General features: G+C 39.6%; 2 protein-coding genes across 5 annotated transcripts; one reads left to right on the top strand and one right to left on the bottom strand.

Moving 5' to 3' along the window:
• Positions 1-19,111: 19,111 nt before the first annotated feature.
• pcdh10a (protocadherin 10a) lies at positions 19,112-37,647 on the top strand. 4 transcript variants are annotated; one of them, XM_026169922.1, is made up of 5 exons: positions 19,112-22,250; positions 23,498-23,556; positions 24,087-24,193; positions 33,603-33,763; positions 35,198-35,929. In XM_026169922.1, the coding sequence occupies exons 1-5, from the start codon at positions 19,704-19,706 to the stop codon at positions 35,234-35,236; spliced, it is 2,913 nt and encodes a 970-aa protein (XP_026025707.1). In that variant the 5' UTR covers positions 19,112-19,703; the 3' UTR covers positions 35,237-35,929. The 4 variants fall into 4 exon arrangements, with proteins under 4 accessions (XP_026025707.1, XP_026025706.1, XP_026025704.1 ...); XM_026169921.1 differs by lacking the exon at positions 35,198-35,929 and adding an exon at positions 35,936-37,647 and having other exon boundaries at positions 19,114-22,250; XM_026169920.1 differs by lacking the exon at positions 35,198-35,929 and adding an exon at positions 35,936-37,647 and having other exon boundaries at positions 19,117-22,250; positions 33,603-33,986.
• Positions 37,648-46,314: 8,667 nt separating this feature from the next.
• LOC113023394 (zinc finger BED domain-containing protein 1-like) lies at positions 46,315-48,221 on the bottom strand. Its single transcript, XM_026169397.1, has 2 exons — positions 47,155-48,221; positions 46,315-46,990 (listed from the first exon to the last, which is right to left on the bottom strand). The coding sequence occupies exons 1-2, from the start codon at positions 48,219-48,221 to the stop codon at positions 46,315-46,317; spliced, it is 1,743 nt and encodes a 580-aa protein (XP_026025182.1).
• Between the last annotated feature and the right edge of the window lie 23,868 nt (positions 48,222-72,089).

Raw genomic sequence — 72,089 nt, 5'->3', positions numbered from 1 at the left:
GCAGTATTTAAATAAGTAGCTTGTCTTGAGGTTTCAAAGTCTAGCTGTAATTCAAGCTGTGTCTGAACTTCAATGATGCTTTGCACTCATAAAATCTGAACTCTCCGTCTATTTAATTCAGCTTTGCTCACAGTTTGATTTTCAGCTCCAACTGTTCAAAGGACAAATCATCTTGTAGCTCCTGTGTCTCCAAATCTAACCATGAAGTTGATATAGCATGAGCCTATCATTTATTCCCCAACTGTAATTTATTCTCTACCTTCACCTTTTCACCACTTTCAGAAGTCATCACCACCCAGAGAATTACACCTAGGGACGGCATACAAAAAAAAAAAAAAAAAAAATCAAAAGAAGCCCCTTGTGTTTTCATCATATGCTCTGGGGTATGTTGAGTAACCACAGGAAAAAGTAATATGTGTTTCTCTGTGAAAGGGTTAAGCCCTGTCTCCTAAAAACCTGGGGGCTATTTTAAATGAAGAGGAGAAAGACTGAGGTGTTCTTCCCCTGCAGGGCTGAAGAGGTTAAACATTTCACTGAGGTTGGGATGCCTGTTTGATTCGCCTCGATGAGCTGGTGTGAGTCTATGGCTGATGATGAGTGTGTATGCTCACTTTATGTGTGTTTTGTATGAAAGAACTTAAGTCTATCTGGTGTTGCGTCTGAATGTATGTGTGTTTCTGTTTGCAATAAATACACAGACACTTGAGCATCGCCCCCTGGCTCTTCTCGCTTTAGTGCTTCTCAGACTAGCTAAGACCCCTGGAGCCAAACGTCTTACTGGATCTGTCAATATTGACACAGACGGAACACAATTTCTCCATATTTTCCGTTAAAGAATATAATCCTTCATGTTCAAAACTTTATGTTGGAATAAACTGCTTAAACTGCCACGCATTTTTATTCCCCAAAACAGATAAATCCTTAACCTTGTCAAATATATTCTCTTATACACTGCCAATTAAGAAATACAATACTCACCTTTGCCATGCTGTGATGTCTAGGCTTTATGTGTATGTATGTAACAAAACAAAAAAAAAAAAAAACAATAAAAAAAGAGGCATTGTGAAAGTCTAATCTGTGCTTGCATATTTCCCAATGAAAGTTGGATAAGTTATTTATCTGCTGACAAGACAGAGTTGAGATAATATTAATTAAATTGAATGAAAACTTTATTATATGGAATAAAAGTAAGTATGATTTATTTAAAAAGTGTTTTTGCAGACATATAGTCAACAAGCACAGTGCACAATCAATAAGATTATGAAACTTGCAAAAAGAGTTTGTTCAAATCAAAATATATATATAAAAAACGCTTGAAGCAGATAAAATAAACCAGCTACAAATGTCTGTCTATTTCTCTCTTTTCAGAGCTGTTATTTCAGTAAAAAAAAAAAAAAATCCGTAAAAAAAATCTAGACAAACAAAAAAGTGGTAATGGTTTTTAACGATGCAACATGTTGTCTCATCTACCTCTTGGTGAAAACCATTCTGGTTCCAGTTCAACAAAGAATTTGAAAATGCAAGTGCAATTTAGAAAAGCCAGGGACTTCAGAAGTCTTTTACTTGGATGACATGACATGTTCAGTATTCTGAAATATCTATCAACACTTCTATTTGACATGTAAGTTAAAAACCAAAACAAACCAAAACAAAAAAAAAATGAAATGAGGAAAATGACCAGTATCCAGAAACAACAAGCTTGCTATTACACAACAGCACAACGGATAACAACAAACAAAACATTCGGGTGGATTCATTGTTGATGATGTTCTTGAATCCTTGTTGACTGTTACAACAACAATAAAAGCTTTCCAAGTATCTCATCTGCATTACTGACTGTGTCTGTTTCACCACTACGCAGACGCACAAAGAAATGTGGGTTCCCATTAGTCACACTGCTGACTTGGCTTCTGAGGACAACGAATAATTTTTGTTTATTGTTTTTTTTTAAAACACAAAGTTGTATTTGTGTATTTAAGTATTTTACTTTAAATATACTAATAAAAAATTTAATAATTTTCAGATAATAGCTAATTTGTTTCAAGATTGCATTTTCTCAAAAGGTAATCCCTTTTTTTGCTTTCCACACAGACAACAAGTGACAAGAGTCCTGCTCAAACACGATTCAACAGACTCTGGACAACAAATACTTTCGGTACCAGAAATCTTGTCCCATCCACATAGATTATGTATATTTGAATGCAGATATCTGTTTATAGTGATGAATAGTAAAAAAAAAACAAAGAAAATAACAAAGAAAAAAAGAGGCCTTCAATTCAAAATTACTGAATTTTTTAAAAATAAAGATATAGATATAGCATCTCACAAAGGGACTTTGTGACACCAGTGTCTCTGTTCCAACTCTCAATTTGGATTAGCCGTCTGCCCAATCTCTTGCTATACAAAGGCCTCATTTCTCCTTTAATCTCTGATACCTCCTTGCACATTTTTATTCTCTGTAAATAAACTCTTCAAATGCATTTCCTGTGCTGTGTGCTGTGTACTGCATTAGTCGTCTGGTCCTGGTAGCATTTAACAGGAATAAAATGGAAATTAGTAGTCTGTGTGAACTATAGCATTGACTGATTGGTATGTCCCACTAACATTCCTGAGAAGAACACTTTAAAATGTTGGTATCCCCTCACATGCAAAGATCTGTATTCACAGCAATAATATTTACCGCCTCTTGCTGTCAGTATTATCCAATCAGACAGTGACATATGGTGTGAAATAAGGCCTTTGTCTTGTGAGATCTAAAGATAAGAATCGTATTTCCATTAAATCAATGAGCTGTGCTTTACTGCAATGAATAATGCATCACCTCTTCAAACCTGCTTCTCTCACTCCTATACTTTCTCATTCACCCTTCTTGCTCAATGTTTGCAATGCTTGCCATCGTACAGTGTCTCAAGTGTTTTTGTACCTTTGCACTTCATAATAAAGTGAAGGTCCCGATCCCTCTGCTCAAGTGCTACTCCATTTTCTCTTAATGATCCTCCCAGGTTGACTGATGAAGACAGCACAGTTGTGAACCAGAGATGTCAATGATATGGCCTTTGAAATAATGCACCATATAAAAACTGCTAAGTAACTATTTATGCTTTACACTCTCAAAAATGTCTCTTGGATATTGAGAGAAAAAGAGACTCGAGTGGATGCAAAACTGCCTGAACACATACTGTGTACTGCCACTGAAGTGGAATCCTTGCAACACTCCACATTAAACCAACTACTAGCAACCAACTACAGCTTTCATTCTCTTGTCTGTCTCATCTTCAACACTCCCACCTTACCAGATCCATTAGCCCCATTAAGCCCCATTCACTGTCTCCCCTACTGTGAACTTAAACCAAGCCGACATCCTTTACGCCCGTTCCCCCTGACAAGGCTGCTGCAGACACAATGGGCCTCGTCCCACTTCCTTAATAACTGTGTATAGAAGTCTACAGGCGCGTGTAAAGCCCTATTGATCCCCTGTAGAGAGGCGAGACTAGCAGTCCACTGTGGTGTGCAGCGTTGACCTTGTCTCCCTCCATGTAATTAATTAAAACTTCACAGCAGGACTGACGGCTGATGGATCACCCTCTTGTTGATTGTTACTGTTGTGTTAATCACACACAGATAGACACACTCATACACAGCCACACTCAGGGAACTGAGGTGTGTCCATTCGCACCATGTTGACAAGTAGTGGGGAACACTGACGTATAAATGCTAATGTTGTTGTTTGTTAATGGCGATGCCAGCAGTGCAGAAAGGTGTTTGTGACATGCGAGTGTGTGTGCGGAGTGATAATTGCATGTTCAATTAGAAAAAAGAAATAAAGAAAAAAAGAAAAACAACATTTGCTCCCCTATTACCATCTTCACACTCACTAAATGTGTATTTGTGTTTTGGTGTTCAATTCCTTATCCTTCCCACACATAACAGCCCTCTGTCTACCTGTGTCTTTGTACTCTATCCCTTACCCTCCCTTCATCCCACGCAGCCAACCAAAACTACAGTGTGTCAGCCCCGTTTCATCATTTTCTGTTCACTTTTTCAAAGCACGATCCCTTTTTTCTCCTCTTCTTGCTCCCCTCTCCAAGCCACACTGAAGCCATTTGCACAGGCACTGATCTGATCTAGGCCCACAGAAAAATCGAGCTTTTGGATTAATATTGCAGATGATACATTTAACATCAGTCTTCAGCAATCCAGTGTGATTGTAGCTACTTGTAAGAAAATATGTTACTTTCAATATCAACTCATGAATCCTTCTGTATTTTTTTTTCGTTTACTCTATTTCTCACTTTATCAGATGTACTGAGAGAGAAAACTGGAGCTTCCTTCAATCATACTTTCTCATGCAGTGTCGCTTTGATAAGGCGAGAGGATATCAAGATCCGAAAGAAAAGTGTCTGGCAGTAAACAGAATGACTCTGGCTCTAACAGCCGTTTCTTAGCTTCATTCTTAATCAAAGTTTATTCGGTGCCTGCAATCTATACTAATCGACTGTCCTCTACATAGGTATGAACAGAGAGATCATGAGGAAGTGTGTTGAGAGTTTTTACAAATATGACTAAAGCTTATACATGAACTGAAGCTGTGATAAAGAAAAAAAGTGGATCACTTTGTCATTGTCTTGCAGCAAGAATATATAATTTGACAAGATATACAGACTTAATCAGACTATCTATAACTGACTGAAACTTTAGTCTTTTGCCAAGGGGTGTTACACCGATGAAGTGTCAGAAATACAAATACAGTAATACAATAAAAAGGCCTCGTGAAGACAATGGCAGAAAAAAAAGGAAAGAAAAAAACCTAAAACATAATAAAAAGCTTGCTTACAGTGCAGAGTAACGAAATGTAGCAAAATGCAATAACTATGTTGTTAATTTACTGTTTGGTACATGCAGCCAAAGAGCAACAGGACACAAATGAACAAAAACTGTGATATAGTTATATAATCAAATTTTTCAAACATTGTCAATGTCAAGCAATAAAATAGTGGTATGTTATGTGTTCATTGTGAACATCTTAGCTTTTAGCTGAAAGTCGCAATAACCCTACAAAAAGCCTCACAGACCTACTACCACAAAAATGGACTGTAATTTTGTTGAAGATCATTTCATATTGTTTATTCCTTCAGCGTTGTTGGTTACAGTATCATTTCAGTAATTTATTTAACCAACTAAAATTCCTCGGTGAAGATTACAGGAAGATAGTGCCATTACTACAATCACACAAAACTATCCATCCATTTTCATCCGCTTATCCAATTCAGGGTCATTGGGGGGCTGGATCCTATCCCGGCTGGCATAGGACGAGATACACCCTGGAGAGGGTATCAGTATGTCACAGGGCGAACACAAAGAGGCAGACAACTGTTCACACTCACACCAATGGGGGTATTTGGAATCATTAATTAACTGAAACCCACTAACCGCACATCCTTGGACTCTGGGAAGAAGCCAAGTACCTGTAGAGAATCCATGGAGCATGGGAAGAACGTGCAAATGTCACAAAGTAGAAATTTGCATTTGTCTTTATAATTGGTTTTATTCTGATTTCAGTGTTTATTTTTGTGTGTAGTTTTTATGTGCATGATTTTATTCAGATACTTGTATTGCATGCGTTTAGTGTTTTATATGACAGTGTTGTAATCCACTGTGGACTGGCTGGGCTAATTGGCTACCAGGCACTTGTTAAGGCCCTGATAGGCGCTGAGGTGGCCTATCAGCTAGTGAAAGGACCTGTTTAATGAAAGCTGGTTGAGCACAGCTGCATTGAGCTGCGGTGCTGCATTGAGCTGCAGCCGCAAGGTGGTTGGTGCCTGTCGTGCTGGTAATTCCCGAACCAAATGGTGGACACCAGAGGTGAAGGGAGCCACCAGGCTGAAGAAGGAGTCCTATCGGGCTTGGTTAGCCTGTGGGACTTCGGAGGCAGCTGACAGGTACCGACAGGCCAAGCGGAATGCGGCTCGGGCAGTGGCTGAAGCAAAAACTTGGGTGTGGGAGGAGTTCGGAGAGGCCATGGAAAAAGACTTTCGGACTACCTTGAAGAGATTCTGGCAAACCGTCAGGCGTCTCAGGAGGGGAAAGCGGTGCTCTAGCTGCACTGTGTATAGTGCTGGCGGAGCGCTGAAAATTGTAGGGCGGTGGAAGGAATACTTCAAGGACCTCCTTAATCCCACTGACATGTCTTCCGAGGAGGAAGCAGAGTCTGGGGATGAGGGGAATGACCCGCCAATTTTCGGGGGGCGAGGTCACTGAGGCAGCTAAACAACTCCTTGGTGGCAGAGCCCCTGGTGTTGATGAGGTCCACCCCGAGTTCCTGAAGGCTCTGTACATTGTAGGGCTATCCTGGTTGACACGCCTCTACAATGTTGCGTGGAGATCAGGGGCAGTACCCCTGGACTGGCAGACCAGGGTAGTGGTCCCCATCTTTAAGAAGGGAGACCGGAGGGTGTGTTCCAACTGGGAAAGTCTATGCCAGGTTCCTGGAAAGGAGAGTTCGTCCGCTAGTCGAACCTCAGATACAGGAGGAATAATTGCGGTTTTCGTCCTGGTCGCGGAACACCGGACCAGCTCTTTATCCTCTCAAGGATACTTGAGGGTGCATGGGAGTTTGCCCAACCAGTCTACATGTGTTTTGTGGACTTGGAGAAGTCATTCGACTGTGTCCCTCGGGGTGTCCTGTGGGAGGTGCTACGGAAGTATGGGATGTCTGGCCCATTGCTACGGGCCATTCAATCCCTATACAACCGTTGCAAGAGCTTGGGTTGCAGTCGGACTCGTTCCCGGTGGGTGATGGGCTCCGCCAGGGCTGCACTTTGTCACTGATTCTGTTCATAATTTTCATGGACAGGATTTTTAGGTGCAGCCAAGTGGTGGAGGGCTTACACTTCGGTGGCCTCAGAATCTCATCTCTGCTTTTCGTGGATGCTGTGGTTCTGTTGGCTTCATTGGGTGATGGTCTCCAGCTCGCACTGGAATAGTTCGCAGCCAAGTGTGAAGCAGTGGGAATGAGGATCAGCACCTCCAAATCTGAGGCCATGGTTCTCAGCCGGAAAAGGGTGGAGTGCCCACTCCGGGTCGGGGATGAGTTCTTGCCCCAAGTGGAGGAGTTCAAGTATCTCGGGGTCTTGTTCGTGAGTGATGGGAGCCGGAGATCGACAGACGGATTGGTGATGCGGACGCTGCACCGGTCCGTCGTGGTGAAGAGAGAGCTGAGTGTAAAAGCAAAGCTCTCAATTCACCGGTCGATCTACGTCCCCACCCTCACCTATGGCCACGAGCTGTTGGTAGTGACCGAAAGAACGAGATCAAGGATACAAGCGGCGGAGATGAGCTTCCTCCGAAGGGTGGCTGGCCTCTCCCTTAGAGATAGGGTGAGAAGTTCAGCCATCTGGGAGGGGCTCAGAGTAGAGCCGCTGCTCCTCCACATCGAAAGAAGCCTGCTGAGGTGGTTCGGGCATCTGACAAGGATGCCTCCTGGGTGAGGTGTTCTGGGAATGTAAAGTAAAGTAAAATTTTTATTTGTATAGCACCTTTCAAGACAAAAATCACAAAGTGCTTCACAGAAAAACTAAAACATAAAAATAGAAATCAACCAAAAGCAAGTTTAAAAAGATAGGTTTTTTAAACCACTGAGTCCACAGATCTCAGGCTTAAAGGAAGGGAGTTCCAGAGTCTGGGGGCCACAGTTAAAAACGCTCTATCGCCTTGTGTTTTCAGCCTTGTATGTTGGACGACCAGCAAGCCCTGATCACATGACCTCAGGGACCTGCTGGGGATGTACTGATGTAAAAGATCTCTGATATAGGTTGGTGCTTGTCCATGCAGAGCCCTGAATGTCAAAGTCAAAATCTTGAATTGGATTCTGAATTTTATGGGGAGCCAGTGCAACTGGATCAGCAGGGTTGTAATGTGGGAGTATTTAGAAGATTTGGTCAGGAGCTTTGCAGCAGCATTCTGAACAACTTGCAAATGATCCACAGAGGCTTTACTTAAACAAGTGAACAAAGAATTGCAATAATCCAAAAAAAATCAATAATCCAAACGAGATGAGCACAAACAAGGACTTCAGTTTTCTCCTGATTTAGCTGAAGAAAGTTATGAGCCATCCATCCATCCCCAAGTGGAATCTAAGCACCTATGCAAAATCAGTAGTTTGGAAACATCTTGGGGCTTAAAGGAGATATACAACTGAATATCATCTGCATAGCAGTAATAAGAAATATCTTTAAAAGTGCTCAATAAGTGCTGAAGAGGGAGTATATACAGCAAAAACAATAAAGGCCCCAAAACAGAGCCCTGTGGCACACCATTTTCAAGAGAAGTAGAAGAGGCCCTGTATTTAGAATTAGTGATGGAAAAAGATCGTTCACACAGATAAGATGCCAACCAGTCCAAAGCAGACCCTGATATACCCACCCAATGTCTCAGCCTATCTAGTAAAATGTGATGGTCAACAGTATCAAAGGCAGAGGTCAGGTCCAACATCAGCAGGACAGAGCATTGTCCTGCACCATAATTCATCAGGATGTCACTGGAGACTCTAATAAGTGCAGTTTCAGTAGAGTGTGCTCTACGAAAACCAGACTGGAATATATCCAGAATGCTGTATTTATCTAGAACAGCTATAAGCTGCTTAGCAACAACCTTTTCTAAAATCTTAGCAATGAATGGTAATTTTGAAATTGGTCTGTAGCTGCTAAGAAGAGAAGCGTCAAGCTTAGGTTTTTTAACAGAGGGTGAATGACAATAAACAGGGACCTGACCAGAAACCAGTGAAGTATTGTTAATTGTAAGCACACTGGGACCGATAGACTGAAAGACATTTTTAAACAAAGATCCAGGTAAAATATCAAGAGAGCAGGAGGACGCTTTCATCGAATTAACTAATTTGACCAGCTCAGGTAAGGACACAGGTAAAAATCTTTCTAAAATAACAGGCCTAGGATGGGTTGGAGCAGACAAGAAAGACACAAAAGGAGAGATATTGTTCCTGATATTACTAACTTTTTCAACAAAGAAAGAAAGAAAATTTTCACAATCTTCATTCGAGGTAATTGAAACAGCAGGTGGAGCAGGAACAACAATATCACTAATGGTGTCAAAAAGTACCTTGGGGTTACCTCTGCTCTTTGATACAAGGTCTGAGAAATAGGCAGCTAATCTGGTTTTTACAGGACAAATATTGTCTAAAATAGAGAGACAAGAGTTATTAAAAAGATTTGTTAGTAAATCAACATCATTATAAGGAGGTAAAACAGACACATGCTGTGTAAAATGGAAAGAGTCCATGAGGCTAAGAAAACCTCTAGCAAAGGGGTCAGAGTCATCATCAATGTGTATATTAAAATTCCCGACTATAGCCAGTCTGGACAGCTTCAAAGTGGAGGATAAGAAGTTACTAAAATCCTTTAAAAACAGGCTATTAATGCCAGGTAGGTGATATACTACATCACAATGAAGCGAATCTTTATTTCCAACTCTAACCAGCTGTAGTTCAAACAATGAAAAGTGTCCGACCATTACTGAATGACAGTGAAACTGGTTTCCAAACACTGCAGCGAGACATCCTCCACGACTGGACGTCCGAAGCTGGCCGACGAAGGAATACCCACTCGGGCAAAGTTCGAAACTGAGGGTTTGATCTGCGACGTCTGTAAATTCCACTCACCGTGGGGATGAAGCACCAAACACCCGGAGAGTCTGGATGAACACTCCTTAGGTAGCACCACCTCGTAGATCAAGGTACAGCTAATCCCCGCTTCCAGAGCAGTCTGAGTCTCACCTGGACACCTGCTCTTTTGCCTCTCTTCCTACGTGAATTGCGTGGACTCAGAAGGGCACCATAGATGACGCCTGACGAAGATCCACGCACCGGTGTCGGCAGCAGAGGATGGAAAACACCGTCACAGGAGAATGAGGTATCTTGACCCAACATAGAAGATTGGATGGACAACAGCGCCAGGCGATCATAGACTGAAGCAGCCAACACATCAGTGACAAGAAGCGATAACAAAAGGGCAGAGAAAAACAGCACAGAAAAATTACGACCAGCAGCGGCAAAGCCAGACACAGGCGCCATCGTACCGGAAGCATGTCCCACCGGGAGGAGGCCCCGGGGCAGACCCAGAACACGCTGGAGAGATTATATCTCTCAGCTTGCCTGGGAACGCCTTGGTGTTCCCCCGGATAAGCTAGAGGAAGTGGCTGGGGAGAGGGAGGTCTGGGCTTCTCTGCCTAGGCTGCTGCCCCCGCGACCTGGCCCCGGATAAAGCGGAAGAGGATGGATGGATGGATGGATGGATGGATGGATGGATGGATGGATGGTTGAGCACAGAGACAGAGGAGGCCCAGACATGAAGAGGAGGAACACGTAGAAGCCAGGCGTTGGAAAGATTGTGCTGCCCGATTGTCAGGAAAGGACCGAGCAGCGTAACGTGGCAACTCAGTTCGGAACAGTGGGAAATAATGCATTTGACTGTGGGGGATTTTACTGCACAAAGAGCACATTGTATTTTACCAGCTTTAGAATGATGTTTATTGCACAAATTTCCCCGCCGTGGGATCAATAAAGTCTTATCTAGTCTTGGTGGGAATCTTGGCATACTGAGAACATTTTATTGTATACGTTTTGTTTTTAAGAAGTTTGTTTTTATTCCTGCTGTCCGCCTTGGGGAATAAACTTTTTCTGATTGGCCCTGTAGCATCTCTGGGCCCTGGGTTTCTGATTCACTTGCTCCCCCCTTTTATTTGAAGAACCCCCTATTATGACATTCTGGCGCACCAGCTTTAGTGTCTACACAAACTCCACACATAAAGGCTTCAATGTGGTCGATTTTCTTGCTGTGAGACAACAGTGCTAAGCACCATGCTATTGTCCACCACACAAAACCACAGTCTTTAAACACTTTCTTGGTGAATTAAAGGACTTATTTGCTTATTTTTGGTCACATCGAATCAAAGTCTACATTAAACATCTTGGTTATACTATATTTCAAAGTACAGGATTAAATCATGAAATGTTGTGATTACAACATTGAAAATAAATATGTCAAGGCCCATCCCAAAAAAGTCCAAGTGACTTATTCAGTCCCAAGACTCAACTTACGTGCGTGAGTGACGAAACCTTTGTCCCAATGAAAATGCAACACTTAGATGAACAGAATCAACTTTTTAGGATTTCCTTATCTGGATGATTGAGCATGCATCAGGACACTTATTTCATGGTTTTAAATCAAGCTTTCAGAAACTAGGGGGAGATGGCTACATTCATCTTCTATACTGTCTATGCATAAAACATTAATATTGAATGTTTTTCATGATCCTGTAGCCCCCAGTTTGCTCACATGTGCTGTGTTATCATATCACATACATCCACCCACCCCCCACACACCCTTCTGACTTTTTAAATATATACATTAGAAATTTAGTCAAACTAAGTTCTTCTAAAATAAGAAACGCATTTAATGATATATGAAACTACAGCACTTCTTTGTGAAAGCATTTTGGCTGACAGTGCAGGGATAACATGTTCTGTCATGAGAGACCACAGATTCCTCAGTGTTACATCTAACCTACTGCTCAGCTGGGAAACATAAACAACTTTAGATATAAATTTAGTTTTAGCTGACACAATATCCTTGTGCGTGAGGAAGAGCTACTGTTATAACCAAAGTTCTATATTTTAATGCCACTGCACCGCTCTAACAATAATACTTCTATGCCCTAAGTGAACACTTTCATATATTTTAAATAAATCAATAGAAACGCCACCAAGCTATGACATGAAATCATTTTTCGACAGTTATCTAACTGCTTCTTTTAATAAATCAAAGGGTTTTCCTTGAGCATTCATTTAATATTCTGGTTTCCTGTACACATGAGGCAGTCATCACGCTTAAATCCACTGGCTGGGCATATGAAGTAGGCTTTGCAACTGACAGAATCCTCAGTAAACTAATGACAGCTACAGGAAAGTCAATGCTAAATTCTGGTCTTCTTCTGTATCTACTGCTTCTTATAAATCCTGGAAGATATAAAGTATGCAGCAAAACTATTGAATTCCTATCATCTGAGCTTGCCTCTGTCTCCAGAAGACATCCAAGCCTCAAATGTACAAATGATCTCCAGTTTTTCTGCTGAAGAAATGTTGAGGAGAGGATTATGCATTCAAGACTTAAGAGATTCTGCTTGGAACGTCAGTGAAACCACAACAATACCTCAGTGTCTCCCTCTCTGTCTTGGGGGAGCTGAGTCGAGCTAATTAGCCATAATATCAGCAAGCAAACTCGCCTCGCTTCGTTGACATACACAACGGCCCCTAATTGACTGCCAGGAGTTTTGAGGCTTTAATACAGCAAAGAAGCAAGCTGTACCTTGGTGATTATGAGGTTTGGGGATATATTGCATTACATACAGCAGATTCTTGCAGAACCAATCCAATGTCACGAAGTTCGAATGCAACACTGCTTGAATAAACAAAGATGTGTTCAAACATTCATAAAAGCCCAAAGGAAAGTGAAAACATTCTCTATAGCGGTTTAAAGCTAAAGACATTTGTATTTTGGCAGATGCTTTGAATCCCAACAACAGAAAACACACACATAAACCTTCAGCTAACTTGAACGCTCTATCGCGTCTGTAGTTTGCTCAGCCATTAGACCATGAATCCTTCAATTATCACAGCGGCAGAGTATCAGGTTATATTTATTGTTCTATCTCCTTGTCTTCCAGCTAAGATGGAGTGCTTAGATGATATTATATGGGCAGCCCCAAGACATAGCCCCCCATCAACAATGGTCTCTCTCTCTCTTTCGCGCTCTCTCTCCCTCAATAGAGATCGATCATAACTCATTATGCCAACCACATAACAAAACAATTTCAGAATTGAATGTGGCTGGGTTGCAGGATGAGTGGAGCTGGACTGGGGGGAGAAAAGCAAGCATATTGAACATAAACATCTATTTTCTAACTGGGGATTTCGGGTGGGGCAGGCAACCGCTTGAGTAATTTAGAGGATTCATCCATTTTTAAAGGCGATTTGATAGAAACCAATCCCCAATTGTGAATCTTTCAACCATTTCCCCCAGACTCTGGCTATAATGGGGACCTCCCTCACTGTCTCACTGTCAATCAATTTCCGCACACATGGGTCACTTTGAGCCTGCAGGTGCAGCACGCGCATGTACAGTATATCTGCATGAATATTGACTGTTGTATTTGTTAAAGTGCCTGTGCTGTCTTTAGTGGATTAAATCTTTCATTTTCTCAGAAAGCAAGACGGAGAGAGACAGCGAGAAAGAGAGTGGGAGGAATATGATGGGGGGCCTAACCTAACCTCCGGGGAAAGGCCAGTGCATTAAGACAGAGAACAGATCAGTTCCAGCTAAGATGAATATGAGCATATAGATTGGTCTACTGTCTGGGGAGACTCAGAAATGCAGTTTTGTGTATGCTGAAGTTCCGAGGTTTGGAGGCAGCCAGTAAGAAGGGCAGGAAAGAAGACAATCACTGCATAACCAAACAGACCCCGAGTGGAGCACATCAGCGCGAAGGGCCAAGCTGAGACAGATACAGATTGCTTATTGAGCTTTTTTAAGCATGATGGTATTACAGCATACAGAGGAAGAACGTTTCTTTTTTTCTCTCAGAATAGCTGAGGCAATGTGTTGTAGCTTTAATAATCTAACACAGGTGTGTGTGTGTGTGTGTGTGTGTGTGTGTGGGGGGGGGGGGATTGTATAGTAATTTTTCCACAGTTAATGGCAATGATAGTATCGCTGCATATTTATTGTTTATGGCATTGATGATCTTTTCCACTTCCCTCCTCCATCATCCCTGTCGTCATCATCATTAGTGTAAAGCAAGTATGACATGCGTAAGGTGTTCACTTATCAGTGCCATCAGTTACTTGTTAATTGTCATCATTATCATTTCTATTACACCAACTGCTTTTTTGTGAAAGATTAGGCTATTTAAAGCCACAAATGAGTAACAAAGAATGCTAAAAATGTGTTTTGGTTCATTTAAATCTTCTGCGTGATTTTGAAGCAGAGCCACTATCTGAATGACTATGTGAAAAGATTTTGCTCATACCAACAAACGTACAGATAATCATCATCAGACTTTTGTGATGCATTTCAAATCACATGCTTTCATACTTACATTTGTTATTTGTTTGTTTTTTGAGAGAATAACTGGATTCACACTATCAAGTAAGGCTACATAAAGCGTACAGCCTGTACTCATAATGATCAAAACGTAGTGTGCAACAAAGCATACTTATTCTTAACATTTTCTTTATTGTACAAAGACAAGTTATCATGGCAGGTAGTGATGGGGACACTAACAAGCTAGCTTACTGCAGCAGAGCTTTTGTTTTGCTTTTACACGTGTCGTGACATTCTTTGGTATTTGCCAGGTTAAAGTGTCCTCACTATAAGATAAATTTTAAAATAAGAATTAATAACACAACACCTGGTTTTGGACATTATGAAGCACTTAACAACTGAAAAGAAAAAATGCATTTGTGCTACATGCATTACTGCAATGTCCTGTGGTTGATGGTTGTTTACAGCTTGTTGTGTTGTGTAAAAATTGCCAAAATACAAACCAGTTATTGCTGCTTTAAGACCTTTCAACTTGTTGCACAGTACCATCTGGCATTGTAAAAGGACAAGAATGTAGTCAGTGAGACTGAATACCACATGTAAATGCAAACACTGCTTTTGAGTAGAGCCACTCTAATATTGCCTACAAAGTCCAAAGTGCCACTAGCAAAGTATGCTTTTCATGGTTTGCATCAAAGAGTGCTAGCTGGAGTGCTGTGCAATTGTTGATGTTTCTGTGTGAAGTTACTTGTGAAATGCAGAAAGAAAACCTGTTTGCCTACTCTTCTTTTTTAATTATGTAAATTTTTTCAAAAGATTTGGTAACTAATTTATTTTACTTTGAATGCTGCATTGTACACTTGCTATGTTTTATGTTTATGTAGTATACAGTTTGTGTTTTTAAACGCTAACAGATTTTTTTATGTTCTCTCTCTCGCTCTCTTTTAATTTTTACATCATGTTGAGAAGCAAGGACTGAAAATTATCACGGGCAGTTACTGATGTATTTACAGAAATGGTGATGGATTCTCCCCATGAAAATAAACCAATTACCTAAAGTAGCATCCTCTTCTGCCTCCTCTTCCATTTCTTATCAGCACTATTCACTGTTGTCATGCCCAGATCCCATATCACCATCTCTCCACTTCTTTTTTTCTTCCTTCACCTCCTCTCATCTCACTTTAACATTTCAACCTCTTGTGGCCTCTGTTCCTCGAACCATTCCTCTGTTCCCTCTCACTATCTTGTTCATTTTGCCCTAATGTGCTGTCCACTGCTTCCTTTGAGTCCTCCTACTTTCCTATTACCCCTCTCTTTTTCTCTCCACCACTTTTTACACCATCACTCCATCCATCAGACTGAGTAATGGCCATCAGGGCAGGGAGTCACCCTGCAGCTGTCTGGGACAGACACTGATCACACACACAGTCACTCTGGGCTGAGGGCACAGCCATCCATTTTGTACATGGTCTTATCCAGCTTACAACACACTGCAATTTCTAAGCTAAAGCAATTACAGGAGCCCAAATGGTACAAATGGTTTGCGTTGATCATACTCATCTAGGGTTAAAGGGTGGATGTAGTGTGGTTTTTAATATGCAACTGTTTGCGGATTTCACATGAAAGCCCTATGAGACAACTGAACAGAATTTCTTCAGTACGAGTGGGGTAGTTATTAACAGTAAATTGTATTTGCTACGTATTGATCAGTTTTCTTCTCAAGCTTGATTCTCGTGACACTAAGAAGTAACAGCTCTGTTCTACACATTTATTTTGTTTGTTTATTGACCTGTTTCCATTTGTATTACAGTTTCTTCAACGTTTATGACCCCAGAGCTTCAATAAGCCGATGAGATAAAACAGTCAGAAATTAACAAGTTTCTTTTTCCTCTATAAACTAACCATCAAGAGTTAGTTTAAACCAAGTCTGAACTAATTTTCTGGCCACGATTGTGCACTTAAATTCAAACACAGGCTTTTGTTGACATATTGAAAGAGACAATATCTCCCATTTAGCAGTTTGTCACTGGGCTACAACTCTTCTCTTTTAAGTCTCTGAAGTGCAGGCTGCAACAGCGGTTAGGTACAGGCCTATCAAAGGGCACTGTAATAAGCTTGAGGTATATCCTTTGGGTGCTAACCCCCTTAATGATATCTTAATTGCCTTTTTGTTCATATTATGAAATTTTAATGGCCTGCTGAGCTTTTACCTAAAGACCAGCCTTAGTCTGTTAGCCTTTCACATCATGGCTAGTTATGATATCATTTGTCAAAAATTATGTCCCATTTGTCATTTCGGCGCCACTAAATTATAAATGCACCGAGAGTGAAAGAGGAATTAATATGGCTGTTGTTCTTGCCCGGACACAAGGAGTCAAGTGAGGAATTAAATGGAGCTAAATGAAGTTAACCAAAGTCTTCAAATTGTGAATGCATATTTCTTACGCTAACATGCCTTTGTAGCATTGCAGTTATTCCTTTAAAAGAAAACTCTTTGAGAAGATCAATAGGAATATGAATAGTAAGCTATAGACAGCACATGATTAGTATGAAGACAGGAAGAAGTGTGACTTTCTCAAAGACTAAACAGTCCATAGATCAGTCCTTAACCTCTTCATCTTCTTCATCGCAGCTGGCTTCTCAAAATAGGGTAAAAGTGTAATTTAGAAAGATATATGTATAACAGCATAATATTTAGAGTGAGCAAGTTAGGGTCCCATATTTACACATGCTTATATACAGTCCAGGCTTATTTAAACTTGAATTTATTTATTTATTAGTTTGTTTGTGTGTGTGTTCAGTCATTTCTTAATTACTAAATGTTTGAAGTTTTCATGCTAGCTGTAAATATCTTTTAAAAAAATGTCTTTTTAAGGAAAAAACTAACCATCTAGGACTGCTTTCTCCTATTTTTTTTTTTCAGCTGGGCTAATCAGTTGCTTTCTAAGGATTAGTGTTTAACAGGCAAATATGAAGTAATATTGATTCCCCACTGTCATTCTTGGTAAGAAAATAAATGTTATTTCACCCATAATGTCATTCTACTGACACTGTTAAACACAAGAACTAGTAAAGGTCTTTACTCGTGGTGGCCCTATGATGCTTAGATGTTTTCCCATATTCTGGCTGAACACATGACTTCTTATATTAAGCCTGTGCACAATAAATTCAGTAACATTGAGTAATTTTCCATTTAAAATGACTTTTTACATGGAACACACTATGAATGCCACATTAGGAAAAAACAAAGGTGTAACGGTAGTGAAGGTAGTCGGGTGTAGTTGTGGTGGCTCACGTTGTTTAATGTGCAGGCTGAATGTGTCCTACAGTTCAACCTTTGTTAAAGAGTTACAAATAAATTTTGATTCAGGCTATATATATATATATATATATATATATATATATATATATATATATATATATATATATATATATATATATACTTCACCGCTGTATCAATAAAAGCCAGCAAGACTTATTAAACGGACAATAAGATATAATGTTGAAGTGGAATGAGCAACAAAAGAGAACATTTCAGTAGAGTTCAGCAATGTAATATGTTGCTTTCCTTCCACGGAACTGGGTGAATGTTCTGTTAATTAGAAAATAGCATTAACGGTTCTGTTGGCTCTTCTTTATCAACAGAATTTTTTAAAAGAAAGTGGGCTAACGCAAGGGGGCGACGTTGGTCTGTAACTCCCTGACAGGGACGGAGAGCGCGACTGAGAGAGAGAGCTGGAGAGAGAGGAGATGCAGAGCGCACCGCTCTGCGATTCGACTCCAGTGTCAGCTCGATTCAGTCACACAGCTCCAGCTCAGACATGGGTAGAAATTCATCTAACGTCTCCTCTTTGTTTCTCCTGACTTGTATGGCGAGATGCAGAATCGCGTATCACTCGCTGTTTAATCCACTGCACAATGGGCACGTCGTTTTGCATTACGGCCGATATTGTTTCGCTCCATCTATTACATTTGGAATTAGAGACTTATGCTAATTAGCCTCAATTACGCTCTTTTTCATCTTTTTGTCGTCATCCGCCAAATGGTGTGCAAGTAGTTAGACCCCCACTATTCGTATCTCTCTCAAAACTCCACCATTTGCATTTTTAATATGTGCTTTATGAATTAAATTAGCGCATGACGCAACGTTAACGTAAGGCCATCATGTGAGGAGGTTAATGATAAAAACGGGAAGATGGGAGAACTAATAGGCTTTAGGCTATTAGCAACACGGTAGGACTGAAGTACAACGCTTCATTTCTCTGAATTAAAGTAAGTCATGTGTGATCCTGCTCTGATGGAACCTTGTATCATACAGGAAATTGCATTGGATATATGTATACTTTGTTTAAAATGCTTTATTTTTTCCTCCAATATCCTGTTGAGATGTGTGCATTTCAGAGAGAGAGAGAGAGAGAGACGAGAGTGACCACGGCACTTTGGAGTATTGCGTCACTAGCTGTCTTTACTTGCGCAGGCATTTTACATGGTGGTCTTTGGCTGTGAGTATGCTTGGTACAGTCTGACTCATGCTTTGCTATCAGAGCAGCGCTTTAATAGCAAACTGTTGAAATAATTGCGTCAAGGACAGCCACACGAGGGTCATGGCTCTTCATCTAACAAGTTGTGAGATATTTGTTATATTGGAACAAAAAAGGAATCCTCATGATAGTAATACGAATAAGGTTAAAAAAACTTTTCAAAAAATCCACTATTTCGACGGAAGCTTCAGTTTTATCTACACAGCCCCGCCAACGCCAACTAGCACCCACTATTATTCAACTTTCTTAATTCACTGGATGTGTAAAACATTTAATTTCCCTGCTACAACTGAGGCTGGGCCTGGAGGAAAGAGGGGAGGAGAGGAGAGGAGCGCAGCGGCACTTAACTGGTTTTGTTATGAGGGTCCGATGTGTTCTCTGGCTGGCGTTGCGGAGCCCCAATCAGGTGCCATTACACCCGCTGTTTGAGAATATCATTGGCTGGTGGGGAAAGGAGCTGTGCGCAAAACCAACCTCGCTGCTCACACTTGCTTTACAGAAGCCGAGCTGTGAACATCATCCGCTTTGAGCGCTTAGGCGCAGTGATTACATCCTCATAGAGAAAGATAGGGAGAAAGTCGTGTTATTCGCCAGGCTTTCTTTAGAAGTTATATTTGTTGCTGATTTCGGTTGTGCATAAATAGGACTTTTTGCGTTCTTTCTCTGCTGGTGTGGAATTTCCTGTTTTGTTTTGTGACTTTTTTTCTGTGAAGAAGGGGCAGTCTGTTCTGTGCAGAGGCTATGAGTTGGCTATGCGTCCTGGCTCCAGCCTGCAATGTTTGCGCTGACGCCAAAACTCACAGACCGGTGCTGAATTGATTAAAACAGAGAAGCTCGGATCAAATGGCTGTGCTTCTCACAGCTGAAACGACACAATGTTCCACTGACCTGAGGCAGAGGAGAGGAATTTCAAAGTCGTGCAGCCTTGTTGCTGTTTATTTCACTGCCCTTTTACGGACAGAGAAAATGGGAAATGCTCATTTCTTGTGAGAAGAGGGAATAACATTTATTTTTTTCCGTTTTGAAGTGCACTTGGACAGAGGCAGAGGAGATGATTTGGTTAATATTCCTGCTCTCCACTCTGGATGGAGCTGCCTCTCAGCTACGCTACACGGTGCCAGAGGAGCAGGAACCGGGCTCTGTGGTTGGGAATATTGCAGAGGATTTGGGGCTGGACATTACCAAACTTTCCGCTCGCCACTTTCAGACTGTGCCTAGTTCACGGACACCTTATCTGGAGGTGAACTTAGAGAACGGTGCGCTCGTGGTGAAGGAAAAAATTGACCGGGAACAAATTTGTAAGCAGACCACCCAGTGCCTATTGCACCTGGAGGTGTTTCTGGAAAATCCATTGGAGCTCTTTCGCGTGGAGATTGAGGTGATGGATATCAACGACAATCCACCCAGATTTCCTGAAACAGACATTTCTGTGGAAATCTCGGAAAGCGCTATTCCCGGGACCCGTTTCCCGGTGGAGAACGCCTTCGACCCTGACGTTGGCACAAACGCGCTCAGTACATATGCCATAACGAATAACAACTATTTTTACCTTGACGTGCAAACACAGAGCGACGGGAACAAGTTTGCGGAGCTGGTATTGGAGAAACCGCTGGACAGAGAGCAGCAGGCAGTGCACCGCTATGTGCTGACGGCTGTGGATGGGGGCATCCCGCAGCGGACCGGGACAGCTCTCTTGGTCGTTAAAGTTCTGGACTCTAACGACAACGCGCCCACGTTTGACCAGTCCGTGTACACGGTTAATCTGCGGGAAAACTCACCCGTGGGCACTCTCGTGATTCAGCTCAATGCTACTGATGTTGATGAGGGACAAAACGGAGAGATCGTTTATTCTTTCAGCAATCATAACACACCGCGGATAAAGGAATTATTCAACATTGATGCCAGAACAGGTAGGATAGAGGTAGCGGGTGAGGTGGACTATGAAGAGAGTGTCACGCACCAGATCTATGTTCAGGCTAAAGATCTGGGAGCTAATGCGGTCCCCGCGCACTGCAAAGTGCTTGTCAAACTCGTGGACGTGAACGACAACACACCAGAGATCGGTTTCAGCACTGTGACTGAATCTGTGAGCGAGCAGGACGCCCCGGGCACCGTGATCGCACTTTTTAGCGTCTCGGACAGGGATTCTGATGAGAATGGACAAATGAGCTGTGAAATTTTAGGGGATGTTCCTTTTAAGCTGAAATCTTCCTTTAAAAACTATTACACCATTGTGACAGACGGACCGTTGGACAGGGAGAACACAGATTCATACACCATAACCGTGGTGGCTAAAGACAAAGGTCAGCCTTCCCTGGCTACCAGCAAGTCAATTAAAGTGCACGTCTCCGACGAGAATGACAACGCGCCCCGATTTACGCAGGCTGTTTATGATGTATATGTGACTGAGAATAACGTGCCCGGTGCTTTCATTCACGCCGTGAGCGCTTTGGACCCCGATGTAGGACAAAATGCTCTTATAACCTACTCCATATTGGAGTGTGACATACAGGGCATGTCCGTGGACACATATGTGTCAATAAATCAGGACACTGGCTACCTTTACGCACTACGCTCTTTTGATTACGAGCAGCTGAAGGAGTTCAGTTTCATGGTCCAGGCTAAGGACTCAGGTGCTCCCGAGCTCTTCTCTAACGCTACTGTAAATGTGATCATAGTTGACCAAAATGACAACGCTCCTACTGTGATAGCCCCTATCGGCAAAAACGGCACAGCCAAAGAGCACCTGCCACGCTCTGCGGAACCAGGCTATCTAGTGACGCGCATTGTGGCCATGGATGCAGATGATGGAGAGAACGCACGCCTGTCATATAGCATCCTACGGGGCAACGAGATGGGAATGTTCCGCATGGACTGGAGGACAGGGGAACTACGAACAGCCCGCAGGATATCTCCCAAACGGGATCCCCAGGGCTACTATGACCTGCTGATCGAAGTGAGGGACCACGGGCAGCCACCTCTGTCCTCCTCTGCCAGTGTGAGTGTAATTTTAGTGGACAGCGTGAATGAAGGCCGCGGTGTCGATCGCGGCTCAGCTTCCAAGACAAAAGAGACCTCCCTTGACCTCACCCTAATTCTCATCATTGCCCTGGGCTCTGTTTCTTTTATCTTCCTACTGGCCATGATCGTGCTGGCCGTGCGCTGCCAAAAGGACAAGAAGCTCAACATATACACGTGCCTGCTTGCTGGTGACTGCTGCCTGTGCTGTGGCTCGTGCTGCAGCAGGCAGGCTCGTGGCCGTAAACAGAAAAAACTAAGTAAATCCGACATCATGTTAGTTCAGAGCACCAATGTAACGTCAGGAGTCGGGCCCGTGGGGCAGGTGCCCGTGGAGGAGTCTGGTGTAGGCGGCGTAGGAGGGGGGTTCGGCTCCCACCATCACCAAAACCAGAATTCCTACTGCTACCAGGTGTGTCTGACACCGGAATCTGCCAAAACGGATCTGATGTTTCTGAAACCATGCAGCCCCTCTCGCAGCACTGACACAGATCACACCAACCCCTGCGGCGCCATAGTCACTGGTTACAGTGACCAACAGCCGGACATCATATCTAATGGCAGTATCCTGTCTAATGAGGTAAGAGAGGCCTGAATCAGCATTAGCAGTCTCTCTGGGCTACATTTTGAGCTGCATCAAAAGAGCACAAAACCCCAATTTCAACAGTTAACCCAGTTGTTAGGCATGGCAAGCTGTTCTAATGTCAAACTCTCTCAAAAGACTTATAAAGGAATGTGCCATTGGCTGTTGTGCTTAGTGGCCTTTAACCGCTGTCATGCTTAATGGTGATTGGACATGTCAGTTTTTAAATCTGGTAGTCCTTTTTTTTTTTTTTTTTTTTTTTTTTTTTTTTTTTGGTAACAGATTGCTGTTAGATCACCCTTTACGTCGTGCGAAGAAGTTGAGTGCGCCAGATATTTTTCTTTACTTGCCAATTTCTTTAGACCACCAAGTTGAAAAACGTGTTTTATTTAATGTTTATTCTTTATTCAGTAAAAACGATTTAATTTGACGCACATATTAACCAGTTCCCACTTAAGGGCCAACAGTGTAATTTGTGAATTTTACAAAAGTATTTTAATAATTAATGAATTTTAGGCTACACGTTGGAGAGTTGTGGAACTTATATTGGTCATTCAAACGAATGTATTTTTTTTAAATTACACAGAAGGGAGTATGTAATCAATAAAGCACTATAATGTGCAAAAAAAAATCGCCCGGAGAGCGTTTCGCTCTGCTGGTTTAGCAACGCCAGAATCTTTCCCTAACAGTGGATCTTTTAAAAAATAAATAAACAAAATACTGCACATGTCCCCAGGAGGTTATAAAGTTTGCGTGGCAAATATAAGAATCTATATACCAGCGGCTTCAATAGACTTGATGTGCTCAGTCTGTGCGTTCTGCCAGCGGAGCTGTGGAGTTGGGGCTTTTTGTTGATTGCGGTTTGGCTGGACTGGAGCCAGACAGCCAGTCACAGCCTTGCCTTTTCTGTGCGTTAAGTATTCCGTGCACAACCCAGCACGGCAGCACGGTGAACAAAGGTTGTTCAGTTTCAGCATCGCGCGGCTCAATCATTTACGCATTCAATCGCCTCCCTAACCTACTCTCCCCTACTCTCGTCTCCTCTCGCCCACTCACTCACCAAGTGGATGCGCGCACCGTCGGTACCCCGCCTCACATAGCCACAACTTATTCTACACAGTTACACGTTGACATCAAGTGTATCCATATATGTTTTTAAATGCTTCTCTTATTTTGAAACATATGTCTCTCTCCTCTGTTTATTCGGCATCACATGTGACCAATGTTGTCTGTGGGTTTTCTAGACAAAACACCAACGAGCAGAACTCAGCTATCTTGTGGACAGACCCAGACGTGTCAACAGGTAGTGAAAAGCACACATTTAGCGACACATGCACAGACACTGAAACATCTCCAAATCACAGAGCCTAAAGAGCCACACACAATCCACCATCAGAAGACCTGTAACATTCAATATGCCTCATGGAGCCACAACCTATTCATATGTCTATAAAAATGAATATTACAACCATCAGTGTGAATCCCATATATTCTGCATCCTTAATTGTGGCTTTGAGAGGCTACACTGTTCCCAGTGTATCCATAACACTCATCTTCAATTTGGCATCAGTCCCATAACTGACGGAGTAGCGTCTATTAAAGCTGTAATGCTGGATTTCATTACATGCCATGTGTAACATCCAATTTAGACTCTTGATGGCCACCGTGACTATATTAATGTGGTGTTGATTTCTGACTCTCCCATTCCTTCTCCTTTCCCTTTTAATCCTGGCTTCTCTCTTCGTCTCCTGCTTCCCTGTCTCAACCTCTCTCCTTCTGCCCTATTACTATTTTCATACCTCAACTCTCTGCCCTCCCCACTGCCTCTTTTAGTTCGGCATTTCAAGAAGCAGATATTGTTAGCTCCAAAGACAGTGGTCACGGTGACAGCGAACAGGGTGACAGTGACCACGATGCCACAAACCGGGGTCATTCAGCCGGTGAGTTACCCCACATAATTACACCAACATATTAGCCCTCACACACCCTACCCTGATCTGTTTCAATAGTGTGTGTTTGTTATTGTGAATGGGATAAAGCTGAATTGTTGGTGCGGACCGGTGACTTTTAATTTCCTTAATTTGAGAGAGTGCGAAGGCCTAGACTCTGAGGTTGCTTGCTGGCACGAACTGGGCCCCAGAGGTGTTGATTACATTTCACAGCCGGGTGAAAAGGAGGGAAATTTGGGGGGAAATCTCTTCTCTTTCTTCCTTCCTTGCATTCCGACTTCTCTCGTTTTAAGTCTGCTGCTGTTTCAGCATGAAGTGGTGCTGAAAGGACAGTAAATGGCACTAAGGCAGTGTGAGGCCTATAGTGCTTTGGTGGCACAAATCAATATCCTCACTGAAGTGAAATGAAAGGCATTAAAGCTAAATTGATATAATGAGAAGCATTTCAATCAGCATTACACTTGGGGTGTTGTAGTACCTTTGATGTATAGATTCTGCTTATCAAAAAATATTAGTACCTTTTGCATTTTTTTTTTTTGTAGCTTTTGCAGCTAAAATAAAGGTAAAATATCAGGATTAGGTAACATTTCCCCACCTACACTCATATTTCAGGTCTGTTTACTCACTCATTTCTCTTTTACACTTTAAAACAATGCAGATTTCTTTAGACATGTCTTTGGGTCTTATCATAAGGCTAGCCTTGTTCTATCTAAAATTCTATTAGGTTTTTACCTGTTTATTGATCAAAGTGGAGTCAGGCAAAAAGTGGAGCAATACAAAATCTCATTTCATATTGAACTGCCCTTTCCTTCTGAGGGATTGTTCCACACGACGCGTGTAAGACCCCTGTCTAGACGGGAGCCAGCCAAATATCATATCAATGCTGAGAATACAAATAGAAAAGATCAGATAGGTGTTGTAGGATAGTGAATGGTCCCTCATTAGGCTCTCCTGTGTTTGACATTGTTAATGAACGAAGCCAAAATAGAGAGCCAGTATGCAGCAGTGGTAGTGTCACTCTCTGCCCTCGCTCATGAAACAGGCTGGGAAGGTCAAACTGTGCGAGACTGAACTACAGAATTGGAAGAAATCCAAAACTCCCTTATTTTTTTATCAGAAAAAACCCTTGTGAAATGATTAATGGGTTTGCTTAAACATACACCTCTTGTTGGAATGCATGTAGCATTTCGCTGTTATTCAAGAATTTTGCCCAATGTTAACCAGCAGATCAGATTAAAAAAAAAAAAAAAGACAACAAGGAACATTGGATGTATAAGTATGTGATATATGTCTCAAGATATCAGAAAGGAATAAGTCCTAACATGATCCTGGACAAGTCTGAGACTGTACTTTATCACTTATTTTATGTGGAAAATTGTCTTGAATTCCTTTGTGACGATTTGCTAGTATAGTTACAGACCTACATTTTTGAATCGGTAACATGTTTCTTCAGCTTTATTTGGCTCCTAGAAACCTCATTTGGCACTGGTCTGGGAGTGTACACAGTTGGTGCTGTACTCTGTATTTCATACCAGGAAACCAACATTTGGTCCGCATGTTGGATTTAGAAGGGAACAGCTTAACACTCCATGGGAGGTAATATCACACGACTGGTATTTTGGAAAGAGGGACATTTGAGTTTCTCAGACTTCTGTAAACAAAACCAGATGGAGTGTGTGTCTGTGTAGGTGTAAAGGTATACCATTGTCTGATTTAATATGTAGGTGTATACATGATACCTGTATTGAATCTGCTTGTGTGTGTGCTGTGTAGAACACAAGGCTCAGTGATGATGTCTGTATTGAAACGGCTTTCTCCTTTGAGATGGTGCTGTGTGAAGCTTAAATGAGATTCAGTTTAAGAGGAAAGCAGTTGGCACTTTGCCATATATATATATATTTTCTCTATATAGGTGTACATACTGCTCATTTGTGTCTCTGTTTTTCTCTGTGTTACTTAATAATATACAGGGACAGGAATGCTGTTGGTTGTCTTATGTGGATTGCGAGCTTCTGTAAGTTTAGTTGTGTTATTATGTGCTGTTTCCTGTATGAGTTTTGTGTTTAGTGCGAGTAGAAAGCCAGACTGCCAAAGCCTGAGCCATGATGACTTTGTACTGACCTGATGTACTTTTATGTGTTTCTTGAGAACCTGTGTTCACAACCATATGTTTGGCTGTGAACACACACACACACACACACACACACACACACACACACACACACACACACACACACACACACACACACACACGCACACACACAAATATGCATATATATTTGTGTGTTTGACATGACTATGCCTAGATAACACTTCATATGCTTGTGTTCTGTGTGTGCATGCGTTTGCCTGACACACACATATTCTTTTCTTGGGTTTGTGGCAGGGTCTCATCCTTCATTCTGTCTCCCCCACACGTTGGCTCTCCGCAACACTCGGCTGATCAGTAATTCATTTCTAGATCCTTTGCATAGCAATTATCAAAGGAGGGTTAGAGGCAAGGTTTCCTCATGGGACCGCACAGCACACTCTCCTTTTTTGTGCACCTCAGAATATTTCAAATCAAGGGAAAACCATTTCCAGTTGGCATATCATCAACTACACCTGCCTTAGCTTTCCGCTCGGCCGCTCGGCTGACACTTTAGAAAATAAGTCTCCTGACGTGGTTTTAAATCAAAAGGACACTGCCTGTGAGCCACCAGATACCTTTAAAAAGTGGGCAAATGGCTTTTTCTCAAAGCAGCGTGTCTGCAGTGAGGCACTGGTTCATCAACAGCTGAAGCACTATTGACTGACTGCCACACCTTTTATAGCCCAAGACTTCTTTTTCCCAAATTATACACTGCTCTCCCATCATCTAAATTGGAGGTGACAACAGGAGTGAGTGAACGTAAGAAAAAAAGGTGACACTTAAGAGAGGATAAAATATTCATCAGGAAAAAAAAATTGGCTTCACAGAAACATTCGATCAGCTGTGGAAGACTGCGTGACGGGTGGGAGACTGGAAATGATCATTATCATGACGTTTGTTATGGTGAGAACAACAGCCGTGACAAATGAGACAATTAAATCACTGTGGCAACGGTGTATTAGATGGCTGATTATGAATTAGTGGCGGCCACAGTGTTGCAGTTTCCCATGTCAGTAAGCTGTCAGAGGAATTTAGCACACAGTGTTTTGATACCACCTTCTCTCATTGTCCCAGACACTAAAGGGCAAATGGTTTGCATAGAAATATAGATTTATGCCAAAAGAATGTCATAAACAAACAAATGCAATCTGTGAGATGATTAAGAGAACATCTCAAGTTTTCGTTTAAAAGCTTGCATAAAGGAAACTCGAACGAAAAGGAGTTGAGGGGAAGAAAATACACAAATGCATTCGGAAGACATTTCCTTTGCTTAGGTGAAAATGACAAACAAAAGGCAAACAGTCATAACCGAAAAGCTTTCACTCATGAAAACCTTTTCAAGTCCGTAGTTAAAATAGTAACACCAGACAAAGGCTGCAACTAACAATTATTGTGTCATCAGTTGGCCGTGCATCATGTTTTTCATCATTTATTTAGTTTAATTTCTGACTGAAATCATTTCAAAGCTCTAAATGGTTTAATGCCTAAAAATATTGTTACATAATTGCTTGTTTGTCTTGACCACCAGTCCAAAGGATATGTAGTTTACTATCGTATAAAACAAGCAACAACACTGGAATCAGCAAATGTTTAGCAATTTTTTGCTTAAAATCACTGCTCTTAAGGAACGGCTATTTTAACAAGAAACAATGACAGCAGAATACTTTCGTAAATGTGCAACCTCTGAACGAAGATGGCATGATGGAAGTTTGGTGAACTCATTGTGTAGATCCACACTTATTGCCTTTGAATTGGAAGAATTTGAAAAGAGCTCGCTGCAAAATCTTCTGCAGGAAACAGAATGAAAAAAATAAACATTTTCTCATTAAAAAATTACTTTGCATTCTACCTGAAATAGGCAGACATGGCATCTCTTCTACTAACACGACTCATTTGTTGAATTCAAAAATAGTCAATACAAATCAGAGCAGAGAAAGATAAAAGAGAATTCTGGCAATCAGTTTGATTAACTAATTGACGAGATTGCTCAGATTCCTGCAAGATGTCTTTCTTATCTCTGTGGAAGCACTTAAACAGTTTCCATTTTGAATGACCTCTTTGTAACATGGCTAAGGTAGATGGAAGAGGATTCTCTGTGTGAAAAAGAAACCACAATAGGAACATGTCCTGCAGTGATTACTAATACACTCAAACAACTTTAGCACCTTGATGAATACCCTCTTCAGTATAAATAGGGTATAGCTTTTGAATAAACTGAATGTGTTTTTAACCCTGAAGTGATTGAAAAAAGAGGACACAAGTATGGCTGTAGTGCCTGTACATGGACATACCTTGAATCTGTTAAAAACTCAAGATTAAAAGTGAAAGAGTATTGTATTCTTTTTTCCTCACATGAGGCCTTGAAAATTTCGAAGTAAAAGGTAAGGCCGTAAGACTATTTGCAAACTCTGGGGGAGTCATAAACATGCTTTGGCCATTTTCTCTCCAGAAAATGAATGTCACTGAACATCTGGTCTAGCTTGCCTGAATAAACCTATTAAAAAAAGAGTAGGACGTCACGATACATAGATTAGGTAAAATATTAGAAACAACAGTCTCTGAGTGCAATTTTATAATAACATCTGAAGGCCAGAAATAAGAAAAGAAAAGCTAAGTAGTAATAAATCAAAATTTTGTAGAACGATGCTGTCAGAAGTTCTTTTGTCAAAGAACTGTACACTGTAATTCTTGGCATTCAACAAAGGTCCAAATCATACAAACTGTCCCTTTGCACTTAATCAAGCAGTGACTGTTACAGGAGGGGCCATCTTGGCTCTCCATCCCAGCGTAGTTGCTGCCTAACAAACATTGAAAATGGTAGCTAGGAACATTCTTTTCTGTCTGTCATTACGTCTAGAATTGTGAGAGCCATCTTGTTCTGTTTTGGCCCTGGGAGGTCTCTGGTTTACTCATCACAGCCTCTCTGGCCAACTCATGTAAGGAAGCTCTGCTACTCCCCTGCCGTACGCTGCTGCTGTCCAAATATTGATGTTTTGTGTCTGTATTCTCTCTGGAGCAGTGGAGGACAAGATGAAAAACAGAGGTATGGATAGAAGACACCCTCCACCTGGGGGAACAGGAGTGCTCTTTTTTTAAGGGTGGAGAAAACAAAATAAGGAGAGAAAAAGCAACAGGCAAGGAGAGGAAAGAAGGAGAATTACATGTGACAGAAAATAATGAGAGACAGAGGACGAAAAGAAAGAAACTCATAGGGACTAATAGAGAATGAGAGACTGCAAATCTAAGTGTAAACCCACAAAATGAATTCAAACTAGAGGCTCGTGTTTTCCTGAGAAATTGTTTTCCTTCATTTCCCTGCTCGCTGTTGCTGGATGTATGTCAGACAGCGCAATTAGTCAAATCACACCAACAAGGGATTTCAGAAACATGCAGAGTTGTAATGGGGGGGAAAAGGAAAAGAAAAAAGAACAGAAGTGCTGATTGCTTATTAGCAAGTAGATCAGGTTTTTATTGTGTAGCATCGTTTACATTGTCTCCTGCATGTGCATGTGAGAGTGCGTATGTGTGTTCTTCCTGCCTGATGAGGTCACAATGAGAGATAGGGCTGCTGGCAGGGCCTGTCATTGCCAGTCACTGTTTTGGTTGTTGTTTTTCTTCTTGCCTGAGGAGGAAAAGGTGCTTCACGGGGATCAACAGCTACTTGGTGTCATGTATGCATGCCCTGTCTGTTTGCTCGTGTAAATTTACATATCTCTGTATTAATGGAGTATTTCAAGCATGTATGTGTGTTTGCAAACATATATGTTCACGTTGTCAGTTTTTCAAGAGTGAGTTGGCAGGCAAAAAATCACTGAGCATTTCGGAAGCTGTAACACGACTTTCAGCCTGATATATGGTAAACAGTGCAGAGCAGACTATATTTTTACATCCTCTCCAGAGTACAGTGCGAACTGAGAAATGAGAAATACGGAACAAACAAACCTTTTCTCTTATAATCCTTCAGTGTTAACTTTTTATTGGTATGCAGGTGTGGGTACCATGTGGTTTCTGCCAAATATATGTCTGGTTTATGCACCTGTGCTTCAGTCTTCCTGCTCGTTTGTTTATACATTTAAGAATGTATATATGTATGCATTATGACACCCAATTTCTTTATCCACACAATACCTCAGAAATGACAGGAAGTGGCCTGAGGTCAACGCCCTTCACGTGTGAGAAGAGACATTTCTGAATAGTCCACCAAAAGGTTAAAGGGCAAATATAAAAGTGGGAATTAACAGAAATACCATAATTTATATGCACCCAGCCTTTAAAGACACCATAAATATACATTAGTTCTTGGGGTGAATTGGAGGGTAAATTGAAGTAAACGCCACTCAAAAATGGAATCAGCATTACAAATATCTCCTGGAGCAGCTTTTCCTGGACTAGTCCTGATGGAATTGAGAGATTTTTCATTTTCTTCTCCATCGGATCGGTTTGTGCTGCCACTGAGCCACATCCCTTCTATGATAAAAAACAAATGCACCCTTTGGCAGCAAAAACCTGTGACTTGTGCTTACTCATGGGGCAATCAAACCAGACAGTGTATACAAACTAAAAACATATCTCATGACTTTAAATCTTTCGTAACCAAACAAAATATGTAAGGTAAAATACTAAACAAAGAACTTGTCAGCTCTAACACATATCTATTTTAAACTATTTAAACTCAGATAAGGCAGCTGCTCCACACAGCCTTGAATAATTAGAATTAGAAAAGTGGCATCTGAATGAATGTTTAAAAAATATTTGTGAAATAGGGTTGAAGCACATAAAAGCTAATGTTTAATTGGACATTTGTAATGCTGTTTCTGGTAAATCAAAGCCAGCCTCCAACTCAGCCCACCTCTCTCTAGCCCTTTTCCCATCTCCATCTGTAAGGTTTGGGTCTCCCTTGTCTTTTCTGGCCATTGCTCTTTCCATCTGTGATTGCCCAGGTTTCCCCTCTCGTTCCTTATGGTTCCTGCAGTCTTGCCGTTTCACCCGCCTGCTGTCTCTTTTTCTGAAATCTGTGAGTCCCCCCAGTCTGTTTGGCCCTTGTTGTCTCTAGCTCTCTGGTCACTGCACAGTCTTGTGCCTCTCTCGCTCCCCATGAGGCATGAATTAGCAAGATTAGATCCACACGACGCGCACAAATAGAAGGAAATGGGATCTGTTGTAGTGGTAGTTCTGACAATATAAAGACTGATATTGCTGTGTTATTTACATGTGCAGTGGTCAATATTTACTATTAAAATAACTGGCGATGTATAACACAACAGAGTCAAAACTACAATAATGTTTTTGTTGTATGTTTAATAATTTGCATCGAATTAGATTTAATTAATTTTAAGGTTATTTCGAAATACGTAACCGTTTACTGGCTGTTCTCATCTCATCATTTTTTAGCCTTTTTCCCCGTCTTCAGTATTTTCAAGGATTACCTTAGTTGCAGTTCAATAAATAAATACATAAATAAATAAATGCATCCATAAACAGTGAAACCAGTTATCCCACTTAACATAAAAATGATAGACAAAAAAATCCTACCTAAATCTCAGCTTTATTATTAATGCATTAAGCCTACATAATACTTTCCAGATGATGAAAGATACTGTATTCTGTCTCCACAACAAGGGATTCAGCTTTATTGCATTATTTGTGCACTTAAGATTTAGTCTAGCATTGTTCAGAAGAACATTAACTAGAACTACAATTAATTTATTTTAATTTGATAAACATGAGAAGGAGGTACAAGTGCTTTTTTGCCTTGACTAACATCTGCAAGTATGCATATAGCCTGCGAGGTCACCAAAATAAGTTCAGAAAGTGCGGGTTGTACCTTTTGTTGCTGATGATTGCTCAGATCATTATATTGAACACATGGAAACAGGGCCACTTCATTTTGTTTATTTGTTTATTTATTTGTAAATTGTCATGATACTGAAATATAACAAACAGCAAAGCAGTTGCAATCTACCAGACAGAACAAACAAAACTTAACTAACAATATGAACCTTATGGATACTTTCTTCTGTACTCAGTTCTCGTCTTTTAGAAAAGAATGTATAGGTTCAAATGATCTGTAATCCATGACAGGTTGTGGAAATGGCAGAAAAAAAACATGCTCTGTAGATGGCAGATAATATTAACACATTTATTCGTTGACATGACTGCACTGATCACTAGTGACTATACAGACTCTCCCACACACCCCTACCCTCTCAAAAAATATGAAAAGAGTCTAGCTTCTCTGCTTTTTCTCTAACATTATTTTGTTTGTGTGTGTACATGTGTAGTGTTAGTAATGGAGCAATAGAGACACTATCAGTTGAATGGATCAGTAGAATAGATCTGAAACCCACTCAGCCACAGGGAATTATCGCCCACTTTCTTTCCCTTGCTCTTTTTTTCCCTTTCCTTATGAAACAGATCTCTTTCCTCTTCTCACCCAAAACCGATCATCTCCTGCTTCTATCGCGTCATTTGAAGGCTTTCCTAAACCATCCAGATTTCACTGGAGAGCCAGGAAAACTACAATCCACTATGCACATGAGCACACACACACTCTGACACAGAGACAGTTTAATTAACACAACTGGTACTTCTTTCATGCTTGGGGTTTATGCGTGAGTGTGTTTGACATTCTATTATATCATTTCAGATGTTGATTTGATCTTTTTTATGTGGTCTTTTGTTTTTGGCAGAAGCTGTGTGCCAATTACACACTTTGTCGGTTGGTATAGGGATGATTGACATTAGAGTGTGGTTATGTAGCCAGTGACTATTTTGTTGGTTTTGTGGCACATTTCTTAACATAATTATCGTTTTTTGTGTACAGACGTAGGAATATAGATTCGCATTTTGTCTCCTGGTGTTTCAAAATCAATTGTGAGACTGAGGATGTTGATGTCGGGGGGGGGGGGGGTTGAAATGTTTTCTCAACACCACATCACTTTGATTGCACATTTCATTCGGAATGAATGGGGTGAGGAAGAAAACAAACAATTCGCTTCATCAATGTTGGCCTTGTCTCTTTGATGAATAGCTTTTGCAGCACTTTTTCTGCTTGCGACATTGGCAAATGATTGCTAACTTGTGTTCTCTCTTCTTCTTTCACTCATCTCTCCCTCCATCTCCCCTTTCCACTCCAAATATTTATACTGCTTCTTTTATCATGACCCCATTCCTTTTTTCTTACTTATTGTCCTCCATCAACATTTCTGGCTTTCCATTTGTGCTTTCTTCATTTGCACTTGGCATCCTCTCTCTGAATACTCTCTATAGGCACTGACCTGTTCTCCAACTGTACAGAAGAGTGCAAGGCCCTGGGTCACTCTGACCGCTGCTGGATGCCATCCTTTGTGCCATCAGATGGGCGTCAGGGGCCGGACTACCGTAGCAATCTGCATGTCCCCGGCATGGATGCCACACTGCCCGACACTGAGGTACCCTCCTCTGTCAACCTCTCCGACCAACTCACCATGACCTCGTCCACTGCCTCGTCCAACGATAGGTCATTCTCCACCTTTGGCAAGGACGGCCAAAGGTCACAGTCACACCACAGCCTTCACCATCATCTCCATCAGCAGCAACAGCAGTACAGCTCCAGCACGCTAGAGAGGAAAGAGTATGATAGGGGGACCCTACCATACAAACCCACCTTTCTCTGTGAGTATCAGTATGAAAGGTCCCTGGGACCCTATGACTTTGGTCTGGTCCAGTACAGATACTAAAGGAGGGGACAATGAATCTGCCTCTTGATTCTGATCTGGACTTTTTTAATGATGTTCATCAACTTTTATTTCTTCTTTTATTAAGGAGTTTAAAATTACGGCTTTATCTTTTGTTATATCGTTCTGTTAAGTTTTTTGATTTTGTTTTTTTTTTTGTAAATTATCATTAATTTTATCAATTGTAAAATGTAAACTATTTCTAACTGTCCTTCTCCAAAAGACACTTAAATTTTTAATCAACCTCACCCTAACCCTAAATGCTGCTTGTAATTATGTGACTTATTCTAAAGTAATAATAAAAAAATGAATTGGACTTGTGTTAATTTGCTGTTGCCCCTTTCTTTTTCCTTTTTTCCAAATTCTCCCCTCAAAATCCTTTTTATCTGATGCTCATATAAGTAAAGGTTGTCAAAACAAGCACACGTCATGTTTCCACATATCTACATTGTGTGATTGGAGCATGCAAAGAGAAAACAAAAGACAGATCATCTCATGATGTAGAGGACATCTTTTTCCATTTGCTCAACATTGGTTTTGCTCGAGCATGATGACTTCCTTACTGAATAGCTCAAAAGGTGAAACACAACCCACGCTGCTGCTTCTTCTTCACAAGGACTGAAGTCCATTTTGTTCTACAAAGGAACTGTTGAGTATCTATACTTGCTTGCTTGTGGATCAATACATGACATAAATAAGAGTGGGTGAGATGGGCTGTCAACAATGAGGTCAAAATATTTCAGTTGGCAATGTCACGTACACAAGTTTTCTGCAAGAAGGCAGGAAACTATTGCAGTATAAAGTAAGTTTAATTTGGCAAAAGAAACATATTGATAATCACTGAACCACTAAAATTGAGACTTCAGTTTCCAGTTTGCATTTCTAAGGAAAGCAAGGGGAAAAAAAAGATGGCTGGACACTTCTTAGCACCTTCAATTGCTTTCCAGGCTCCCACATTACATGAATATTCTATTAGCTCTAAGAGTAGAGAATGGATTTGATATACACATTCAGTAGAGAAGTCATTTCCAGTCAAGTCACCATCATGTTAACCACCACCCTCCATGATACTGCATGCTGACTGTGGGCTGTCTCTCAGGTAAACGATGAGCACCATAACCTGCTTTTTTCTTGTTTGTGACTTAACAGAGGCAAGCAATCTTCTTCTTGCACATCAGGTCTGTGTGAAAAATAATTGGTATTTAGCCTTTAGGTGCTAGAGCTTGTTTTGCTCCAAATATAGCTGCCTGTGTGTCTGCTCATCTCGTCTGCCTTGCAGGGTTAGGATAAATGTGCTCCATATTCGCTCAGTCCAAAACTCACAACTTTATTTTATTTCAATTTACTTTTTTGATGTTACCTCCATTTTTTCTTATCAGTTGAAATAAATGGACCCGCTGTGCCACAGCAAAGGTTTTGCTGTTCATCATTCTGTAAGAAAATAGGCTATCAGAATAGTCCCAGAAGCTGAGACTTTATTAAACAATAGGCAATATATTCTACTTTTAAAAATAGCATCTTATGCTGCTATGGCAATACTCTGATCACCAGGGTTGTCTTGATAAAGTATTTATAAATGTTTAATGATCCATTTATAGATAATTAATGAATCAATTAGTGCTCTGTGTATTTTCTACGCATGCATCATGTAGCCACCAAATTTTGGAGCATTTATCTTCACTGATAGACATGTTTTTACCCAATTCCCAAATTAGTTTTACAATTATGCTGTGAGAACCAGCCTCTAGGGTGTATAAATAACTTCACAGAGAGTCCTTTGTGGCACGTATCCTTCAAGAGATAGTATTTCGAGCCGCCTGTGTCACTAAAAAGCCTCGAGGGAAAGGGTGTCATTTGTCTTAACGAGTGTGTTCTCTGTCTTTTCAGCCCGCAAAAGGATTTGCTAGCTCATTCCATGTGGATCTGTCGGAGACAGCGTGAATTCCTTTACTAGACCACCAACACTGATGCTGGAGACAGCGAAATAAAACTAAACAAACGGCAACCTGGACAACAGCAACCTTGGTTAAACTTCATTATCTTGGGTGGCGAACTGTAACGAAGCCTTGGCTGTGTCTGCTGAGGGAGGAAAGGAGAAATAAAAACTGAGTAGCTGTAAACCTCTAGATATCAAAAGAGCAATCCAAGGCCTTATTTCTCTCAGCAGGACTGAGACCGGGGCCGAAACTCTTGACCATGTGAAAATTACAATGTCATCAGCAGACAGAGGAAAGGAACTGAAACAAACAGAGGAATACAAATCATGTGTGATGATGAGGGAACGGTTAAGTCAAGAAGGTGTTTTTGTTGACTGAAGAGTTAGCCTCTAGAAATTTGTGTGTGCCTGTTTACATAAAGAAAAAAAAACAAAAGAAAAAAAAACAAATGTTTCTGTACAAACTTCAACCAACGTCACACGGAACCCTTTAGCTATTTCTATGGTCACCACTAAGCCAGCTGTACAGAGACTGTGTTGCGGGAAGGAGACAAACTGCCAGAGTGAAAGTGAGAGACAATTAGAGGAGAGAGAGAGAGAGAGAGCAGATGTTGTACAGGTATGAAAAAAAATCATGGTAAAGAGGGGCAAGCAGAGAAAATGTGAAGTATTATAAATTCTGTATCTCTGGTTTTTAACTTGACTGTCTTTATATAACTTCTCTTTTTTGTTTCTGTTGTTCTTTCTGTGTGGTTAAAGTGTGCAAACTCTAAAATATTCCAACTTGCAATTACAGACAGGAACATGTGGTCTAGCGCTGAGTTCAATCATCTTTCCAGATAAGCCACTTCAGGAAGGAGCTCTGAACAAAAGTACTGCATAGAAAAAGAAGCTCATTAGCCTCATGTTCAGTTTATCTATATAAGAAAAACCACACACACGTACACACACGCACACACATACACACACAAATGAATGTTCTCATTTCTGAAGTAGTAACAGTTCTGATGTTCCTTCCTGAGCTGACTGACTGCAGAGAAAGTAAAATTTCCTTTGATGAGGGTGTGGTTCCCTTGATGCCATTGGCCTATACATAAACAATCAGACACATTCAGTGGTTTTTATCATGTGTGCAAAGTGTTTACTGTGCTATTTTAAAAGCTTATAAATGAATATAAATCTATATATATAACTATATATATATATACGCATACAATATACTTTTTTCTGAAAACTGTGTAACCATTGGTTAGTTTCTACACCTCATATCGTCATTCAATCTAATAAAACCAAGTGCTACAAAATCAAGATGATTAAAGTGAAGGGAGAGTGCTTCAGAAAACCCCTTCACATGAACCAAGAATTAAGTTGATCTTATTTGATTGTTACTTTTCACCACTTACAGGTGCTGGGCCTTGCTGTGTGTAGCAAAGAACCAGTTGAGTTGTTTTGGCCTGTTGTGTATTTTTACTAACAGAACATTTGATCATGTACAGGACAGAGGGCTATCACTGCAAGATATTGAAGGGTTTTGCAATCATACAGGGAAGGCATACACAAATACAGTACATATGAACATCAAAGATGGTGAGGCGCAAAGAATTGCACACACATATACATACACAGACCAAGTGGTGATAAATAAACAGTGTCATTGAAGTTATTTAAAGTGTGTTTTGTTGCATTCATAAATCAGTTAATGTTTACTCAGTTCACCATATCAGTTTAGTTATGGGTGTGCTAACATTTGCTAATTACCCCAAAAAAAGTCTGGCTGAGCTGATGGGAATGCCACAGGTTTTTTACAAGTTGATTTGAAGATGGTGCTGATGAAAAATTAGAGAGCTGCCAAATTCACTGTGCATGTTTGCAGCAGATTTTGTGACAATCTACCCAACAGTCAGAGACATTTAAAAGATTACACAGGTGTCATTAGGATTTCTCCTCTGGGGGATAGTATTGTCTGAATCAAATCCAGGCATAATGAAAGTTGGAAGGATTCAAAGGAAGAGTGCCTCTACCAAATCACACAACAGTGTAGTTGTTGAGATATTTCAGCTTATAAAACTGGCAAAGTCACTCTCATACTTAATAAACCGTAGTCTAGTGTCACTGATATGGTTAAAACCACATTATAAACATTAACAGTAGCGCTTTTATATTTTTATGAAGAATTTTTTTTTTTTTGGTGAACCTGTGAACCATTTGTTCCGCTAAGGCAACGAAACAATTTATAACTTCAAATCTTCACAGCCCACTTCAACTGCTTTGGTGTTGTTTTAAGCACATGGTTTTTCGTTTTAAAAAATGCATAGCTCTATCCCAAAAGATGTCTTGGATTTTCAAGAAGTAATCACCATGGTTTTGCTCTACTTTCCCCATTCCCTGACCTCAATAGCTTTTCATAAAAAAAAAAAAAAAATCCCTATCCCACCCTTTCACTCCAGTGTGATCTTCACATGGCCTGGCACAAGTTCACAGACACATGAAGAAAAAGAAGAAGAGAAGAAGAGGAGCACTGGAGTCTGAAATCATGAGGGAAACAGCAGTCCCTCACTTGACGTCCTAAAAACAGAGATGATCTGTTTGTGTCTATCACAAGATAGCCCTCATCAAAGAGCAGGGATACATGTGACCAGAGTATGTGACTAATCTGGTGGTTGCCTTCATGAATGAATTGCCTTTGGGGTACTGATCTCACCCAGAAACAATCCAGGGTATGTTTATTTATGAGACTGGAAAATTAGAGGAAAAGGAATGAGAAAAAAAAGAGGTCACAGCTTGGATTAGTCTTAATATGGTAAAATAGGGTAATACGTTGGTATCAACAAGTTTTTTTTTTTTGTTTTTTTTTTAAATCACGGTTTCTCTCCTGTTAACATTGTCCCCAAAATATTCTCATGAGAAATTTGGGTTAACATTATCCCATTAATTTTGAAAGAACTGAAATGGCAAAACTTAAAATTTGTGAGCATTAAAATCTATTGTTTAATATGGTTACTACTGACATCTTCTGACCTTGAAACAATTTCAAGTACGGCATGAATATTTTTCCCTGTAATTACCTCATTATGAAAATTTGATCTGAAAATTATCATCATGCAATCATGCAATTATCATTGCCCCACCATTACCCTGTTGTAACCAAAAAAATTGGGGGCATTACCTTTATTAAATAAAGGTCAGATACGTCCAAAATCTAAATTTGATAGATATGGGATCATACGTAACAGAACCATTTTTAATGCTACATTCTAAACAGATATGCGTGTCATTGGTAAAGAATTTGAGGTATCATTTTGAATCACTTAAGAAAGTAATCCAATTTAATTTGTAAATAACCCAAAGGCTTGAGTCTTTTGTGTTTCTTGACTAGGTTCAGGCTACTGTTTATAGCTGTTACAAATGGCTCTGTCAAGGACAGAAAGAAGCTGTTTTCACAGCTCTGATGACTTCACCAATCATTGCATTAAGTGTTATTGGACTGTCTGATGGTTAACTGTTTAAAAAAGGAAAAGAAAAAACACTGTTGTATTTTAAAATGAATAGTTTTTAAAAATAGAAGTGTTTCCTGATTTATAATGGCTTTAGTTCAGTAAATAAACAACTCTGTCTGCTTAAGTATTACTTATTTAAGTGTTTATTTTAAATGAAAATAAAATGACAATATAGACAAACATCTGGACTTCACCAAGCAGGCTGCATAATCTGAAGGTGGATACTGACATTCTATCAGCGGCTGTAAATTGCAGTGATGTGATTCCTCTTCTTCTTGATGGCAAACAGAGAGAATACAAGTCATGACAACTGATATGTCTTATCCATTTCATCTCCCCATAAAAGGTTGAGTGAGGTGACCAAGCTGTCTGTCTTAGCCACACAGCCTATCCCACATATTTCTCCCCTGGCAGACCTACTTCATTACTCTCGCTAAATAGACTTTCAAGAGACCTCATCAGCCATCATTTACACAGCCTGGTCCAACCACCTTTCACCATGGCCATCTCATCAGACATATACACACCCTGCCGTTCACACATGTATGGCACACCCATGCAGACTTCCTCCTTTGCCTTCTTATCCCTGGCTACCTCATCAGTCTACATGAGCCCACACACACCCTCACAAAAACACTCCCATATCCTTGGGCTCTATTCCCCAGCCACCTCATCAGGCCAGAGCAGACAGCTATTACAGTGTGCGCTTCAATGCCTATTTCTACTCCTATCTCTTTCCTTATCTGTTGGCAGGAGAGGTCTGCAACAACCTACTGACCGGAGACGTAGCCTCGCTGCCCTGTTGACCGGAATGCATTTTGTGAACATTTAGCAGAATGCATTCTAGCTTTTCACACAACAAACTCCATTCAACAGCTGTTCATTTGATTCATTTCACCTCATGTCAGGCAGGGTTGGCATTGTGCTTGCCATCTAGGTCAAATATGTTTCTAGATCATGTCAATAAGATTTCAGCTCACTATAAAGAAATGATTTCATTTCTAATTTGAGCAGAAAAAAACCCCATTTAGAATCAAAAATTTATCCATCAAACTTACTGGTTGCATAATAAATCGTAATAAATTCAAAGATTAATCTTTAATTAAATTACTTATGGAACTTACTGTAAATGTTTTCAAAGTCAGAACAAAGCATTTTTAATTAGATTTCTGTTTAGACAAACAATGATTAATTAATCAGTCAGACTCAGCTCATCAGAAAATGAGGAGTGTGAAAAACAGGCACTCTATTTTCAATCATGCTGTTGTTAGTTTTTCTCAGGTTGTATTAGACACGGAGTCGAGACCCTCTTTTACAAGACTGTAGAAAGACTGTGATAGAAATGTAATTATTTGCTTTTTTCATTACTTTACTTTCTTCTAGGTTGCAGTAGGAGTTGCACATGGTTTGCCTAAAGCTGCAGTACAGTTACAAGGTATTGCTTTTTGATATGGTCACCATGTCAGATTAGGCACAGATTATGCAGTTGTAAATTATTTGCTACAGTTGGCAGAGACAAATGACTACATGTTGTATCTCAAGCAATCATAGCTTCCTGTTTTTCACACCCTACACAATGTATTTGGATAGGAGAAGCCAGGATCCAAATACAAGAAACAAAGATGAAAACAGACAACAGCATCAGTGATACAAGCACGGACAGATGATGGTGGTTTTCGGGGAAAGCACTGAAAGCAAAAAAAAAAAAAGGCAACTCCAGTCCAGATCGTTTGCCAGCTGTCATAAACAATGGCATAGTTCTTTTGGTATTACAAAGGTCTATATCTATTTATTTCTGTGTTGATATATTTGCTTCAAACCTTTTTCGCAAACTTGTTTAAATAATCATTATGTTTTAGGTTTTAACATTGACTCTTGGTCAACATACTGTAATGAAGCAGGCATTTTTATATGTTTATTTTTAAAGCTACACTGATTAATATTTGTTAGAAGACTGATGAATGAGTATATATACCCAAGAAATCCATTTTATCTTACTTAAAAAAAACAAGCACAACAATTATTAGTATGTTCACAAACTGCATCTAGCACAATCACAATCAGTTCTCTGGGTTGTGTCCTTTCAGGACAGAAAAAAAGTAAAACAAACAAAAAGAGTTATGGCCGAGATAACAATTGCTCTGCTTTTCTGTAACACAACAGACACATGGTCACAGGGCCTGGAACGTTTTGCCCTCAGCCACCTTCTCATTCTAAATTCTGGACAGGAAGTAGTGAGTTGGTAACCTGGGGTGACGGAATCAGGCCTCTGACTCACACACCCTGACCTCAAGGGAGGGAACAACCCAGTGAGGACAGAGCTCAGCCTCCAGTGCTAGGCTACTGCAACGTGCCTGACAGAAACAAACAGGCTAACCACAGGAAGAAAAAAAAACAACAACAACACATCACGGAGAGCATTTAAAAAGCCCCCCAATAAATAAATAAATAAATAAATACAAGATGAAAAGAAGGTGGCTTGATGTTCATACTGTACATTAGTGGAACAAGAAATGGCATTCATGTAGAAATATAAGGGGAAGTAAAATATATTAATAGTTGTTGAAATTGAATTTGAAATAAATAGTGTAAATAATGTAAGACATATGAGTAGCAAATGCATCGCTGTATAAGAGAAAACTAACAGGAAGTGCATAAGTGCCAAAAATGCTAAGAAAAAAAGGATGATGCCTACCCTGTCCCCAGCTGTCACAAAACAGCTTAAAACAGTAACAGTAAAATAAAAACAGAATATACCTGACCAGCTAGGGAAAAAAGCAAGAAAGAGCTTGGTCTATAGGAAAGAGAAACTTGAATTGCTGACTCAAAGCCTGGCATTCATTTCAAGGAGATGTGTCAAGCGGAGGGAGAGGGTGTTGCTGAGGGCATAGAGGTCTGCTGTAGGGTGGTGAAACAACAAAGCTAGTAACCTCTAGAGACCAACCTTATCTGACGCCTTGTCTCTCCCCCTCCCCACCTCCCAACCCTGCAGTTGCAGGTGCAGATGCCAAGTGAACATGAGGGCAGGCTTTTATATTTTTTTTCTTTGCAGTCATGCCCCCTCAGAAGAACACCTGGTCCCCACAGAGGAAAGGATAGAATAGGGGGAAGGGTTGATCTGGTGATAACTATCCCCTATGTATGTCTACTTATTTGCCCATTTTTCCCATTTCTTTTCACCTTCCACAAATTCAGGCCCTGTCTCCTCTGCCTCTCTCCCTTCTTCTTTCCTCTCCTGTTCTGCTATCTGGCTCTCAGCTGTCAGACTTAGAAATTGCAGGCGAGACAGGGGTCCTCTGCTGTTGGAGACGTGCAAGAAAAGACAGAGATCTTCAGTCGCACAGTCTGAGTTACATTTGACACACATATAAATGTAACATTTAGACCAGTCCTCACTTGCCAACCTGTGCATCTCTTGTTTTGTGTATGATAAAACAATCAAAAGAAAATGGATATAATCACTACTATTTTAGCTAAAATGACATTTGCTACTTATGAGACTTGCAAGGGCTCTTGATTTTGTCTGCACTCTCTCACTGTGGCCCACATTATGTGTATGAGAAAACATTAGAAAAACAAATTTTCTAGAGAGATATTTTATGTTGATTGCAATCAAATTTGAATGAGGTTGAAGCGTTATAATTGTGATTCAGTGATGAGCTCATTCTCAGAATAGCTGAAAAATAAATAAATAAAATAATCCCAGTTAAAATATTCAGTAAACACAGTTAACAGCAGTTTAATAGTATGGTAAATAAAAATGCACATTTATTAGGTGTTTGAATGTCTTCCTGCCATAGGTTATAACAGGTGCCGGGTGTAACATGTTCCAAAGTATAGCACGTTAATATTGTGTCCTGTTCTCCTAGAGTGTTGTCTGTCTCCTAGAACCTCTTCCATGCTCTTCTGACAATGGATCATATTGATGTACCATCCTGGAGGAGTTGGACTACCTGTGCAACACCTGTAGATTCCAGGTATTATCTCATGCAACTAACAGTGAAACTGACCCTAGCCAAATGTGAAACTGGTTTAAAACAGTTTCACTGGTTTAAAACAGCCAGAAAAGAGAAGAGGGATGGGGAAAATGTCAGCAGCCTCCAACTGCAAAACCATTCCCAGTGGACTAGTTGTTCATTTCATTAACACCACTGAAACTGATTAATAACATTATCTGCTATTTTTGTGTTGATATGCTAACTGACCACATCAATATCCAAGACTGTTCATTTATTTACTTATAGCAGTGTACTCGTTTGTAACAAGATGGCATAAAGGAGGAATTTAGTGAAGGAATCTACTGTAAGCATCAACATCTTAAACTGAAATTAATCTCTGCTACACAAACCTAACACTGACCATGAACATCATACCCACTGTGCACCAGTCCAAAATAGAGCTTTACACACAGTATAGAAAACAAATCTGTTTGTTTTACTTTAAAATTCTCACTATTTTAATGCAAACTTGTAATAAGTTAGTATATCTCAGTTTGTTCTCCAGAATGTTTCACAATGTTAAAAAAAAAAAAAACTTCCTGTCATATACAGATCCAATATCTGATTTAAAAATATTGACGACTGCCAGTGCTACACTTCAGCTTCCTAGTAGCTACACCTATATATTATTTTTAAAATCCTATGTTGTCATTGTTCTCAAGTTCTTCTCAAGTTATCACATTGACAAGATTTTTTAGAAAACTTCACCTCTGACCGCTGAGGTCAAAGTCACCAGGATTCAAACTCATCTGAGATTTTTAGCAGATGCATCTATAGTATCAGTTTCAAACTCTTATATTACCTCTTTCATAAGTTGTCACATTCACAAAATTTTCAGAAAACTTGACCTCCAGCCTTGACCTTGAGATCGAGCTCAGTAAGATTTTTAGGAGATACAACTATGGTATCAATTTAAAACTCCTATTTTGCCTCGTTCTCGAGTTATAGCATCCACAAACTTGAGTGTCCATGCCGCCCGTCTGTCTAAATGACTCCCAATGGGGTGACAACAATACCCCATCATCTTTTCATGGCTGAGAGGTAAAAACTGAGGACATTGCACATAAGCTTTAGAGTTCCCATTTACAAATGCCACTCAGCAGTTCTTTCCTTTGAATATAACCTCCCTTGTTTCGCTCCTGTCCTGTCTTTCTGACATCTTTCTCCATCTCTCATCCTTTTCTCTCCCTGGGAAATACAGTAGATGTAGCTTTAGGTAGCAGACACAGTGTGTGACAAACTGCATTTGTGTAACAAATTTGTGTTTGCTGAGATTTGGTGAGCCATTAAAAATGTTGTATTTGAAATTAATTGCCACAACACATTAATCCATTTACGCTCAATCCTCTTCTGTAGTGCTAGCTAGATGCTGAAGTAACACGATGACAACTTGACAACTATACACTATATGTGTTGCGCTGCTCCTAAATAATGCTCCATCAAATGACGTCTGATGTACCGCCGGTGTGCCAGCATCCCGTGACACACCGGCCCCGCCTACCTGTGCTGAAAACAGAAGCAAACCCATGACACCACACCAGAGAAATCCCACCAACTCCTAATATAAGTGATGGATACACCTATACGATTGTTTATTTTTTATGTTACTCTCCATTTAGACTCGAATTGGTATGTTTGAAGTAATATCCTCAAATTCCTCAAACCTAAAGTAACAAGCCTGTTTTGAAAATGTAAGGAGTAGAAAATATAGGTATTTGTGTAAAAAGTTGTCAGAAAAATAAACACTCAAATAAAAAAATTCTACTTAAATACAATGATTTGGTGCTTGTACTTGCCATCTCTGTTCTGTCAGTACACTATTTTCTCCTTAACGCGTGAGCCAGTCTAAAAGAAATTTTGCACAATCATTGTGACACATATAGTGATTATTAGCATCTATATGTTTTAAAAAAATATTTATGATAAGTGACACTTCCCAATATAAAGCATCTTGAGGCAACTGTTGTTGTGACTTTGCACTATATAAATAAAACAGAATTCAATTTAATTGAATTTTGGGGATTTTCCTATATATTTTCCTAATTTCATCATCCCCTTGTGTGCAATGTTACGTTCTCTGTTTGAACTTATCATATCACGTTCAATGTAGATTACCGATGTGTAACTTAGGTCACCATTTTTATTTTATTTTTTTTAAATATGTGACTTTTTTTTTTTCACCACAGAGTATGGAAAGACAAACTTGCAGTACTGTAACCTCCATTTCTGTCTGTACCTTTTTCTATAGTACAATCACTGTGATGATCGCTTTAAATTCTCTTTGGGCTACTTATCAACTTTGGGTTATGTTGTTAGTTTTGTGTTCACATTTTGTGGAACTGTAACCAAAGGTTTATATTCTTAACTGGTAATGCATCTCGGGTCATTTTATGGAGTAACACGATAATAATGTAATAAGTAGTGCTGTCAATAGATTAAAAAAAATTAACTAACTAATCTCACAATTTTCTGTTATTAATTGCGATTAATCTCAATTACTTTATTAATAGCCTGGCTCCAATTACATTTTTTTTATTCTTTATATTTTAAGATTGTAACAGACATTTATGCAACACAATGAAGTAAATGCAGAATAAACACAAAGAATGTATGCTGAAATTCAAAGAGAATTTTAATAAATTTCATCAATCTTTAACACAGTGAAAACTTACAAAAAACCTTTAAGGCCATCAACAGTGACTGAACCCAGGCCTACAGGTTAAAGTGAATATCATAACAATAAAGGGTGCACAAAACTCAGTATTTAAAACACAAAAAGACACAGCTGAAAACCCAGAATGTTGAACATTTTTCACTTCAAAGGAGCAATCTGGATTAGTCCTTCTTTGCACTCAGCCAGTTACTGAGGCAGACTATTCTGTTTACATTGTCTGATGACAAAGAAGCACGCTTCTTTTGAATGATGTGACCTGAGAGTGAGAATAATCTCTCACAAGGCACTGTGGTTGCAGGGGTTGACAGGTACTTGCGTGCAATAGGTGCCAGCCTGGCATGTGCCCCTTCTCTCTTTAACCACCACTGTAGTGGACACTCTCCTATGTCAATTTTGGGCTCTGCTTTGTATAGATTCAGACAGCAGTCTATAGCATCTTCCTCTTCCTCTTTATCTGAATCAGGAGAACCCAGCAAGCAGATGGACATCTTGCTCTTCTTTGGTGAGGGTTCCTCTGTTGTCTGAGCAGATGGTTGGTGTGCATCCGTCTCTGACATCACAAGGTCATGTACTGATGCCCACACCTCTCTTCTTTCATCTTTGGAAAGGCATTTAAGATCTTTAAACCTGGGATCAAGGGCAGTAGCGATCTTCAGCCATGTGAGATTGCTGCTGTCCCTCCGCTGAGCTAGGTCTGTGGTAAAAATCTTCTTAAACCTCAAAACGTAGACTGGGTCATCATCTGAGGGCTCCATAATCCTGAACAAATGACACAAGGCTGGCAACACCATGGAACAAGAGACATACCGCTCTCCTCCCAGCAGTTCGGTAACATATCTGCAATAGAAAGATCAAGTCTGTATTTTTCTATTAATCACACAGAGACAAACATAAAAACTACATATGAAAATACACAGAGAGGTGGAGGTGGAGAACATACTTGAAAACAAAGCTAGAATGCAAAGATAGACACACAATCATGAGAAACAAAATGTATTTACCTGCAAGGTTCCAGTAGTTCCTCCAGCTTTTGCAGTCTGTCAAGCTCCTGGTCAGTCAACATAGTCACCTTGCTGTTTTGTTGAGTCAGGATGGTGGTCAGCCCAAATTTGTTTCTCTGGATCCGCTTGATCATCTCTAGGGTGGAGTTCCATCTTGTTGGAACGTCCTGAACAAGCGGTTCTGTTTGATGTCCATGTGCAGCTTGCTGTGCCTTTAATTCCTGAGCGTTTGCTGGACTATGCTTAAAATGTCCAACAATCTTGCGACATTTGGCCAGAGCCCTTTCAAATGCGCTGTCATTAAGAGAAACTGTGACCGTTCTTTGCAGAATGTGGGCCATGCAGGGCATGTGTTCAAATGGAAGTAGTCTGGCGGCTGCAACCATGTTACGAGCACTGTCGGTGCCAAGCGTGGTTACCTTGTCCTTGATTTTCCATTCGTTTGCAACATTCAGAAAATGGTCAGCACACGCCTCAGCATAGTGTCTCTCTTCAGTTTTACTCACTGTTAGTGCAAACGATTGCATAGTCCAGTCGTTATCAATAAAATGCGCCATGACCCCCAAGTAATTATCGTTGTTCACCGAAGTCCAGTGGTCTCCGGTGAGAGCGACATTCCTTACTTGCACAAGCTTGCTGGACTGCTGAGCCCTCTGGTCCCCATACAAAGTGTGCAGTCTCGACACAATGGTTCCTCTCGAGGGCAGATTGTAACACTCATCTCCTGATGCAGCACGAATGACTTCTCTCAGTCCATCATCTTCTACTATGCTAACTGGTCGGCAGTTTTTAGCTATCCAAACAACCAAAGAATTGGTTACCTTTTCTCTCACATTTTTTGTTATTCGTCCACAAGCACCATACTCCTGAAGCGTAGACTGGCGAGGTCCCGTAGAGGTGGATTCAGTTGGGTGTTTTGCTCTCAGGTGATACGCCAGTGATGAACTGCTTCTGTGGTACTTGAATTCAGCTTTGCAAATTGTGCATCTTACTCTCGTTTTGTCCAACAAGCCATCAGGCAACTTCTTAAAGAGAAACTTTCCACCCAAAAGTCCGCCCTCGTCCATGCTTGCGTGTGTTAGCTAGTGTTAGCTAGATAGTAGCATGGTGTCACTTCTTCTTCTAATCATTTCTGTCAGGCCAAACGCCAGCATAGCACACTGTTGCCCCCTCCTCCAGAGGTGCTCATGAATTTAAAGGTCTTAGATTACAGGAAATTAATAAAAAAACAAAATCAGCGTTAAATTTTTTTAATGCATTAAACATTTTGCGTTGATCTTAACAATTAACGCGATAATTTTGACAGCACTAGTAATAAGTAATGAGTACTGTAATTAATTTCGTTCTTTGGTGATTGCTTAAGTAAGATACTGAATTACTTTTGAGAAAAATAACAAGCAATGCACAATACATTAATTTGATTTAAGTAATGACCTCAACACTATCAGATGGATATAATTTTGATGTCTGAAAAGTGAAGCCATTTCAGGAGGCCAAAATGGGTTATCTTCCTTGCTTATAAAGCAAAGTCTGATTGTATAGACAGTTATAAAACAAAAACTTATCACTTATGAGCTCAGCAAACTCATTGGCGATGAGCTTATTCTCTCGCTTTCTAGGTTTCAATCCTGTTGAACAAAATATAATGCTTGTTTTACACTAAATCAAATGATAAAACACTACTTTAGAATACCATCAAAGTTGTTACAGCCATTATTTTTAGCGATTATATATTGTTAGAAGGTCACATGAATTCACTGGATCTGGCAGTTTGGATCTAGTCAAGTTACTGTGTCACACTATTCTATACTTTGGGCAGTGAGGCACGTAAGTCGTTTCTTCTGCTTGCAGTCACTAAGACATGAGAATGATGCTAACATTTTTATCCAATTGTCAAAGTGAGCATAAAGAAAGTTAACAAATTGAATGAAAATACAATATAAAATGTGTGACGAATTATATAGGGATAGTTAGAAATTAGGTCACTATGAGACCTCTGAACAGCATCAATGTGCCTTCCAAAGAATTATTCCTTTTTTTTGGATGCTTGAGAATGTTGTTCAAAATCTCACATAGGTGTTTTACTGTTTTGAGATCTAGTGACTACAAAAGCCATAGCATGTTATTCTCATACCGTTCGTCATACCGGTATGACGAACGCGGCCGTGACTCTGGCAGACGAGCTGAACACTTTCTATGCTCGCTTCGAGGCTGCAGCTAAGGACTCCAACAATGCTAGTGCTAGTGGCGCTAACGGCTGCAGACAGGAAGATACTGCCAGCACCGGAAACGTGCTCGTCATCTCCGAGCATGAACTAAGGAGAGCCTTCAAGAGAGTGAACACCGGGAAAGCAGCAGGACCAGATGGCATCCCAGGTCGTATCCTCAGAGACTGCGCATACCAGCTAGCTCCTGTGTTCACTGAGATATTCAACATCTCTTTATCTCAGTCGGTGATCCCCACATGCTTCAAAGAGTCCATAATTGTTCCTGTCCCGAAGAAACCCCACCCTGCTTCTCTCAATGACTATCGCCCTGTAGCCCTCACCTCAGTAGTGATGAAGTGTTTTGAACGCCTGGTCAGAGACTTCATCATTTCTTCACTACCAGACACACTGGACCCACTACAGTTCGCTTACCGTCCAAATCGTTCCACAGACGATGCCATCTCTCATCTCCTCCACACATCACTTACTCACTTGGACACTAGAAGGGGGGATTATGTTAAAATGTTCTTCATAGACTACAGCTCTGCATTTAATACCATAATTCCCTCCACACTCACCACCAAGCTGGAGCATCTGGGACTCAGCTCATCTATGTCTCAGTGGATCTCCAACTTCCTAACTGGCAGACCACAGGCAGTAAGGATGGGCGGACATATCTCAGCCTCCACCACTCTCAGCACTGGAGCCCCCCAGGGGTGTGTTCTGAGCCCCCTGCTGTACTCTCTGTACACATATGACTGTGTGGCCACTACCAGCTCCACCACCATCATCAAGTTTGCTGACGACACCGTCGTGGTGGGCCTGATCTCTGACAACAACGAGGCAGCCAACCTGAAGGAGATTAGGAATCTGGAGAACTGGTGCCAGAGGAACAACCTCCTTCTAAACGTCAGTAAGACAAAGGAGCTGATAGTGGACTTCAGCACTAAGCAGGAGAGGAACTACCAGACCCCTGTCATCAACGAGTGCCCAGTGGAGAGAGTGGACAGCGATTCCGCTCCCTGAAGACCAACACAGAGAGACTGAGGAGGAGCTTCTTCCCGCAGGCGATATGGTCTCTCAATCACACCACCACACAGTACTGACCCACACATATAGTTCTTACACACACACTGGACATTCTGGACATTGTTTTCACTTCATCACTTAAATCACTTTAAGCATATTTGCACTGCACAAGACATCATATGGATTGCACAACACTGGTCACTATATTCTTCATTTCCAGTTAATACTTGTACAGCTGCTGTTATTGTGTATATATTTATTTATTTATTTATTTATATTTCTTCATACATTCTTATATAGTTCTATACTGTGTATTGTGTATTTTGTTGGACAGTTATTTTATTTTCAACTTTAACTTATATATTTTATCTTATTCTTTCCCAGTTAAATTTACCCTTCATTCTAATTTGTGTTGTACAGTTATTTCATTTTTAACCTTCATTTTTTATATTTTATTCCTTCCTAGTTAAATTTACCCTTTTTAATTTTTCATATTTATTTCCTATCTTATTCATAGCCTTTTCCTTTTTTTTTTTCTTTAGGTCACGAGCAGTTGTCTAAGCATTTCACTGCATATTGTACTGTGTATGACTGTGTACGTGACAAATAAAATTTGAAATTTGATCTGAATATTATTGACCCATTCGGTAACAACAGATGTCCTGTGTGTAAAGACATTTTTATTCTAGAAGAGCTCACTTCCATTAAAATACCAGTTTTTCAACACATGGTACATATTTTCAGTGCCTTCTATCTAAGGGGCAAACTTGACCCAAACCATGCCAGTAAAACGCCTTCCTCTTTATGCAAGGTTGTATAAACACTATTTTTAAGTCACATATGAACTACTCACTATAGTGCTATTTTTCTGGTAAGTGATAGACTTGGATATATTAGATCAAATGGGAATATCTAACCAGTGAGCTCACAGCCCATTCAATATCAGCGTGACATGCTGACAAGATCAAAGAAAACCTACACACTGTCTGAACTTTGTTCTGCATTTTTTTCAGACGGTGTGTTAGGCAGACTACTTACTTGTTGCTCAATCATCAAAAACAGGACCTGCTCTATTGATGATATGGTTCAGAACTGATGAAACCAAAAGCCCAAAATATATGCCTCAGAGTTGATCAAAGTCTTTTTCTGCACAATACACAATATAGAATATCAGTGAAGCTGCTCCACTGGGGGCATTATGATAAAGGGAAATCTAAGGCTTGGTTATTTTGTTCCATGACCTGTTGACTTTCATGTTGATTTTAAAAGGTTTTAAAAGTCATACTGGAGACAGACTGGCCTACATAAATGCTAAAGCATTACTAAATGGACCTTGTCTTTTTTAACTTGGAAAAAAAAACAAATTATCATGTAGCTGCTACGCCATTGCACTTCTTTTAGAAATAAATTCTAATGGTCTTCTATCTTTGAAGCTGTGAAAAACAGTTATTAAAGAGTACAGACTGGAAGCAGGAGTTTGATGTTCAGTAGTTTCATTTTAATAAAGAGAGACAGAATCAAAAATTAGAGAACACCCCCCGCTCCAAATTACATAAAAACTATGAACTGGTTTGCATGTCAATTGAGTGAAATACATATTTGACCCCTTTCAACCATGGGCACAGAGATGACAGTTAATCAATCAATAGATGCTTCTGATCTCAACTTTTTGCATGTATAAAACACACCTGTCCACATAATCACTTTCTACCATTTCAACCTCCACCACAATGGTCAAGACCAGCGGTCCACAACCCCCGGGCCACCGTGCCGCGAGAGTTGAGGCACGGGTGTGAACTTTATGGTTTTCAGGTTTTTATCATGAACTCTGTTTCCCTGGGTCTTTTCCCGTGTTGTAGTTCTGTGTCTTATTTTGAAAGAAATATTTACGCATTACCATAGCGACCAGAGAGCATTAAGGGGCAGAGAGGAGGATATTACTCTCAATGTTGTTGGCGCATTTCAGGAGTACGCTGCTAATAATAATAATAATGGATTGGATTTATATAGCGCTTTTCAAGGCACCCAAAGCGCTTTACAATGCCACTATTCATTCACTCACACATTCACACACTGGTGGAGGCAAGCTACGGTTGTAGCCACAGCTGCCCTGGGGCAGACTGACAGAAGCGAGGCTGCCATATCGCGCCATCGGCCCCTCTGGCCAACACCAGTAGACATAGGGTAAAGTGTCTTGCCCAAGGACACAACGACCACGACAGAGAGCCCAGGGATTGAACCGGCGACCTTCCGGTTACAGATGCGCAACAGAAAATATTTGGAGAGACCTAAGATGCCAAAAATCAGCCAAGAAACCAAGATTTAGTGAGCTCCTGTAAAGAGATGTGGGCAGAGTCCCTCCTGAGATGTTTGCAATCCTGGTCACTACACTACAAGAAATATTTTGTGCTTCTCAACAAGTGATCCACCATCATAAAATTAGAGATGTTTGATGGTTGTGAGTGAGTGGCCAAACTTACAAATTCCACATGGGGGCACATAATTATTCTCCCAAATGGACAACAAACTGTAGCTTGCTTGTTTAATTCTGTCATAAAAACCAAAACGTGTCTAGACAGAACATAATGTAATCACTATTTATTGACTAAAAAAATTAATATTATTAATAGTATAAATATTTACAGTTACTTTTAGAAGATTCTCCTCAACTGTTCAGTCACTGGATGATTCCTCTTCTGTCCATTGTGATCCACAAACTCACCTTTAATAAGAAGATTGTAATGTAAGTCCTTTTTGTAAAAGCTTACAGCCACACAATATTTCATTGTTCTATTAGGACACTGTATCTTCCTCAATTTATGTTCCCTTTTTTGAAAAGCATTACCACCATGAAATACTATACTGTACATAGACACAGTTGTTCAATAGTAATGCATAATTCCTCTTAGGCTTATATGGCTCAAGGCTCTTTCTTCCCTTCCTGAGGTGTCGTCAGTGGGCCTTTGATGGAAAAACATGGCGTGTTAAGAAAAAAGGGAGCAAATGAGCATTTATGTTTTTATTCCTGCTGAGTATTGTATTGTTAAATGCTAATGGGAGATCAAAGTGGGTCTTTGTTCTGTGAAACATTTGTTGAAGTCTTGTCTACTTACTGTTTACGTTGGAAAGGAAATAAACTTTTCTTTTGACAACAGCTTCTAAAGGAAAACCAGAAAAATTGTAGATTGAGGCATGTACATCTGCTGAAAATGTATACACAAAAGAAGAGACTGAGACACAAGCAGTGGAGGGAAAAATTGATATCTCATACTGTCAGTCACAATGGGAAACCCCTTGTGTGATACCCCTGTGGCACTTTACCCCCACATTGCCAGTGGAGACAAGAGGAAACAAGCCACATCCGCCCTCAGAGAGAAGAATCAAGGTTTTTCCTGGCCGGCAAGTAGAGTTGTGAATAAAAAATGTCAGGAAGCAAAATTAAATAAAACTACATAAGCATGCTTGTAGAAAACCCAAATAGGGAACCTTTGGATGTCATTACATCATTTTTTGTAATCTGAATTATATCTGCATTGAAAAAACCTTAAAAACAAACAAACATGAATAGAGGTACCCTGCTGCTTGGAGATATGGTGGGCAGGTTCTGGCATATACAGTGATTAAAAAATACTTCCTACTGATACATGCACATGGACACGAGCCAGAACATGTTTTATCAATCGGTTGACATTCACCATGACCTCCATGACGAAAATCCCAAAACACATAAGTTCTTTTCTCTTTTTTTGCTGATGTGCATATTAAGGAAACACAAACTCGAGTACATGTACAATGAATATATCACACTGAAAAGGTCTCATCTAGTATGAGATTTCAAATAAAATATCTATTTAGAAAGACACTGAGTTCATGTATTTGTGTGTGTGTGTGTGTGTGTGTGTGGCTATTCAGCTACTTCATTTACTTTAGAGAGTGAATTGTGCAATATTTCTTTTACAGTACATTTTCAAACCAAAGGCTAAGGCCATCTATTGCTATACTATTCTGCGGACCGTCTCTTTCTTCCTCTTTCGCACATGTGCACATGCACACATAAAATTACACAAATCACAGGTTTCCTATTCACAGTCATTGTGTATTACTTGCAGCAAGCATTAACAGTGTCAAAAATGACGTGACTTTCTCCTATTTAATAACACTGACTAACATCAGAGGTAATGGAGTGAATGGATGCAGCTTGACTTTAAAGATAATACTTTCAAACGAGACTCCCCAGACCCCAGTCAAATGGAGCTAGTATATCAAAAGACTCCCCATTACAGTAACTATGCATCTCCTGTGGTTTCCTCTCACTGTATTGCCACTTAAAATATGTAGCAACAAGGAATAAGGTGACAAGGCTACCTCTTGGCAGTCTGGGTCTGTCTGAATTTCAAAGAAGCTCTTTGAAAGGAATTTGTTTTTATTGGAAGCATGAGTTGGTGCAAAAATAAGGGCCAAAAAAGAGAAGAATTGATTCTGTTGGTATTGCTGGAAAAGCAAGAGAAAATGGGCTATAGAAGAATTTTTTCTGACTTTGTCTATATTTTGTTGTCTGTGCACCACATCTGTTTTGTACCAAGTTGAAAAGAAATCAACAGCCTTTTCCCCTTTTTCTCTTTGTATTTAATTTCACTCAGCCTTTGAGGTTCTCATGAGTGAATAACCATGAATAACCAATAGAGAATGAAAAAGCTAGAAACGTCAAATGTCTCCTTACCTGGGGTGGCAGAATTGGAGCTGCATGGTTCAAACTTTTTAGGCATAATCAAGCATTCTAGGTTTTATCGACAAACACAAGAACACAAACAACAAACAACCCTACAGGAGCACTGAGAGCAAAAACGTGTCAGCCAACCAGAAGCGGGTCTCTAAGGTTACATGTTGTATTTAATCCCCTGAACCCCCAATAGGCCCGATGGAAGAATTTTGTTGATGTCTTGGGCTGTCTACACTGTGTGTGTGTGTGTCCAGTTCCTTCCCTTGAGCCAAAGTTAAACTCCTGTGACATCAGCAGCCATGTCTTATTTCCTTATTACAAAGGTCCCACTGTAACGCAGTGTGTCAGAGCAGGGACTTCTTTCTCACAAACACACACATGCTCATTAGCACACATAGTGTATCTCCATCTCACACGTACATGTGCACACACACACACACACCTACAGACCCACACATGCGCATGCACGCGCGCACACACACACACACACACACACATACGGACACACACACATTCATCAGAAGGAGTAAGCAGGAGATCAGAAAAAGGCACAAAAACAAATTAAACCAAGCACAAGATAGGCCTTTCATTATAATTACCATATTCAATAAAACACAGATTAGATAAAGGAAGAGAAGCTCTGGGAAGGAGGAAAGGGTTTCTGTGTGTGTGTGTGTGTGTGTGTGTGTGTGTGTGTGTGTGTGTGTGTGTGTGTGTGTGTGTGTGTGTGTCTGTCTGTATTTGAGCATATTCCTTCACAGACTTGAAAGATGAGTAGAAGACTGTGCATAATTTACACTGTACTTTTCAAAGAGGCCAATATTCCACAGATGGTACAAATTATGGTGGATGTGCTCCTCCACTCCGTTTTACTCAAGCATCTAAAGTCTCTCTAAAGTACCGAACCTGCTGTAATTATAACATCCAATCAATTCTAAACTAATTTTAGGTTTGGCAGTTAGCTGCATGGCTGTTTTGTAGAGTTATATTTTTTCCAAGTTAGTTAACTTTGCAAGTATAAAGTTATTTACACTCACTTGATAGGCTGCATGAATTTAGTTTTCTAATATATCCAAAGAGTAGGAATTTGATTAATCTGTTATCTTTCAATCATTTTTGCTTTTTAAACATTTACATTTCCTACTGCATATTTCTTTGTGTACAATCAAACATAATTACAATGTTGCACCAGAAAAGTGGGACAATATTTTTGTTTAATGGCAGTTACAACACCTTAAATGTACATGTACTCAGGTGTACAAACATTATTGCATTATTTCAATTATCTTATACAGGACACGAATTCTTTAGCCAAGTAGCGCTGTCTTGTGCTGGACTGACATTACTATCATATATCATTTGTCTCATTTGATAATGAAGCTACTGTTAGCTGAAAAAAAAGAGTGCATGAAGGTGTGACAGCTCTAGATATATCTCGGAAAAACAAATAATTTGTTTTTCCGAGATATATCTATACATTATAATAGGCTTATAATGACTACTCTTAGTTGCAACACTTGAAAAGTGAGCATATCTGTTGAAATACTGACTAACCACTTTATGCATAAAATGTCAGAAATAAAGGAAAGAAAATGTTCATCAAAGATTTCAAGAGCCTAAGTTGATGAAATGCAAAGATCAATATATTTACATACATGTGAAACTGGAACCACAACGTTGACATAACCACATAAAATTTGCTTGATAAATAATTGTAATATTTAAATTTAAACATTCACATAAAATATTGTCATGCAGAACACTATATTGTTTAAGGGCTAATTTGGCCTTTGAATTTGAAACATCTCCAAAAGCACCCTTGATATCCTTTTAGTCCTTAGAGATAAACACTATATGTACTAAATGCATTGCTGTTATTCCTGTCATTTTGGTAATGTTGTGATTTAACAGATGACAAGACATCAGACTTGACATGACTGTGACAGAATTGTTAACAAGAAAATAAAGAATAGATTATTACAACTTTAAAATTGAAGTAATGTATCCTTGTTGAAATTGGTTTGTACATTCATGACAATTTAAACCAAATTAGAAAAATAGATGGTAAAAGCCCTGGTACTGCTATGACAAAATATAATTTTTGTCATAGCAGCCTCCAATGTCATGCATTGGGGGCAATTTGGGGCTTAGGATCTCGCCCAAGGCGATAATTGAAACACCAACCATTCAATCAGTAGATAACACATTCTACCTCCTGAACCACAGCCTCCACAAAGATATGTAACATGTAAAAATAGTTTTTTATATATACCTTTTTATGTTTGTTTGTTTGTTTGTTTGCTTTGGCTGAGTCAGAGCTGTGCAACAGCATGGCCAATAGCCTATTAAATATAGAATTACCAGCTGTGCATATAATGTAAATACTAGACATATGATTATGCCTTAGGTCTTTGTAACAGTAATTTTCACAAAGGCCTAAAATGTGTGGTTCCTAATCTATGTGTGAAAAAAGAAAACATTGTAAGTGAATATCACAGCTAAACAGAGCTAACAGTCACATACTGACAGACAGCTAGCTAACAGCAGAGTTGCTGAATGGCAGTGTATTTCATTGACTGGTTACAGATTTATGCTGCACACTGTTTAACATTTAAGGTATTGTAACTGCCATTAAACAAGTTTGCACTGTGGGACTGAACTGCATCTAGATTCTAAGTGTATTTAAAATGCTGCAATTAAAACAATTTAGTGTTATCCATTCCAGCTAAATCAGCCCTGATCCCTTTTCAAAGACTATTCCAATACAACCATTAAATGGTGCCATCCATTTAATTTAAAATTATACACAATGTTAATAGTCTACACTCACAGTAAACCTACAGAAAGTAAAGTCATTTTTTGAGTCAGTGTTATAAGCAATAGTGACATTTATTGAATCATAGGAATCAAAACTATTTGACATAATAATCAAAATTGAAAGCAAAACTAATAATTAAAAAAAAACCATATAAACTAACTGAAAGGCTCTTTTTTCTATTTAAAGTCAGCATGATATAAAATTCCCCTTGCAGTCAATTCTTCAAGCTTGGGTCCTTTAACACAGGCCTTGGAGCTTGAGGGACCTGCGAAGTATCTTAGCTGTTCCTGGGACTGCACGTTTCTGGACATAGATCTCTGATGTTGTTCCTGGGATCTGTTGGAGCCACTCACCTAGCTTAGGAGTCACTGCACCTAGTGCTCTGATTACAACTGGGACCACTGTTACCTTCACCCTCCACATCTTCTCGAGCTTTTCTCTGAGCTCTTGGTACTTCTAAAGCTTCTCGTGTTCCTTCTTCCTGATATTGCTGTCATTCGGTATTGCTACATCTATCACTATGGCCGTCTCTCTCCACTTGTCCACCACTACTATGTTTCGTTGGTTAGCTATCAGCAATTGGTCTGTCTGTATCTGGAAGTCCCACGGAATCTTGGCTTAGTCATTCTCCCACTTTGACCTCAGAACTTCCAGGCCATACTCGCCACAGATGTTTCTGTATGCTATGCCGGCCACTTGGTTATGGCGTTCCATGTATGCTCTGCCTGCTAGCATCTTGCACCATGATGTTATGTTGTCTCAAGGGCATCTTTACACAGCCTGCACCTGGGGTCTTGCCTGGTGTGATAGACCCCAGCCTCTATGGATCTTGTACTCAGAGCTTGTTCTTGTGCTGCCATGGTTAGTGCCTCTGTGCTGTCTTTCAGTCCAGCTTTGTCCAGCCACTAGTAGGATTTCTGATTGTCAGTCACTTCCTCTATAAGCTGTGTGCAGGGGCTTGTCCTTCCATGATGGTTCCTCCTCTTGCTCCTCTGCTTTCTTGGGTTTCTGCTGCCTGAGGTATTCACTAAGCACACAGTCAGTTCATGTTTGTTGTCTCATCCTGGACAGTGGTTCTGACACTCACCAGTCCTCTGCATTCTTTCGCTTAGCGTACAGTCTCAGGGTGCTCCCTCCATGTATGGTCAGGCGCGTCCTTGTATTGATGTCAGTGGCTTCTGTTTCCTGCTTTCGACATCTTATTATCGTAGTGGGGTAGCTGATCACTGGCAGGGTGTAAGTGTTGATTTCCCAGATCTTGCTCTTTCTATTTAGCTGACTCCTCAGGACTTGCCTTACCCTCTGCAGGTATTTACCCGTCTCAGTTGAAGGTATACCCAATCTGGTACTAGGGTAATGATAATGTTAATTCTTAAGTGTATTCTTTAGAATCATAATCAGAATACTTTATTAAACCCGGAGGAAATTATGGGGTCACAGTTGCTCCAAGACAGTAAGAACATTAATCTACTATAGTTAACCCTTTAAGACCTACCATAGAACCAAGTCCGCCAGAGCTTACTTTATATTTTTGCATGCTGTAGTGCCATTTTTGGGAGCATTTCAAGTTGCTATACATCAATACAACTGTTATAGCCCAAATTTTAATAAAAGTTATGCATTAAATCCATAGTAACCACGTAAATTGCAAAAAGTGCAATAAACTAGAGAAAAATTGAAAATAGTTTTTGTTTTTGTTTTTTTTTTCATATATGTCTAATCACCCTGTGGCTGATGGAAAATCATTCTTCAGTGTTTGTGAAGCAGCTTAGTGTGAGGCACTGTTCTCCCGCTGCTTTCTCTCACTTTCTGTAAACGCTGAGGCGGAAAAACCTCCGCTTTTCTGCGTATATGTCTAATTAGGGCCCTGCGACAGACTGGCGACCTGTCCAGGGTGTACCCCGCCTCTCGCCCTATGACAGCTGGGATAGGCTCCAGCGCCCCCCGCGACCCTGAAAAGGAGAAGCGGAAGCGAATGGATGGATGGATGGATGTCTAATTAGAGAAATTTAAGAGGCTTATCCCTCAAAAGTTTAAATACAAAAAAGTTGCAAAAAATAGTTTACAACAACAGGAAATTAATTTTGAGTGTCTTCATAGTTTTATTTTTGAGATACACCAATTTTACATGGCTCCACAGCATGTAAAAATATGATATAAGCTCTGGCGGACTTGGTTCTATGGTAGGTCTTAAAGGGTTAAGTCATTTTTCTTGTAAATACAATGACTGTGTGTAGAGCTTAGCACTATCAAATGACCTATGCACAGTACAGTGCCTGAACACATCCTGTGTAGAGAGAGGACTGAAGCTGCTTCTGCTGATCTGCAGATCCTTCAGCGTCCCAGCTTCTGTTTTCTGCCTTGGGCCAACTGCTGTTGTGATTTGGTGCAAGAAAAATCTAATTGAAAAAAAAACTAACATAGTCTTAGTTGAGTGGCATGTCACATCCAGGTATTTTATGAACCTAGTAATTTAAAATAAACTAGAAATCACATCCTAAAATTTTAGACCCCCATATTTTGCATTAATCTGTTTATTTGTGTGTGTCTGTGTGTGGGTATGTATTTATGTATTACCACCCTGCGGTGATGCATTTCAGGGTGATTTATTTATTTGCTCCTTAAATTGTCAAACAAGGTCAAGCGCCCAAGTGACATTTTATCAAGACTTCTTTAGCCATTGTTTACACCCTAGCCAGACATGCACACAGATAGACACACAGGCCCACAGTCACACAGCCTTTTTATCTCCCAAACATTTACAAAGCTGTCGGTGCCCCCCTGCCAGCCAAAACTCAGCATGTCCTCCTTATAAAGTCAATGAATTTCATGCAACAGCCGTTGTGACATCTGACTATCAGTTAGAAGGGCTGTACAGTCCCATACTAATAAACCATAATCATCTCCCTGAAAAACACTCACAGCGAGACACTGAAATCCCTGCGTATGTATGCCAAACCATTTCCACATTCCAATTTCAGAAATACTCTTGTCTCTGCATTTCAAACACCGCCCAAGAATACACCTGCACAGATGCACACAGATATTGCCAATACTATGAAAGCAAGTACATGCTCAAAATGCACATATGTAGACAGAGGCCCCTCCGAGTGCACACAAATTTTGTTCAGAAGTAAACACTGTTGATCAGTTTCATTCTCCTGGGTGGCTCATTGCAGCTAAGTCTCTTCCTCTGTGGGGTCTCCAACTGTGACTGAAGCAGAACTAATGCAGTTAGCCACAGAAGTCTGGCAGACGAAGTCATGAACATTGTGCTGTACCTGTGTGTGCCCACCCCACACACATACTTGCACATCCCTTCATTTTCCCTGGCACTAATGGATAAGCATGCCTGGAAATGGCAACAGGACTCTACATTGAAAAGGACATGATATTTTTTTTTTCCCTGTGATATGTGTGGGCAATTTTGACTGCGTGAGTCCAGCTGGAATATTTTCTCTGATTTCAAGCTTGTATGGAAATGTATGTATGCTGCTGATTGGTGTGGGCAGTGATAAACACAGCTACACTAATGGGGTAAAAGTAAAAATAATAAAATGGAGTGTGCAGCATTTGGGAAAAGGTTATGTTTTGCCCTAAGGTCAGAAGGATGACACTTTAACTAATTAGAGGGGCACTTGGGTCAACAACAAAAGTACTTTCAAGGTACTTAACCTGACCATACCAGGTGCCCCCTTTGCCACCAGCTATTATATTAAGGCAAAAATGGAGCGCAAAAATATCACATCAGTGCACACACATACCTGATAAATGAATGTTTAAGAAAACAATTTGGCAAAATGGTGACAATCGTCCATCCCCCGTGCATACCACTGCTGGAGGCACAGTCACAGTTAGAATAATCACCTCTTGAAAGGGTACTTCAGTAATTTAGTGTTGAAAATTTACAAAGTTGTGGGAATTGGTTGAACAGGTTTAAAATCAATGGTAAAGTCAATCAGTTAACGATTTTCTGCCTTTTTGTCTCTCAGATGGGTCAAAGATTAAAAGGCATTAGATCCTTCATGTCCAAAAAATACAAATTATGCTATATAATAATTCTTTATAAATACAAATATGTTAAAATACAAGCAATGCGATGCAGGTGTCCCTGGTCAAATTGACTTTAGATGCATTTTGCAACTGTTTTCACAGGAGTATATCACAAGGGGAGTAAGTTGACCTTTGTATGTAAAATAAACATAAATAAAAGCAGACAGACAAATAAAAAACAAATAATTTTCAAAACCCCATGTTTTGGTCTACAGAGAACTGCATGAAAACAAAACCACAAGAGGAGACAGTTTCCACAAATATTACAGAGCTCAAGAGATAATAAAACCAATAACAGGACTAGGAAATGGGGGGTTGGAGTGTGCCAGAGCAACCCAAGAACAAACTTAGATAATAAAGGAGCAGTTTACCAAGAATAGTTTTATGTTTATGCTTTATTTAATTAGGTTTTCATACTATGTATACATATTTTAAGCAAAAAATGTTTCTGTCCTTAACATGAACTCTACTTAATTTAGGAACGCTTCTGATTTAAGATCCGTCTAAAAATTCAGAAATACAACTCTTTGTCTAATACTTTGTGAAATTAGTGAAAAAACATGAATATTAATATAAAATATTAAAAATATTGTCCCATATTATATCCTTCGTTTTTACCTTGGGAACTAGTAACAAACAGCCGAATATTTCTTAGTATTTTTCATCCCAGACTACATTGAGAACATTGTCAGGTCTGAACAGAAAACTGTATGTATCTCAGCCTGTGATGGATTTCCGGAAAGGTACTTGAGTTTAAAAATGGAATGAAAAACCCAAGTCTCTGAAATGGAGTCATTGTTTTGTAGTACCTGTGAGAGGCACAGAACTCAGTGCAAAAGTGACTCTGAAACATGGTTAGTTTGAAGGGCTGATATTGATGATGGTGGTGGTGGGAAAAGAGAAGGGGAAGGGCAGGGTGTCAGTGAACTAGCTCCAAATAAATGGATTTCAAGCATAAAAACACATTTCTTTTTTAACAAGCTTTATAGCTGTGGTTAAATACAATCATCTAAAAATGCTAGTGAGCCTGTAATGCTTTGATGTGGAGACTGACTGATGTTTCTGTGTAATGTCCACCATCTTAGTTTAACCTAAGATTTGCTAATCATCTCTAAACTTAGACTACTGATTATACTAAAGAGAATACCAGTAGTTTTGCAAGTCATAAACTGCAGTATTTAAAAAAAAAGTTTAAAAAAGATAATTAAAGGCCTACATGATAACTTTCTAATTTTAAATTATGAAATTCGTTAGAATTTTAAATTTGTGGACCTTGACCATCATTTCATATTAAAGCAGACATTTCTGACAGACTGACGGACATAATAAAGGGTGTCACTTCAATGTGATTCTATACACACAGCATATATATATATATATATATATATATATATATATATATATATATATATATATATGTGTGTGTGTGTGTGTGTGTGTGTGTGTGTGTGTGTGTGTGTGTGTGTGTGTTTGTGTGTGTTTTTTTTTTAAATTTGGTGTTTGTGCTTGTATTTTGTTGGGTTTTTTTTTTTTGTATTTTAACTTATTAGAATCTATTTTAATCTATTGTTTTATTGATGTCTTTTTCTCTTTGTAAAGTGACCTTGGGTTTTAGAAAGGCACACTCAAATAAAATGTATTGTTGTTGTTATTATTATTATATAATTCCCCTCTTGCCTCTACGGGTGGTCTATCCTTCCAGCTTGGGTCCTCTAACAGAGGCCTGGAAGTTTGAGGGTCCTGCGAAGTATCTTAGCTGTTCCTAGGACTGCACTTTTCTGGACATAGATCTCTGATATTGTTCCTGGGATCTGTTGGAGCCACTCGCCTAGTTTAGGAGCCACTGCACCGACTAGAAGTGGGACCACTGTTACCTTCACCCTCCACATCTTCTCGAGCTCTTCTCTGAGCCCTTTGTACTTCTTCAGCTTCTCGTGTTCATTCTTCCCGATGTTGCTGTTATTCTGTATCGCTACATCTATCACTATGGCCGTCTTCCTCTGCTTGTCTACCACCACTATGTCCGGTTGGTTATCCACCATCATTTTGCTCATCTGTATCTGGAAGTCCCACAGGACTGTGTAGCTCGGCCAATCTCCACCACTCTAAGGGGCATCTCCCAATATACATTATTTATTTATTTATTTTTGCAATGTGTGGAAACTCAACAAGATCATCCATATGCCTGTCTGATGTGACAACAGGTACCAATCATCTCACTTTATATGCCTTGAATACAATTTTTTACTTGCAGTTTGACTTTGTGCTTGGGACACAAGCATATATCACTGTTGTGCTTATAGAGCATGGTGAAAAATCACTTGAGAAGAGAATTTAATTAATGACTTGTGCTACTTGAGACCAAATGAGTGTTTCCCTAATCTATTAGCGTGCATGATAAATATACCTGTCTGAGTACTGCTGAAGACATGTCATATTAAATATCATTTAATGGTGTTTTTGCTTTAGAAAAAACAGGCTCTGGTGACAGCAAGAGAAACATATTGGTGTGCTCACTGTTTTGTTTTTTCATGCTCACTAATCTGATACACTACGATTGTTGTCTGTGATACCTTTGAGTCACTTGGTCAGTAGCTGGTAGGCAGGTCTGGTAATGCACAGACATAAAAATCTACACATGTCTTTATCAGATGTGCTTTATTATTGCACTAGGCTCTTATTTCAACGCCAATCACTGCAAAAGCAAACCAAGAACCTGGCAAAATAACTATATATTTTCTAGGCTTCGGTTTCAAAGAATCAATATGTGAATTCAAAATGCACTTCTTGCAAGAGTTTGCTTCATCATAAAGAAAACAATGTGCCAATAACAATATCTGCCTACTGTTGTTTGCGATCGCTTGTCTCTTCGAACAAAGAAGCTTTTGGCCAAATGCAGAGAACAAAAACACGCAAATTATAGTACATCAATGTGCTGCCTGGAGGGATCCATAACAGAAGAGCAATACAGAGAAAACCAATAGCCTGATTTTGAAAAGCTAGATTGCCTCTATCCAGATAGATTATGGTGCTACCAATCTAAGAATAGAGCATTTTATTCGAGTGTCTATCATTAGGTTGGCACACAGAAGAATGGTCACCATAAGCTACCCTCACAGGAATCTGCCATTACTGCTATTACCAAGATGGATCAATGTCATTGTCCTTTAATGGACAGGTGACCCATGTCACATTTGTGCGAATATTTTTTTTCCTGTAGTTCCAAAGAATGTGAAATTTATCAACACTCATTCTGACCCCATGATTATCAGAAGTTTCAAAGCAATTCACAAAACTCCATATAACACAAGCATTCTTTCTCTTAAATTAATTAACTTAAATTAGATGTCAAAATGGTTAATTATTATGATGAATGCTTTATTGCAATAATAGTGAGAGGAATTAGAACAATGTTAAATCGGGGTGCACACACTCAATGCTGAGTTGTCAGAGAGAGTAATGGGTATAATTCATTTAATGGGAACAAAAATACCCACAGATTTTAATAGCAAGGACAGAGTACGTGTGTGTGAGAGAGAGAGAGAGAGAGAGAAAGGAGGGGAGGAAGAGAGACAGAGGAGAAATAATGAATGCATCCGAAAATGCAACTCATCTCCCTTTGTCGTATAGAGCTAAATGAGCAGAGGCTGTAGAGAGAGTCTCTCAGCTCAGCTGTATTTGCCTTGCTTAACACAGAAGCACACTTTGAATAGAAATGAAGATAAAGCCCTCTCATAGCAGTGCTATAAATTGATAATAAATTATGCGAATGCTTTGACAACAGTCACAATATTAAGAGGTAATGACTGAGCTTTTCTTACATCAAGCACAGCTTGAGTTTCATATTTGTTATAGCCACTTCAAAGTCTCAGATGTTTCTGCAACTTAGTTCCAGACCTCTTTTTATGGATCCAGTTTTATCTCAGGGAAAAGATCTAATTAGGAAGTAAAAAGATTTCCAAATAGACAATGGAATATTTCAGCTGTCAGTCTCTATTCTTAAGTTGCCACTAATAGATATGAAAGGGCTTATTAAAATGATCCTCATCTACAAACTACAAATTATCTATCTTAACAAATGCATCTTAAACTGTTGTATGTTGATATGAGGCAATAAGACACAGCCTCTTTAAATATGTATCAAATGTGTCTTAATTCAATTTATTTGAATTCAGTTCAGCTCAAGTTAGTACACCCCATCAATCCATTTATCCATCCATCCAAATTTTTAACCAGCAAATGCATGCAACAGATCTCTACATTAATCAGCACGTATGTATGTATAGTACACAAAAGGAAAAATACTGTTAATCAAACATTTTAAACAATAGAAGTCACTAAGCTCAAACGATATATTTTAAATTGGTAAAATTATATTAATCTCAGGTTGTACCCTGCTTAATGTGTACTTTATTAATCCCATAAGAAATTGCTCTGAATTTAACCCATTCACTCAGTGAAGCAGTGGGCAGCTACCAATCCAGCGCCTGGGGAGCAGTGTGTAGAGACCTTGCTCAGGCTACCTCAGGGTAGCCGTTCAGTGGATTTGAACCCCCGTACACTCTACCTACTGAGCTATCCCTGCCCCTATTTTTACATTATGACTAATTCCTTGAATGCCTATAGAATTCTAATAATTTTTCTGTACTTTTTGTCAACTGGTTATTAAAAAAATCTGTTAGGATGCTAACAGCTAAACTAAGTAGTAAACATCCAACTTACTAAACATTGGTGCAATAGCATTGTCCCTGAGATAATGTCACACAGTAACAATAACATTTATCTGAGTAAAACGATCTCACAGAGATTGTGTCTCCATGACTTTAGTGTCTTAGTGGCAGGTACAGTCACTGTACCAGCACAGTGCAGAGAGAAAAAAATTAAATTAAAATAAAACAAGCAGATAGCTTACCCCATTTTGTACTCGACATGGCTGTAATAGATTAACTGTTAAAAAGGGAACATTTGTTTCCAGCTGTGTTTTGATTTTTTTTAACAACACAAAGCTGTGTTCAGGTTATAATTTGCAAAGAAATATATTTAATTTAATATATCTAATACTATTATACCGTACAAATGTGACTTCCTATCGATTTATATTTATTTTATTGCATGCTTTGTGGTTTTGAAATATTTTCCTGAAATGTACATTTCTCCAACATGTACTGTTATATCATAAAACACATAAAACATGACATTCCATGAAATTTGTGTGTGATGTTTCATAAAACCTTTTTTCCCTACATTCTCTTAGATAGATCTCCTAGGTTTAAGCTTTTGTGCTGTTTCATTAAACAGCATACGAATTTGTACTGTTCTTAGTAGATTTTACTAGTCACTGCTAAGTGTTTTGGGGGTTTGGGGGTAACACTTATTTCTTCTGCTTTATAAATCTGATATAAACCTGATATAAACTTACAAAACAAAGCAAAAACATTTTTTTCACTTATTTAGTCTGGACTATATTCCATATTCCAGAACTGTTCTTCCATCGAAGACTGTTAATCTCAAACGCCTTTAAATTACTAGAAATACGGCAGCTGGAAATTCTCTGGACAATTACCTACTCTTGCACAAGGAAGATGTCAGGGCAAACTTTTCACCCCAAACCGATCCTGATGCAACTGATGTAACTTGTGGTAATTCTGACAAAATCTAATTTCCTCCAGTTCCCTCTGGAGCTTCAAAAATGCTTTCTATAGCTATTCTCACACATGCAGTAGTATGCAGACCTGAGAAGAATGCTCCCAAATGTGATAGTAACTGTTACCATAGTAATAGTAATTGTAACTATTGCAGTGTCAACAAGATAATGAAACCATTTCTTAGTTTGATCACTACCATCATTTAATAGATATTTTATCAGCTTGTTTGACTGTGTTGTTGTTTAACATTACCCTTAGAATTTTAACCACTGAATCACCTAATGTCTTATCATTTAATCTGCCACTGCACTTTCATCATCTTCATGTTGAAACACTCCTTAAAGTCTTGGCCTTGAGATGACTGACAACACCATGAAGTACTTTGGTTTGATTGTAGCATACAGTGTATGTATTAACTACATTAACTGTGTTAGGGATCATCTATGCTTATTCTAATTCATTTATTAGCAAGCAGAGAATATTTAGTGTCAATGAGCTCCTGTGATAGTGTGAATGGTTGTCTGTCCTTGTGTGTTAGCCCTGTGACAGACTGGCGACCTGTCCAGGGTGTACCCCGCCTCTCGCCCCATGACAGCTGGGATTGGCTGCAGCACCCCCGCGACCCTGAAAAGGATAAGCGGTAGCGAATGGATGGATGGATGGAGCTCCTGTGATCAAAAGTGTTTTGAGGATTCTCTGTACTGAAGAACAACATTCTGAATGTGGAAGTATATGTAACCCACATTAATTGTAGTTGTTCTGCGGTATGATACATGATGAATTTTCTTTAATTAAAATATACATGTAATTGTACACTGATCCTCAGGTTGCATTTTAGTCTATCCCATCTATTATACAGAAAGCAGATTAAAAGTTTAATTAACTAAACTGTAATCAATTCATTAGTTACATTTAAAATAGACTGCAATTAACTGATCCTGTTACTTAATACAGTTAACTCTTTAAAACCCACCCAATTACAGACATGCATTCTTATCAACAGTATTTTATCTTAAGAGCCACATTAACACAACATTAAACTAAAATGCTTGATTCATCCGATTTGTCTAATCCAAGTTATTTGAGGATACAAAAGTTTGTCAGGCATTAAAATCTTTTGCAAGACAAAGTACCCAGCACAAAGTGTTGAGTACAAATGCATGCTATGCAGTGTTTGTGTGCATGTCTGAGTTGTGTTCTTTGTATTGTGAGACGTGCACTGAAGTGTAAGGGGTGTGATGAACTTAGGATCATCTCTTTCTCAGGTCATCTCCGCACAGTCTTTGTGCTTGGACTTCCTGACCTGACTTGTCCTCCTTTATTTGTCCAAATAGGGTTTAAGCTGTCTGGACTCACCATATGTTGGCTAACAACATTCCTGCCATGAATGACCCATTAACCCCTGCCTCAAAATCCTCATACATTTAAACATTGGATTGTAGTACATGATGTGTGTCTGTGTGATTTCTATAATGTAGACCTCAGTCACTGAACAGCAAATGTAAGTAAAAATTCTAGATGACAACGTACACAGCAATTTGAAACAGATTTATTTACAGTACTGAGATCAAAAGCTCACATCTTCCTGTGAATCTATAGAAAAAAGTTTAAAATTTCTAACACCAGACAAATGATTGAAACCTCTCACCAAGTAGCCAGGGTGCTGGTAAACAAAGAGCCCTCTACTTAAAATAAAAAAAAGAGAAACAAGGAATGGTAGACAAACTCAAATCTAGCAGCAATTTAAGAACAGCACAGAGCTATTTAGTGATAATATAGTGAGTTAATTGATAATACCAAGAACACAGTGCATTTCACTTGTTGTCAAGGTGTGTCAAGATATAGCACTAACAAAGCCTTGGTAAAATATTTTTGTCAAAATTTTAGAAAGATCTGCAAGAAATTCTGGAAAATATACTGGCAGTGCCCTCACTTAATGACCACACCAGAGGAGGGCATTCAATCATTTCTCATCTAATTGCTTCATAAAAAAATCAGTCAGGACTTTTTGCTGAAAGTATAACTGTCTGAAAATTACAATTGTCATAGTTCCCATATGTTTAATAATATAACTTATTATAGTATAAGCTTTGATAAAACTCAGATGAGGACTTTTGAATTATTGTTGAATTATATTTAGTTGTAAATGCAATACACAAATTGTTCCAGTAACCTTAAACTCAACAGGAGGGATGAATATCATTCTTGTTGTTACAAAGTCCTATTATTTTAACTTATTGGATTAATGGTGAAAAAAAAATATTTTATTGTTGCCCTTGAAAAAAATTTAAAAGTCATCCTAAAAACTGAAAATTCCTCCAAAATCACAATACGTAAGAGGAAAAATATTAATTTTCCTTATTTATTTTTAAGTTGAAGTTGAGGTCAAAACAGAAATGAAGAAAAAAACAGAAAATGGTTTTAGCTTCTTTTTTCTCTTTCTTTCTTTTTTCAGTGCAAATAGTGTAGAAATACAACATGTTGCATAAGGGATAAGTGGAAATAAATTAAAAATGTAAAACAATTTCCTAGATGGAAGATGGAAAAATATCAGTGTCACTTCTTTGTTTACATATTTTAGGAGGGTACTATATTTTTGATGCAAATCATAAACCCTAGTTTTGGAAACAAAGTCCCTACACTAGGAAATACTATAATGTTTAACTCATTCACTGCCATTGACGTCTATAGACGTCAATGGCAGTGAATGAGTCAATGGGTTTAACTCATTCACTGCCAATGGCTGGCAGTGAATGAGTTAATATTATTTTCATTTAACAGTGCTTATTATTATTATTATTGTGATAATTCATTCCTTACTGAATGTGTTTTCAATAATTTTATGACATTTTAAAATACTCCTTAACCTGAAAAAACACATTTTGGTGTTACCCTGTTAACAATTGTCATGATGGCCTCTTTGTACACTCACAGTTTGTAGTGAACTGGTAATGGCTATGTAGTGGGCTGATAACATCAAAACGAGCTGCACCCAAATGCAGTGCAGGGTTTTGGTGAAACTAAATAGTTTGCACCAAATGGATTCAACACGAATGTCTGCAATAAACCTGCAACTTGGGGGTGTATTCTGGGTGAACTATCATTGACATTGAAATAAAACAAAAAAAATAAGAGAACTGAAGATGCTAAAATAAAGCTCTTGACACAGTGACAGCGAACTAGTTGTTTAACACTACCATTCAAAGGGAAAAAAATGTGTTATACCTTCTCATACAGCTGTACTGTAAATGTGAATGTATAATCCTCTAAGTGGGATGAACAGACGGTTCTGTTTATGTTCCAACAATAGCATACCTCAGCGTATCTGAGGCTCCTGCGAAAGAACATCTCTCAAAGTAGTCTTTTGAAGTTGTGATCAAGATGCAAGATTGCATGTCTGCGTGTCTGTCTATGAGTGTGTCTGATTTGGGTTACGTCTTCTCATCTGGTCTTGGCATTATAGAGTCAAGCTTGTTTTCTTTTTTCTCCTCCTTTGCCTCGCAAGTTGCTCCCACCATCTGGCACCAGGCTTTGAAAACCAGGCCAAGTCTCTCCCACCAGAATGGCATGAAAATATACCCACATATACCCAGCCATCCTGTCATTCTCTCTCAAGTCAACCGCTGACTATGAGCAAAGATAACATGTTTTGTGGGCTAAATGGAATACAAAGGAATTTCATTTGGTTAGGGGAGAGATTCTGAGATTGTAAGTATACTTGAAAATGGATTACGGCAAATTGTTCTGTGGTAGCTTTCAATCCAGAACCAAGAATTCAAAGACTGCTTGGAGTCTATTTTTGTTTTTTTTTTAAAATCAAGGTCAGAGCTTTACAATCAGCTGATAGTTGCAATAATTTGACTTAGGCAGACTGCAAAAAGAGACAGAGGGACTGAAGGAGAGAACTGGTTCAAAAACCCAGTGACTTGTTTGTGTAGTTAACTTTCTGCTCCCGTCAGCGTGGAGGAACTCCATTGACTCCCTTCTGCCGGAGCCCAGGATCATTTGCATAACCTATTCCCCTCCCTTACTGCCAGTTGCCTTAGCCTTTCCCTCAGCCTCTGTTTACTCTGTGCGACCGAGGCCATGTTGGATCACTCCACTGCTGTGCTGTGTCGATTCCCTGGTCCGTGGCTGGGCTTTAATTGCCTTGGTTTTATGCTGGGTCAGGCTGTCTGTGATACACACTCTTTAGCAGGCCTCATTGTGACAATGACCTTTAAATTACTCCCTCTCTCTCTCTCTCTCTCCCACACACACACGCGCGCACACACACACATGCGTGCACACACATGCTGTGCTTGCATTCTTGAGTTTCTTTGGCTTTTTTCTTCTCTATTTACTGGGAACTTGCATCTTTATTTTTAAGATTGACTCATAAGTAGGAGCTTCATATGTACATGTATTGTCATCAGCAGCACTGGTGGACTATAGCAGGATGACGAAGGTTAAGACTACGTTGC

Source organism: Astatotilapia calliptera, chromosome 6, assembly GCF_900246225.1.
Source record: "Astatotilapia calliptera chromosome 6, fAstCal1.2, whole genome shotgun sequence".
NCBI lineage: Eukaryota > Metazoa > Chordata > Actinopteri > Cichliformes > Cichlidae > Astatotilapia > Astatotilapia calliptera.
The sequence above is the reverse complement of the archived record's forward strand: the minus strand, read 5'-3'. Positions and strand labels throughout refer to the sequence as shown.

Coding starts and splice junctions, on each gene's coding strand:
- pcdh10a (XM_026169919.1), top strand. CDS start 19,704: ATGATTTGGTTAATATTCCTGCTCTCCACTCTGGATGGAGCTGCCTCT. Junction 22,251..23,497: donor GCAGTATCCTGTCTAATGAG/GTAAGAGAGGCC, acceptor TGGGTTTTCTAG/ACAAAACACCAACGAGCAGA. Junction 24,194..33,602: donor AAACCGGGGTCATTCAGCCG/GTGAGTTACCCC, acceptor TACTCTCTATAG/GCACTGACCTGTTCTCCAAC.
- LOC113023394 (XM_026169397.1), bottom strand. CDS start 48,221: ATGGACGAGGGCGGACTTTTGGGTGGAAAGTTTCTCTTTAAGAAGTTG. Junction 46,991..47,154: donor GAACTACTGGAACCTTGCAG/GTAAATACATTT, acceptor TTTCTATTGCAG/ATATGTTACCGAACTGCTGG.